This window comes from Cryptomeria japonica, chromosome 6 (assembly GCF_030272615.1).
Source record: "Cryptomeria japonica chromosome 6, Sugi_1.0, whole genome shotgun sequence".
Taxonomy (NCBI): domain Eukaryota; kingdom Viridiplantae; phylum Streptophyta; class Pinopsida; order Cupressales; family Cupressaceae; genus Cryptomeria; species Cryptomeria japonica.
The window spans coordinates 27,403,419-27,475,507 of NC_081410.1; positions in this window are offsets into that span (position 1 = coordinate 27,403,419).

The following is a 72,089-nucleotide window of genomic DNA, read 5'->3' on the forward strand; positions in this document are numbered from 1 at the left end:
TATTTCCTATTTTTGATATTGCATATATAAATTAAACATATATGGGACCTAATTGAATATTAAAAATTTGATGGTGTCTCCAAAATATCCACTTTCAAGTGATGCTATCTCCCCAACATTTGACAATTTTTTTTATAAATATTCTCAATAGAGTGATATAACTAACAAATTTATACCTAAAATCTAAGATCACATATCCTATGTTAGACAAATTTGATACCAAGAGTAAACTGAGAGGACTATTGTAGATTAAAACCTTTATACTAGAGCACAAGGAAACCAACACAATGAAAGATAAAACATGAAAGCATATCACACACGACACCAATATTTTTGACATGGAAAACCTGGTAAGGTGGAAAACCATGGTGGGAAACCCTACCCACAATCAGATAATACTTCTGTAGCAATATGTTAAATAATTGCAATGGGGATTGCACTTGCAATTAGGCCAACCGCCTAGAGCTCATTTCTCATCACAAAAGAGAAATCTCACTAACTTACAAAAGCACCGAACTAAAATCTGAAAGGAATGAATTGTGAAAGTAGCATCTCCTAATGTTTGATATAGTTTTGGTTAAGCACAAATGTCTACCTTGCAACACCAAAAATCTTTTGTCAAATGATATATCACTTGTTCACACATAAAACTTCCTCTTATAATGTAGACATAACCATCGATCCCAAACATCCCATCCATATCATAATTACATGAATAAGTCACCTATAAATACAAATCATCAACCTTATGATAAGGTTAGCTAAACCCTAAGCCCATAAACCCATAATTACAAAAAATACATTAAATGATATCACCAGACAAATTTTATGATTTATATTACATAACATGGACCTAAATCAAATTCCCAAACAATTATATCTATTGGAAATCACGCTAAGACCAATATCCAACATGTTTCACCAACTGGTAGAAACCCTCAGTCCAATATCATAGAATATCTAACCAGATCAAAATAGGACCACCATATCACCACGCCAGCCAATGTGAAGCCACCAAACAATTGGGACACAATAAAGAAACACCTTCAACACGTTAGAAACAATTTCTATAAGCCGAACCAAAATCACTAAACCATATCATCAAATATTGCTAATCGGTAAAGATAACTAGTACCAAGAAATACCAACTAGGAACAAAAGTGATAGCTTCTAGAGCACCAAATCATGAACCAACTGAATATGACAAGCATATAACCATCCTGAATAATCATCCAAAACTGAAACTAGGGATCTAATCATATCAAATCAGAAGCCAAAACCAAGATAAACACCAAGTCTAACCATGATAGGTCCAATAGGGATAGAAAAACCATATCCAACCAAGATGCAGTGTTGACATCAGTGACAACACTCAACCAAATCCAACATATTTCCAACAATCTCCCCCTTTGGCATTGATGGAAACATTGAATTTGAAAAATATCCAAGTGCCAAGGAATGCCAACAATCTTCGAAAGACTGATCTAAAATATATCTCCCCTTAAGACTAACATGAATACCATCTCCTCCAAAGATTAACTATTTTTCACATGAGCACCATCTCTCCCTTTTAAATCGATGACAAAGGATGGCTACCAAACCAAAAAGAAAAAAATGAACTAAACGACTCACTACTCCCCTTGAGTAGCAACATCATCTCATCAACCTAGATCAGAAGCTATGTCTAATAAGCTAACTAGATTGATGCATTCCTACATCTCTAAGTATCTTTCGGGCTCATGGTGACCCCCATCTAATCTCTCAGATATTCAAAAATATCTTTAGGCAATGGTTTAGTTAGAATATCTGCAATTTGTTCCTTAGTAGGCACATAAACCAATCTAACTTCCTTTGCTTCAATAGCAATAGTATTATCACAGTAAATAATAATAGGCTCATCATAACTTACCCTTATATCTTTCAACATCTGTTTCATCCATAAAATCTGAGTACAGTTAGTTGCAGCAACTACATATTCAGCTTCAATAGTAGATAATGAAGTACATGATTGTTTCTTGCTAAGCCATGAAGCCACTTTCTTTCCAAGAAAGAATGCACCACCTATAGCGCTCTTCAGATCATCCACATCTCCTACCCAATCAGAGTCTATATATGCACATAGTCTGAAATCATCATCTTTTGGATACCATAACCCATAGTCCATTGTACTTGCTAAATATCTAAATATCCTTTTGACAGAAATATCATGAGTTTTTCTAGGATCTGACTGAAATCTAGAGGAAATAAAAACAACATTCATTATGTCAGGTCTAGTCTGAGTTAAGTACAATAATCCACCAATCATTGATTTGTATTTGCTTGGATTTATTCTAGGAGATTCATCATCCTTTGACAATTTGCAACTGGTTATCATAGGAGTACCGACAGGTTTGGAGTTATCAATTCCAAACTTTTTAAGCAATTCCTTCACATACTTAGTTTGACAAATAAAAATACCTTTATTAGTCTAAGTAATCTACAAACCTAAGAAAAAATTCATCTCACCAATCATAGACATTTCAAATTCATTCTTCATATCATTAGCAAATTTCATGCATAAACTTTCTTCTCTACCAAAAATGATATCATCCACAAAGACTTCAATGGTTAGTATATCATAATGCTCAATATTATAATATAAGTTACTATCAGCATTACCTTTAATAAAACCGATCTTTGAAATATATTTATCTAATCTAGCATGTCATGCTCTAGGGGCTTGTTGCAAACCATATAAATCTTTCTTCAATCTACAAACCATGACCTTGTCCTCTGACAAAGAAAATCCATCAAGCTGCTCAATGTAGACTTCCTCTTCAATATCGTTGTTTAGAAATGCACATTTGACATCCATCTGATATACCTTGTAGTTCTTGTGTGCAACATAGGCAAGAAATAGTCTTACCACTTCAATTCTTGCAACCATAGCGTAAGTTTCATCATAATCAAGTCCTTCTTCCTGTGCATAAACTTTACAAACCAATCTATCTTTATTTCTCCCAACTTGACCTTCCTCATTTAATTTATTCTTGAAAACTCATTTAGTTCCAATAATATTCTTATCTTTAGGTCTAGGAACCAATTCCCAAGTCATATTCTTTTCTATATGATCTAATTCCTTTGCCATTGCTTTCATCCAATTCTCATCCTTACTTGCTTTTCTCTTAGTGAGATAACCAAAAAATATACCTTCATCACTTCTAGGATCAAATTTTCCTAATGCATCATCTCTTCTAATGTAGCGTTTACTTCCAAAAATTCTAAACTATCTGACAGTAGGAGTATGACCAAACCACAATTCATAAGGAGTCTTACCAGTATCACCTTTTATGTGTACTCTATTGAAAGTGTATACAACGGTATTGACAACTTCTCTCCAATAGATATTAGGCAATTTGGCTTCCATCGTCATTGTCCTTGTAACATCTAAGATAGTTTTGTTCTTCCTTTCCAATATTCCATTCTAATATGGGGTTCTAGGTGCAGAAAATTGTCTTCTGATTCCATGCTTCTCACAAAAGTTGTTGAACTCACCGGATGTAAACTCACTGCCTTGATCTGACCTTAAACATTTTATCTTCAATCCTATTTCTGTCTCAACCATAGCTTTGAAAATTTTGACTTTCTCAAGAGCTTCATATTTTTCTTTAAAAAATGCAACCCACATCATTCTAAAATAGTCATCAATAAGCAACATAAAATATCACCTTGAAAACTTTTAGTCCTTGCTAGTCCACACAAATTAGTATGAATAATATCAAGAATTTCATTAGATCTATCATGTATTCTTCTGAAAATTGTTCTAGTTTGCTTACCCATTTTACATTCTCTACATACCAGATTGTGAAGTTTAATAATCCTGGAAAAATCTTAGACAACTTGTGTTGAACTGATCTTGACTATGCAATCAAAGTTTACATGACACATCCTCTTATCCCATAGCCAACTTTCATCAACCTAAGCAATCAAGCAATCTTTCTCATCGGAGTTCAGATGAAAGATGCTTCTTTTGGTCTGAGTTCTGGATGCAATCTCCAATCCAAATCTATTGATAATCTTGCATTTATCATCCTTAAATTGCAAATGAAATCCTCTATCCACCATCTGACCTACTCTCAAAAGATTATGCTTCAATCCTTCAACATAATAAACATTATCAGTATTAGTCTTACCATCCAAGGATATTGTTCCTTGCCTTTGATCCTACATGCCTTGTGTATACACATAAAATTGGCTATGAGAAATTAAATAAATATTTTATATTTATTTAAAAATTATTCTTCATTTAAATAGTTAATTTGAAAAGATTAATTTATTTTATTCATTTTATATTCTTCTATTAATTAGTTTAATTGAAATATTTTATTAATTAATTAATTTTATCCCTTTCTTCTAATCAATTAATTAAATACCTAATATTTAATTATTCCTCTATCTACTGTCCTATAGTCTCATTAATTAAATAATTTCTTAATTATTTAATTCTATTTCCAAGTCACCTTTCCATCTCCACTTCATCTTTCCTTTGCCAACTCATCCATCATGTAGCTAAATTAATTCAACAAAATTAAATAAATAAAATCATTTATTAGTCACTTATCTCCAACTTCTAGAATAAATGAAATATTGTGTACGTACACATATTTTCTAACCTGCTTCTATATTCTCTCTAACATCCCTATATCTTGGGAGGACTTGAGTCCACTTGTCCTCTCATTCCTACATCTTCCCTAACTATCCTATATCCTCTCAAGTCTTTAACTCAGTCAAGGTGAGATGAGTGGCACTTGTCTTCTCCTTCCCCCTTTCTCTCAACCTTCAACTTCTTGCTCATATCCATCCAATTTGTAAGACCTGATCATGACCGTTGATCTCTACCACCTAAAATTGTGCACTCACAAATCTATAAAAAGAGGTCTCCTAAGACATTTTGAAACTAATAGCTAATATTATAGTCATTCTAGGATTTTTTATCTTGCATCCGTGAGTTTGAGTTTGAAGAAAATAACAATTTTAGAATTTTTATCATAGCTTAAATCATTTGCATATGCATATCATAGTATTAGTTAACTATCAGTCCATTCTTCATATGCCATCTTGGAAGCTACCAGTATTTGTCTGAGAGAAAATTATCCGCAACCAAGAACAATGGAGTTAGGGTCCATAATGAGACATAAATCATGAAGGTATAATCTTGTTTATTTCTTTTATTTCATGTTGTTTCATTGGTTGGAGTTTAAGTTCTAGTAGCTTGCAATTTTATATTTTATGATGGACTAACAAGTTTCAGGTTAATTCTCTGGAGTTCAACTTTAGCCTCAACATGTTTGGCACCCACCATAGGTCTCAGGCCTCACACTTACCTTTCTAATATCCTGTCTTATTCTTGCAAAATCAATTTAATGCTTTTGTAAGTTAGTTTCACACATCTGTGAAATTTGATAGTGCATTTGTTAAGTAGGTTAGTGATTTTATCGCCTAGGTTAATGCCTGTTTTAAATAGAATAGTTCTTTTAATCATGAATTCATGCATTCAAGAATTAGGTTAGCACCTTTTTTGTATAGGTTAGCTCTTTTGTTGTTTAGGATAGTTCTTTTGTCATCTAGGATAGCGCATTTGCTCGTTAGGACAACACTTTTGCAATTTAGTGCTTTTGTTTTGTCAGTGGGTGAAATTTGAATTTTTATAATCTGAAAGCTAACAATTTTGCAGGTCCGAATGTCCAAGACTTAAGAATTTGAAAACTACTGACATTTGTGGGTGGAGGGTTCATTTTGAGAAAATTTCATGCATTTCCTCACTTAGCTAAATTAAGGGTTTTTCAAGTAAAACATCATATCTTGCTCATCTAGTCTAACTAGGAGGATAATCAACAACATGCAACTTGCATTTGAGTAATTTCCTTAAAGTAGTTACATATAGATTCTTAAAAGGCTTAAAATAAACCTTTGTCTTCTGTGTATGTTGAAGTAGTAGGCGAGTATGCTCTCACTCTCATACGGTGATCAGAAAACTAGACCTATTTCCTTTGTGTAACCTTTAGAGGGCATGCCTTCCTGAGATGCCTAGAGGGGGATAGTGAGAGGGGAATTACCCAAGTGGAAATGAGATAATACTGATTGCTTCCGATCCACTCTAAATAAATCATGTTTGTGATGAAAATCATAAACAACATGTGTTGATTAGTTCATACTGACACTATGTTTCCCCATAAACCCTATGGAGTGTAACCTCTATAGGCTAAGAACCTTTTGTATTTATAGAGTTTCAAGTGTCGCATGTATGGCCACATGACTAGAAGCCCTTACTAAAAATCTTTTGTATTTGCTATCAAAATCCTTCTAATTGTTTGCGCACAAGGTCAAACCTCTAAAGTGGCTCAAACACATATGGTTCTTAGTAGAGATATGAAGTTTTCCATGGGGCATTTTCATGGAAACTAGTGCTTTGTTGCCACAGAGAAGTGAGTGTCGAGGGTGGAGCCAGTGGGGTCAAGCACCTAAATATCAATTCTAAATAGCATAGCCTTAGGGGAAACCCCATGTGACATTCAAAAAAATTATTGTCTCGGCCTACTATAGGAGTTGTGCTTGCTTATGCACTTTGATTTCTAGAATATTGTGTCTTTTGTGTCTACAAAAAAGTTCTCAAAATGGTCAAAAACTTGAAAAATCATTAGTCCAAATTGAGGAAAAATCCGATAACTTGCTGGAAAAATTGAAAAAAAAATTTAACATAGTCAGAATCGCGCATTTGTTGCACAGAACAATGCTTTTGACCAACAAAATAACACTTTTAGGAAATAGTACTACTAGCATTATTGGCATTAAGTTGTCATTGATGTCAACTGGTTTGGCAAGGGCACCTATAATTAAGAAGTGGTCACCGACATATGAAAAGAAATACATATGATGGCAATGCACATGTGAGTGAGCAGATAGAATGACGGCTACGAGTACACATGACATATGATCGCAATACACATGTGAGTCAACACATAGAAGGAAGGCTACTGGTACACATGAATTATGTCATCTATCGGTAAAGCAAGCTTACCAGTGAGGCACAAATTGGGATGAACTTTGGTTGGTTGTTTGTTTGTGATGAATAATTCACAACAACATGTAGTGAGTAGAATAGAGAGGATGGTATGAAGACTTACCGGAAGTCAAGATGAACTATCAGGTGGATTTGTTGCTGGTACAAAGGATGTTTGTTGGTCATACAGGTAAGTCAAACTAATCTAGTAGTCAATCTTGGTCAACAAAGAATGTCAAAGCGACATAGAAATCCAACTAGAGGTGGATGTCAACAAGCATGAAAAGTGGATGTCAGGTGGTGATATTGCACAAGTCGGTGGAGTGTGCATCGACGCAACAAATCAGCAAGAAGGTCAAATTTTATGAAGAACCCCCAAGTCACGGAGGTTGCCAGAGGATTGCGGCCCAAGGAAGGTAAGCTGGAAAATGAATAAACTAATCCTGCAATAAGATTTGATCTTCATAACCATTTGGTGGAGGAAACAGCAAAGCCATTAATGGCATATGACCGAGAAAAAAAGAAAAGCATGGTGCAGACCTCCAAATTTAGACAATGCACATTGAAATGTGAATCTTTGTTGGTGTTGATTGATGTCATGAAGATCATATCCATGGAAAAGAAGATCGAATCAAATCTGATTTGGTTCGAGTTCGAGAAGGCAAAATCTAACACGACATTGGTTGAATGTAGTTTTAGGCAGGAATCCAAGGTTATAAAGATAGGAGCTCAAGACAAAAACAATTGATGCTTGATGTGAAGAAGGAGAGAAAAGAGAGCTTGAGCACAAAGCAGACTCATCTTCTTTAGAGTTTACTCTAAGAAAGTTGTAGAGTGAGTTAGCAAGAAAACCAATGAGATGGTTTAACCAGTAGAGATAGAGAACTAGTAAACTATTGCAGGTCTAATATTTGAGCTAACCAGTAAGGTGTAATTGGTCAAGAAGGCATCCAAGTGTGACATAGTGTGTTGTGCGGCTGAGAGTGAAGGAAGAGTAGCCAAGAATCAGAGAGAGTAATCTCATAACTGATAGTGTGAGATCTAGTGAAGATGAGAAAATCGTTAACCGATAGAAATCCATTTGGTCAATTGTTGTAGAACTCATTTGCAACAAGAAGCTATAACTGTATCAAAATTGTATTTCAATATACTTCACCAAGTTGGAGCTAGGTGAAGGTGTTGGTGCCCTAAATCAGTAGGGGTTGGTTCCCTAAATCTTTGTAATTCATTGTTTCACTTGTGAGGCTGGATTGGAGCAATAGTCTCCAGCAACATTTATCACCAAGGTTTTTCCCATATTGGGTTTTCCTCATACATCTAGTGTTGTGGGTTGTATTTGTGTGTTTTTCTCCTTTGGTATCCTTATTTGTCTTACCGGTTTGACTATTTAGTGCTTAGGATAATAACCGGTATTCTAAGGTTGTTTCAAAAAAGAAAAGAATTTAGGAACCACTGATTCAACCCCCTCTCAGTGGTACATTTTGTTCAACAATTGGTATCAGAGCATAGGTTCCTAATTGATTAAAGCTTGGGTAGATTCTAGACTTAGAACACAATGGAAAGAAATGAGTCAGCCTCCTCAAAAGCTCCCATGTTTGATGGATCTAACTATGCCTTCTGGAGAAGATGAATGGAGACCTATATTTCCTCCCTTTGTTTTGATGTGTGGATGTCTTTCAAGAATGGGTATATTGTCCCTAGTGTTCCTCCCATTGATCCTAATGCCAAGAGGGAGTATGAGAATAATGCAAAGGCTAAACATGTTATCTTGAGTGGGTTGTCCGATAATGAGTTTGTGAAGGTCATACATTGTGCATCTACCAAGGAGACTTGGGATAAAATGTAGAGGTTATTTGAAGGAGATGAAAAAGTCAAAGAGCCCAATATACAAGCACTAAGGGGTCAACTTGAAGGCATCAAGATGAAAGATGAAGAAAATATTGCAGACTGCCTTCACAATTTTGATGAAACTGTGGACACCATCAAAGGACTTGGAGAAGAAATTGCAGATGAGATTCTTGTCAAGAAGGTACTTATATCTCTCACACCTAGGTATGATACTAAGGTTTCTGCCATAGAAGAAGCCAAGGATCTAAAGACCTTCACAATGGATGAGCTTTTTGGCTCACTGACAGCCTATGAAATTAGAACAACCGGTGATACACCCTCAAGGAAAGAGGTAGCATTCAATTCCACCAAGAAGGGAAAATAATTGGTTGCTCATAAAGGATCTAGTGAAGATTCTGATGCAGAGATAGAAAACTTTGTCAGAAAGCTCAAAAGAGGATCCGACAAGTACAAAGGAAAGCTACCACTCAAATGTTTCAATTGTGGTAAAGTTGGACACTTTTCTACAAAATGTCCTTATAATGAAACCGATTGAGATGAGTCAAGAGGCTTTAGCAGATCTGCTGGTAAAGACAAAGAAATAAATGTCTACCAACAAGGAAGAAGAGGCTACCGGAAGAAAAACAACCTATATACTATTGAGGATGATACCACAGATGAAGAAAGTGCATCAGAAGATGACTACCATGAGAATGACATAGAAGTTAATCTCTGTATCGCACTTGATGAACCAGTTGGTGAAGATGAGGAAGAAGAAGATATTGAGGATGAAGTGGATCTAGAACGATAGCTTATAAGTGCTCTTGAAGAGCTGAGTAAAATAAGAAGAGAACTCAATAAGTTCAAGCTTGTTGCAGTAGATGAACAAGGTCTCTTGAAGCAATCCCTAGATGAGTCCAATCAAGTTATATCTGACTTGAAACTACAGTTCGAAGAAGCCAAGAGGATATGTGAAGTTAAATCCTCTGATCTGATGAAGAAGGAAAAGGAGCATCAAGATTTGGAAGCAGAAATAGTGAAGCTCAAAAGGGAGCTTGAAGAAAGAAAGGAAGAAATAAAAGTGAGAAGCAAATATTAAGGCAACACCGAAGCCTTAGACAAGATGTTGAGTAAATAGAAGCAATCCAAAGATACTGATGGCTTAGGATTTGAAGAAGGTCAAATTTCAAATACCAAAGACACATCTGGTAAGGAGATACAGTTCACCTCTTCCAATGAAGGTAAAGAGAAGAGGACGTTCATAGTAAGCAAGGATACCGAGAAGAAAACATATGCAGATTCTGTTAGAAATCACCACACAAACCGATATACACAAGTAATGAATTGGAGGCCACACTCATTGTACCAACATGCAGATCGAAGGAGAAATGCAAGAGTTGACCATGAAGGATTCACTAAAGTCAACAACATGAAGGGAAGACCCTTGACGAGGTAGACATTTGCAGGACCAAGGCAACCTAACCAATATGTTTCAAACTTTCATTGTTATTATTACCGGTGTAACAAATTTGGGCATAGAATAGCTGACTATAGATTAACCAATAAACCCACTATGAGTTATGAAAGTAGAAATCCTTTTAATGCACTCTGGGATATGAATGTAATTTGTTATTATTGCAATGGATATGGTCATAGAATTTTTGAAAGTAGGAAGAATAAATTGGTACCCTACAATAATTTCAAAGATTCATCTTTAAATGAAAATGTGAAATGCTATAACTGTCAAGAGTTTGGACATATAGCAAAGCTTTTGTAAAAACAGGAAGATCGAGCAGAAGAAGATAGGTCCTGATCAAGAACTGGTAGTTGAACTAGAGCACAAAATAGCAGGTGACAAGAAGAAGGAAACCAAACTGGTATGGGTTTAGAAGGAAAAAGACAAGGCAAAATCAAGTCTGATAGTGCAGATTGCCTTACACTCTGAAAGGAAAAATCTATGGGTTGTAGACAATGGTTGTTCCAACCACATGAGTGGTGATAAAGAGAATTTTATCAAGCTTGAGGACTGGATTGGTGGTTTAGCAAAATTCAAAGACAACTCATCCATAAAATAAAGGGGAAAAGGTAGTCTAAATATTGATGGAAAATTGAAGGCACATGATGTATATTATGTGGAAGGCCTAAAGCACAATCTACTGAGTGTGAGTTAGATGTGTGACAAAGGTTATAAATTCACCTTTGACTCAATCGACTACCAGATAAAGAAAGAGAGTACCGGTTGGGCTGTGGTAGAAGGAAAGAGAACATTTGGAAATGTTTACAATCTGAAGGAATTCTATAAGTCCCAATGCATGATGGGACAGGTTCATGAAAGCTGGTTGTGGCATCAAAGATTAGGCCACATAAATTTTGATAACTTAGTTGCAGTAAGAAAAAAGGGGTGTGTAAGAAATATTCCACCCATCACCAAATCAGTAAGCACATTTTGTGATAAATGTGTGAAAGGGAAGCATACTAAGGTGAGATTTAGGATGTACAACACCTCAAAACCACTTGAGATTGTACATACATATCTATGTGGTCCAACTAGGACAAGAGCTCTTATCGGTGAAAGATATTTTATGCTCTTTATTGAGGATTATTCAAGAATGACATAGGTCACTTTCTTGCAAGATAAATCACAAACATTTGATAGATTCAAGATCTTTAGGAGGATGGTGGAGAAGGAAAGTGGATGCAAGCTAAAATGTCTAAGATCAGACCGGGTGGAGAATTCACATCAAATGAGTTTGAAGATTATTGTGAAAGACATGTAATCAAAAGACAATACTCAGCCCTTAGGACACCACAGCAAAATGGTGTGGTAGAAACAAAGAATAGGACAGTCAAGGAGATGGACATAACCATGTTAAATGAGGCTAGTCTACCAGACATATATTGGAAGGAAGTTTTTTATACTGTTGCATATACCTTGAACCAGGTTCAACTAAGAACAAATACCAGAATGACACCTTATGATTTGTGGTATGTCCGAAAGCCATCAGTCAAATACTTTAAAGTATTTGGAAGCAAGTATTTTATCAAGACAGATATGGATGGTCTAGGTAGTTTTGACTCCAGGAGTGATGAAGGAATATTCGTTGGCTACTCATCTAACAACAAGGCCTACAAATGATACAACAAAAGACTAAGAAGAGTCATTGAGAGTGTGCATGTAACAGTTGATGAGGATATGCACAAAGGAATTCAATCACAGGTGAACCGATATGATGATTTCGGTGATGAAGGTGAGGAAGCTCCATGAGACAATAAACCAAAAGAAGCATCCAAAAAACCTTCCAACCGGTATGTGCACTTGAATCACCTAGAAGAGAAGTTTCTAGGAAATAAGAGTGATGGTGTGCAGACCAAGAGAAGACTTGCCCGGAATGATGAACAAGCCAACTTTTGCCTCATGACCGAAGTAGAACCTAAAAAATTCAACGAGGCCAACAAAAGACATGAATGGATGGATGCCATGGAAGAAGAGTTGCAACAGATTGAGAAGAACAAGACCTGGGAATTAGTCCCTAGACCAGAAGACAAGAACATCATTGGTACTAAATGAGTCTACAAGAATAAAATGAATGAAGAAGGTAAAATTGTAAGGCATAAAGCTAGACTTGTGTGCAAAAGATAGTCTCAAGTAGAGGGTATTGACTTTGAACAAACATTTGCACCCATAGCTAGATTAGAGGCAATTAGAATGTTTCTAGCCTTTTCTACCTACAAGGGTTATAAAGTATATCAGATGGATGAAAAATATGCCTCCCTATATGGAAATTTGGAAGAAGAAGTGTACATGGAACAACCGGAAGGGTTTTTTTCTACATGATGATGAAACCTTTGTGTGTTGGTTGAAGAAAGCCCTGTATGGTTTAAAACAAGCTCCTAGAGAATGGTATTCAATATTAGATCAGTATCTGAAGGAGAAAGTATTCAAAAAGTGGAGTGCTAGAAATAATTTATACATAAAGAAAGATGGAAAACACATGATCATTGTGGTTGTGTATGTAGATGACATTATTTCTGGAGGTAATAAGGACACCCTTTGCCAAGAATTTTATGATCAGATGCAGTCATAATTTGAGATGTCAATGCTTGCTGAATTGACATACTTCCTTGTTTTGCAGATATTACAGCAAGATAAAGGAATATTTATCTCACAAACCAAGTATGCAAAGGATATGTTGAAGAAATTTCAAATTGAGGATTGCAAACTGGTAAGTACTCCCATGGTGACCATAAGCAAATTAAGAAAGAATGACGAATCACTAGTGGTGGATCAAACATTGTATAGATCCATGATAGGTAGCCTATTGTATCTAACTGCTTCTAGACTGGATATAATGCAGGCGGTGTGCATGTTGGCCAGATTTCAAGTTGCACCAAAGCAGTCACATATGAATGTCGTAAGCCTAATTTTTAGGTACCTCCTAGGAACACTCAGTTATGGGTTATGGTACCCTAAACAAGGGGAATTCATCTTGGAACCATAAACTGATGCTGATTGGCAAGGTTGCATTGATGACCGGAAGAGCACAAGTGGTGGTGCATTCTTCCTAGATGACTAGTTGGTCTCATGACATAGCAAGAAGAAGGATTGAATACATTGTTGCTATTGCATGCTACTCTCAGGTACTTTGGATGAAGAAAACCCTCAAAGACATATAGGTGGACATCATTGATCCTATTCTCATCTGGTGTGATAATTTGAGTGCCATCAACATATCAAAGAATCGGGTGATGCATTCCAGGACAAAGCGTATAGCCATCAAGTATCATTTTCTCAGAGAGAAGGTTGAAGGATAGGAAGTAAAGGTGGAATATGTCCCTATTAGAGAACGAGTAGCAGACATTTTCACCAAACCATTAATAGTAAGCACTTTTGAGTACCTAAGACACAAGTTGGGAGTTGTGTCACCTACCTTATGCAAGTTTAAGAAAGGAAGGATTTATATGGTTTAAGGGGAGTTCATAGCAGCATCTATAACTCTTGAACCACATCTCAGTCCCAGATGCAATCACTGGTGGTAGCCTAAGGGGGAGCTAGGTATGGATCAAAGGGGGTGTGTACAATACCCTTTGTCATTGTGTCAAAGGGGGAGTAATTTGTCAGTATGAAGTCTTGGAGTAAGTTGGCATCAATGCCAAAGGGGCAGATTGTTGGCGTTGATGTCAACTAGTTTGGCAAGGTCACCGGTAAGTAAGAAGTGGTGACTGGTATAAGAAGACAAAGGCATATGATGGCAATGCACATGTGATTGAGAAGATAGAAGGAATGCTACTGGTACACATGACATATGATGGCAATGCCCATGTGAGTGAGAAGACAGAAGGGAGGCTACTAGTACACATGAATTGTGTCATCTACCGGTAAAGTAGGCTTACCAATGAGGCACAAACTAGGATGAAGATTGGTTGTTTATTTGTGATGAAGAATTCACAACAACACCCAATGAGAAGAACAGAGAGGATGGCATGAAGACTTACCAGAAGGCAAGATGACCTATCAAGCAGATGTGTTGTCAGTACACAGGATGTTTGTTGGTCATAATAGTAAGGAAAACTAAGTCGGTAGTCAACTTTTATCAAAAAAGAATGTCAAACTAACATAGAAATCCAAGCAGAGGTGGATGTCGACAAGCATGACAGGTAGATGCCAGGTGGTGATATTGCACAGGTCGGTGGAGTGTGCATCGACGTAACATATCAGCAAGAAGGTTGAATTTTATGAAGAACCCACAATTCATGGAGGTTACTAGAGGATTGTGGCTCGAGGAAGGCAAGCTGTCAAATGACCAAACTAATCCTGCAAGAAGTTTTGATCATCGTACCCATTTGGTGGAGGAAATAGCAAAGCCATTAATGGCGTATGACAGAGAAAAGTAGAAAAGCATGGTGCAGACCTCTAGATTTAGAAAACATGCATTGGAATGTGATGCTTTGCTGGTGTTGATCGATGTCATGAAGATCATATCCCTAGAAAAGAAGATCAAATCAAATCTTATTTGGTTCAAGTCGGAGAAGGCAAAATCTAACATAACATTGGTTGAATGTGGTTTTAGGTGGGAATCCAAGGTCATAAAGATAGGAGCTTGAGACAAAAACAATTGATGCTTGATGTGAAGAAGGAGAGTGAAGAGAGATTGAGCATATAGTAGACTCATCTTCCTTATAATTTATTCTAAGAAATTTGTAGAGTGAGTTAGTAGGCAAACTGGAGAGAGGGTGTAACCGATAGAGATAGAGAACTGGTAAACTATTGTAGGTCTAATATTTGAGCTAACCAGTAAGGTGTAATCGGTCAAGAAGGCATCCAAGTGTGACATAGTGTGTTGTGTGGCTGAGAGTTAAGGAAGAGTAGCCAAGAATCAGAGAGAGTAATCTCATAACCGACAGTGTGAGATCCAGTGAAGAAGAGAAGACTATTAACTGGCAGAAATCCATTTGCTCAAGTGTTGCAGAACTCATTTGCAGCCAGAAGCTATAACTATATCAAAATTGTATTTCAATATACATCACCAAGTTGGGGCTAGGTGTAGGGGTTGGTTCTCCTTTGGTTGGTTCCCTAAATTAGCAAGGGTTGGTGCTCCTTGGGTTGGTGCCCTAAATCTTTGGAATTCATTGTTTCACTTGTGAGGTTGGATTGGAGTAGTAGTCTCCAGCAACATTTATCACCTAGGTTTTTCCTATATTAGGTTATCCTCGTAAATCTGGTGTTGTGGGTTTCATTTGTGTGTTTGTATCCTTTGGTATCCTCATTTGTCTTACTGGTTTGAGTTTTTAGTGCTTAGTATAATAACCAATTTTTTAAGGTTGTTTTAAAAAAGAAAAGAATTTAGGAACCACTAATTCACCCCCCTCTCAGTGGTACATTGTGTTCAACAAGTACAATGCTTTTATCCCTTAGAATCATGCATTTTCTAATAGAATAATTCTTTTACAACTAAAACAACACTTTAGCACCTTAGGGTAGCGCTTTTACTGCACAGAGCAATGCTTTTATTCAACAGAACAATGCATTTGCAATATTTGATAGCACATATATACAATTAGGTTGCACATTTGTTTTAGTTTATTCAAAACATAGAGCATTTCAACTTGTCACCAAAATTTTTTGAAAATAGATCTAGATACCCATTTTCGAGAAGATCGCATTTCAACTATCATAGACTTCATAGCTAGTCAAGAAAATAGGGTTTCTTCTAACAAAATTAGAGGAATATCATCTAGTGATCTAAGTTTCACACTTTCAACCAATATCAGTTACATCAGACACTTAGTCTAGCTATCCAAGTTAGTCAAATCTATCTAGTTTCCAATATCAAGGAACTTTATCATATCATTTGACGTACTTAGTCACATCAATAGGGGAATATCAAACCCTCTATTCGACTAGTAAACTTGGGTGTCAAAACAAGTTATTTTTTATCAATTCAACCTAATAAAAAACATCAAATTTGATCACTCATATGACCATACCTCGTCACTTGAAAATAAGAAGCCTAGTCAAAGCAAATGAGTCTTAGCATAAATCAAGATTAAGATATCATGACTATCCAGTCTAATTCCATTTTCAATCATGATCCCACCTATCAAGAATCTTATGATGATCTCGTAAGCTTTTGGTATTCCATCCATGATGGTCCTCTTTCATCTCAAGAGAAGAGTCCCATTCAACATCTATCTCCTAAGCAATAGCATGATATCCCTTTCATCTCCACCAAGGATCTCATTGAAAATCAAGAAAATATATCAAATGATCCTATTCCAAGTCAAGATCAAGGTATCCCTTCATCCTCCAAATCCATTTTAGGTCCTTTCATTCCAAAGTCAAATCCTTCGTTTCTTCTATCCATCTTAGGACCTTACATCCATCCATCCAAAATACCTCCATATCATTCTTATCCATCCATGATTCCCATTAATTTTGGAAGAAATTTGGATGTCAAGAATAAAATCCATAAGTCTAAATATCCACATGCATCCAAAGATCTACATGTTCAATCTAAAAGACATGTCAAATAAAAGAAAAATCTGATCCAAAAACAAAAAGCAATATCCAAAAGTCTACAAAAACCCATTAAGAAAGAAGAAAAATCAAAATCAATGGGGAGGCCCATAAAAGCATTACAATCCAAAGAACAATTAAAATTGGCATCTAGACTTGTTGTTCCAAAATATTCCTTCAACCATCTATCTAAACATCTCCCACTTTCTAAATCTATTCTTCCATCATTTCCTCTATCTGTTTTGGGTGTCCCAAAATTCAATTTTCCTCCATCACTTCATCACCTCTCAAGTTGTGTACCAATGCTCATCTTGAAGACATTTCCATCTATCCTTGCACAAATCTTCAAACATCATATCTATTATCCAACACCTCTTTTCCATTCTTCCATCCATTTCATTCAATTCTTTGCATAAATCCGTTATTTATGAAATAGGCGTTTGTGTCATTTTGTCACATGCTCACCCACACTCGATTTTATGTTCAGTCCATTTCCTAGATATTTATTCATGAAATGCTTCAGAACTTGAGGTTGTTCCTCTTTAACATTATCTTTTCATTAGGATGCACACTCAATCCAAAATGGAACCACTTATCGTATCTTGGTACCGACATCTTTTGATTACTATATCTCATACACTTAATCAATTGCTCTAAATCATTGTGATCTTTTAGTTGAATACATGGCTAGTGAAAAATCTAAAATCTTGCTTTAGTGCCACTGTAATTATCAAACCCACATTTAAGTTTCATCACTTACAAACCAATGCAAAAAAAATAAGAAGAGAAAAAGGCAACATCAAAGATCAAAAACATGAGCATGAAAAGAAATATCAGGAAAAGAAAAATAAAAAAATGCAATATCAAAAAGCTTGGCTATGGATGCCTAGTTGGCAATGGAGCAAAATTTGTGATATTACAATGATAACCTCGTTAGAGCTATGAATGCTTGCTGGAAACAATGCTCTATCCAGGATGCTTTTGAAGTTAGGGTAACTCATGTAGCTAGCCATGTTGGATTCTGAAGATTATAATGATCATATGAGCCAAAATGAACTCACTTGCACACACATGGGTAATCAAAGACTAAGTACCTTGATCCAGTTTGGGATTCTTCTTCCCTTTTTAGTCTGCTTCCTAGTTGCTAGATATGTTCGGTTGAGTTTTCTGGAGGTTCTAAGTGTGGGTTGTGTCTCTATCTTTAAAAAGTTCAGGGACACTTAGTGCTAGATGTTGTGACAATCTTACATATTGCCTTTTTGCAAATGGAGACCTCTATTCTTGGGGGAAAAAGTTCATCCACTCTATTCTTCCTACCATATTTCCAATTATCCTTCCTCCAATATCCATTACCCTATCTAAATTCATCATTATCTATGATTTTTCTTCACCTTATCCTATCTATTAATTGCTTCCATCATCCCTCACTATATATCATCTTGTTTCCCCTATCCATATCCTCTTTTCCATCCTTGATCTTGATCAAAACTAAGGACAAAACAGGAATCCAAAAAGCTCTTGATGCGCCCTTTCATGTTCCATAATAAGCTACCTCCATATTTCACCCATTCATCTTCACCTCAAAGTTCATTCATCCATTCATAAAATTCCTTGTCTTTCTATACATTGGGAAAATCAAATACATCTTGCTTCTAATTCAAAAAATTCTAAAAAATCACATGTCCAAAAACTAAAAATTAAAAAAATTGACAAAATCAAATTAAAAATTAAAAATCAAAGCATGACAACATAGATCATCCATCAAATTAGATCATCAACAAGAAAAACCTCAAGGTCTACAATCAAACTGGTCAATATGTCTAGTTAATCAATCCATCTATCAAAATCAACGAGTCTTATACAAGGAAAGGTACGCTCGAAACCAAACAGATCGGTCTTATACGAGGTACTCACTCTTTGGAACCAAACATTCCTATCAATCATCATACAATCAAAACAATGACATAGATCACTGTGACTACGAGATTTTATCCTAGTTAGTATTTTCTTTATCAATTGATGGCAGGACATGTTTCATCTCTCTAAAAATAAAAAATAAAATAAAAATCAAGAAAATACAAAAAATTCAAATATGCAAAAAATACAATAAGTTTAGATAGTGAAAACCTAGTAAACATGCGCTATCTAAAAGTGAGTTTTTCAATCTATGAGATCACTTTGCGCACGTATCCACTCCATCCTATTTGCATCTATCACTTCCATCTATCCTAGTCTATCCATTTCATCGTTCACATTCATTGCTCTGAACCATTAGCAGGAAATATGAAGCTTACCAACAATTATCAATCTTTGACATACTTAGTGTAGTCATTGTCTTGGATTTTATCAATCATATCTACATTGCATCCTACCAAGGTTTGGATCATTTTTCATACATCCGTAATAAAGTTTGTTTCCGTTGGGGGAAAAATCCTAAATCCTTTTGATAAGGTGATCTTTTAAATATTTGAAAATCCAAAACATTCAGAAAACTTAGTAAAACCAAAACACCTAGGGTTTTGAAACAGATAGCGAGCAACAAGGCAATGAAGATCAAGGCATTTATAATGAACTGAATCGTGAAATTTAAAATACAAGGAATCAACCAACAAGTTTAATGAAATACAATCAATGATTATTCATCAAGTTGATTATATCTATTAATGACCATGAGAACATGTGTATGACATACAAAATTCAGTGTTTATATCTTGATTTTTTGCTAATCATGTACACTATGCAACTCATGGATGTCCATGACTAAAGTAGTTGTGATGGGGCATGGTTATTTTCTTGATTTGTTGTCTATGGTTTATCTCTTATTAAGGTATGAACTTGTCTAAGGATATGATCAGTAAAAGATCAAGGAGGACATTCTGAGTCATGCATGAAAGGGGATAATCCTTGCCTGTTCTACAAAAAATACTCAGGTCAGCTTGATTCATTATCTCAAATTACTTGTATAAACTTTCTATAAAAAAATCCATGTAAGAAATACTCAGGTCAGCTTGAATCATTATGTCAAGTTGCTTGTATTTTCTTACAACATTTTAAAAGATCAATGATGAAATCAAACATTGTTATAAGACAACATATGAAGAATGGAAGCATCATTTTAGTTAGATCATTTTAGATTAGTTCATTATTCATTTGCATTATAAGAATCCATTCCATTCCATTAAGAGATTAACAGTCATAAATAAAGATTGAGTATACTTGGATTAAAAAAAACATTTTGCATTTGATCAAGTTAGGTTCATTTATCTTTAAAATCATTAGGTTTGCATATTAATCATCATCATTCATTTCATTAGTTTGCATTCAATCCTAACAAAAAATCATTTGCATTTTATTATTGCATTTCATTGTTAATTTGTCATTATTAGTTGCATTGAGATTATCATCATTTTGCATCTAGTAATCATTAGTTCATTATATCCATTAAAGATCATTTAATTGTGTCTTTTAGATTCATCTATCATATCATTATAAGCATCTCATTGCGATCATAACATCACATTTATAAGAATCACAATATCATCTCATTAACATATGCATATACGTCATAATAGGCATTCATCACATGAGTCTCATCAAGCATATCATTTAAGTTATCATTATAAACATTTGCATCCATGATTATCAAATCAAAAATCACATTAATTTCATTTCATGATCATATAATCATATGCATATTCATAATAACTTTCATTTGCATATATAAGCATTTTTCCATAATCATTTTCATATAGGTAAAGAAAATCATTGCATCATATAGAACATCATCATCATGAAAATAAAGGAAGGGAAAGATCATCATTGCATGTATATAATCAATGCATATAAGTCATCATCATATAGAGTAGCATGTACATGATAAATCATGAATCATAACCATCATATAGAATCCATGTATCCATATCATCATAAACAATAGAATGTCCAAGTATACAATGATATCAAAGAAATAATCAATAAAATACAATGCCCCATGATACCAATCAATGTCTCATATCAATATGTCAACTAGGATGAAGAGAAGCACTCTTTTCAAATGTTGTAGGCATCGTTGATCCTCCTATTTCCCCTTTGAGGAATCAATACATCTAGATCCTCTTGCAACATGATATCAACAAAATGTCAGTTCTTGATCCAATCAATTGCTTTGATCAATCAATCAGATATCCTATTTTCTCACTTGAGATTTCTATCAATCTCTTTCACCACATATTAGTGACGCTCATTCATCATGAGGTTACGCATCTAGTTATCCAATCTCGAGTTTACATCATTGGAGTCCATCAATCATGAAGTCAATCAAACTCTATCCTATCTAATCATTAAAGCTTCAAGTTTATATCATTGACCCTCATTGATAATGAGGTCAATCAAACTCTATCAATCATCAAATCAAGTATAATATCAAAGTAATCAAAGAGGACATTTTCATCAACCAAAGTTGCAAAAATTTAAATCAATTATCGTGAGATTAATCGCTCATCCAAAATTTTCAATAATTTCACGATTAATATCCCGAGGGCACACACAATCAAGATTTTTATCTTTGTTAGGTACATTATTGAGACTTGATTTAATCTTTGAAACAATGTTGTCTCAACATCATTTCAAAGAGGGGCAAAATGTATACACATAAAATTGGCTATGAGCAATTAAATAAATATTTTATTTTTATTTAACAATTATTCTTCTATTAAATAGTTAATTTGAAAGATTAATTTATTTAACTCATTTTATATTCTTTTATTAATTAATTTAATTGAAACATTTTATTAATTCGTTCATTTTATCCCTTTCTTCTAATCAATTAATTAAATATCTAAAATTTAATTATTCCTCTATCTACTATCCTATAGTCTCATTAATTAAATAATTTCTTAATTATTTAATTCTCTTTCCAACTCACTTTTCCATCTCTACTTCATCTTTCCTTTGCCAACTCATCCATCATGTGGCTAAATTAATTCAACAAAATTAAATTAAATTAAATCATTTATTAGTCAAGTATCTCCAACTTCCAAAATAAATGAAACATTGTGTACGTCCACATATTTCCTAACCTTTTTCTATATTCTCTAACATCCCTATATCTTAGGAGGACTTGAGTCCACTTGTCCTCTCATTCCTACATCTTCTCCAACTATCATATATCCTATCAAGTCTTCAACTGAGTCAAGGTGCGATGAGTGACACTTGTCTTCTCCTTCCCCCTTTCTCTCAACCTTCAACTTCTTGCTCATAGCCATCCAATTTGTAAGATTTGATCATGACCATTGATCTCTACCACCTTAGTTCATGCACTCAAAAATCTATAAAAAGAGGTCTCCTAAGCCATTTTGAAACTAATAGCTAATCTTATAGTCATTCTAGGAGTTTTTATCTAGCATCCGTGAGTTTGAGTTTGAAGCAAATAGCAATTTTAGAATTTTTATCATAGCTTAATATCATGTTAGCTTAAATCATTTTCATATGCATATCATAGTATCAGTTAACTATCATTCCATTCTTCATATGTCATCTTGGAAGCTATCAGTGCTTGTCTAAGAGTAAATCATCTCCAACCAAGAACAATGGAGTTAGGACACAATGAGACATAAATCATGAAGATATAATCTTGTTTATTTCTTTTATTTCATATTGTTCCATTGGTTAAAGTTTAAGTTCTTGTAGCTTGCAATTTTACATTTTATGATGGACTAACAAGTTTCGGGTTAATTCTCTGGAGTTCAACTTTATCCTCAACACCTTGTTGTCTCCAAATCTGACTAGTCCGCCATCAAATTATTGCATAGCTAGGAACTTCCTCTTGTCAGTGGTCATGTGATGTGACCATCCACTATCTATAATCCATTTATCATTTTCTTCAATTTTAGCAGCTAAAGCCTTCTCCTCAGGATGAGTTACTTTAATGACAGGTTCTGGAGAAACATCCTTGATAGCAATAAAAACCCAATCTTTACCAGAGCTTCCATTACCAGATCCACTTACAGGTTCATCATCATCATCATTAGTAATACCAAGATCATCATCACCAGCATAATAACATGATTTATCCTTATTCCCTCTAAATCTAGGTTTGTTCTGATATTTCGGATTAGGCTTATAATTCCTCATAAATATTTCTTGATTCCTGGCAGCTCTCTCAGGACATCTAGAAGCAAAATGACCAATCGTATTCCATGAAAAACATTTAAAAGGTACTTTTTCTTCATACTTACTCCTAGCCACTCCTTTAGGGATTCTTCTAGCAATTAGGGCTTCCAAATCTTCAATTTATTTGTCTTCTCTCTCAATGTCTTCCAAACATTTAGCATATAACTCCTTCCAATCTATCTTTTTCTTACTAGAGGCAGATGCTTTAAATGCAATCTCTATTTTAGTAGCACTCTGATCTCCAAGTTCCTCAAGCTCAAAAGAAGTCAATTTCCCAAGTAATGTATCTCTGGTAATAGGGGTACTTGACGTTGTCCGACGTTCATTAATTGCAGTAACCTTCATCTTCTAAACTGAATGTAGAACACTCAGAATCTTTGACACAACCTCATCCTCACTAACTGATCTGCCACATCATTTGATTCCCATGAAAATCTCATTCATTCTATCCATGAAAGAACTTATCTTCTCATCTTCTTCCATCTTCAAAGTTTCATATCTCACTCGAAAACCTTCAAGTTTTGCAATCTTTACTGCTTGGTTGCCTTCATAAAGAGTTTCGAGCTTTGTCTAGATCTTCTTAGCATTCTCCAACCCTATGACATTCAATAACTTTTCATCAGATAGGGCACTTAGCAATGCTTCCTTTGCTCTGACATCATTTTTAGCTCTCGTCTGTTCATCAGCAGGTGCCGATGTTCTAGAATTAAAATCATGAGGTATATATCCTTTCTCCACTATCTCCCAAACTTTAGCTCCAAGACATATCAGATGAATCTTCATTCACTCCTTCCATATTTTGTAATTTGTACAATCAAATCTAGGACTCTACTTCCAGTAGGGATTGAATGTAGAACTAGATGTTGTTTCCATCGGATCTCCTCAAGCAGTTAATCTTCTGCAGAGAGGACCAGGCTCTGATACCAATTGTTAGACAAATCTGATACTGGAAGTAAACTGAGAGGGGAGGGGGGGCGTGAATCAGTTTACAAACATAAATCAAAACTATTGTAGATTAAAACTTGTATACCGGAGCACAAGGAAACCAACACAATGAAAGATAAAACAGGAAAGCACACAACACACAACAACAATATTTTTTACGTGAAAAACTCGATAAGGGGAAAAACCACAGTGGGAAATCCTACCCACAATCAGATAATACTTCTGTAGCAATATGTGAAATAACTACAATGGGGATTACACTTGCAATCACGCCAACTATTTAGAACTCACTGCTCATCACAAAAGAGAAGTCTCACTGACTTACAAAACCATCGGACTACAATCCGAAAAGAATTAACTATGAAAGTAGCATCTCCTAATGCTTGATATAGTTCCCGTTAAGCATAGATGTCTTCCCTGCAACACCAAAAACCTTTTACCAAATGATATATTACTTGTTCACACATAAACCTTCCTGTGATAATGTAGACATAACCATCAATCCCAGACATCCCATCCATATCATAATTACATGAATAAATCACCTATAAATACAGATCATCAACCTTATGATAAGGTCGGCTAAACCCTAAGCCCATAAACCCATAATTAAAAAAATTACATTACATAGCATGGACCTAAATCAAATTCCCAAATAATTATATCCGTCGAAAATCATGCTAAGACCAATCTCCAACACGTTTCACCAAACGGTAGAAACCCTCAGTCCAATAACAAAGAATATCTAACCGGATCCAAATAGGACCACCATATCAGTACGCCAGCCAATGTGAAGCCACCAAACAATTGGGACATGATCGAGAAACACCTTCAACATGTTAGAAACCATTTCCGTAAGTCGGACCAAAATCACTAAACCATATCATCAAATCTCGCTAACTGGTAAAGCTAACTGGTACTAGGAAATACCAACCGAAAACAGAAGCGATAGCTTCTGAAGCACCAAATCATGAGCCAATTGAATATGACAAGCATATAACCATCCTGAATAATCATCCAAAAACAAAACTAGGGATCTGATCATACTGGATCAGAATCATAGCCAAAACCAAGATAAATACCAAGTCCAATCGGGATAGCAGAACCATATCCAACCAGGATGCAGTGTTGACACCAATGACAACACTTAACCAAATCCAGCATATTGCCAACATCCTAATTATCTAGGAGCATTACGGTGGTGTGTGCAAATCCAACCATGGAAAATATAGAAAATCTATTTTTTTGGTATTTTTATACATTTTAGTAAATCACATTTGTGAAGACTTTTAAAAGGAAATTTGGCCTAAGGACTATCATTGGTTGTTTGGAGTGGATTGTGAAAGGCCTTCTTTCTAAGAGACTGAAATTAGAGCTCCTAGGTATCTTTCCAATGGTATAAAAAAGTCCAATTGTGTACGTAATCCCTCTTATTTCAATTTATTCACATATTTGCTTATGCTATGGACCTATTTTAACATAATATAGTGGGATACACTATGTCTCAAATGTTGCATACATATGCATATGATTGTTAGTAATGTTTTATATTTATATAGGTTTTATGATCTTGGATCTTGTCCATAAGTGTGATATTATGTTCCACAATCCAAACATTCACACAACTTAAATCTATTTATTACTAAGTTTAAGAATTTATTTTTGGATTTTTTTATGACATCCAATCAAGTAATTGCAAGCTCACGTACAAGGCCTATATTTGACAAGTGACATGTTTGTCAAGTAATTTTTAAAATGGTTATCTACATTCAAATACTAAGACATACATTATTTTAAATATTATATATATAAACTAAATACATGGGAGTAAGCATATATAAATTTTGATTGTGTCTCCAAAATATCATCTTTCATGTTATACTGTCTCTCTAAAAGTTTAACTTTTTATGAAAAATAAATAAAAAACAAATACAACCAAACCATCAAATTTATACTTTGAAATCCAAGATACATAAACCCTAATCCCTCCTATCTCAATTTAAACACATATGTACCTAATATTTCAATTAATATCGATCAAACAAAATATCTATTAAACTAATGTTTAAAAAAATACATATGTGATTTTACATTAGAATGGTGGTCCATATATAGGGGAAGCGAACCAGTAATCGTTGTAGCTAACTTCATGCAACCACACATCTTAAACGATACATCGGATTTCAACAATTTCTTTTTGGTTGTCACGGTATGTGGCCTATGCTTATAGTTATTGTTTTGGATTTTGGGTAGTACCTAATGACGCAGACTGTGGAATCCGTTATGCACACAAGGGTCAAAAAGTACACATTTCAAGTGTCTCCCGATACCTACTTACAGATGCACCAATAACGGTGCACATAAAATTGTCAATACTTATGCACAAATGACCCAATAGTTGTGCACAAATGGCCCAGTAGTCCTACACGAATGCACCTAATCTGGCTCCAAAACCACGCTATCATACGACAGATAACTTCCATGTTATGCGGACACAAAAACTGCAGAATAGGCACATAATGGCTACAGGACTAGACAGAATTGATGTGGCTGCTGTCCCCCACTATAATATAACACGAAAGTTATCAGTGTACGGCAGGACGTTTTTGAAGTCGTTTTTGAAGTCAGAATAGCTTCAGCCTGCACAAACGAACTAATTATGAAATAGAAAAGCTAAAATATAAACTGCTATTGATATATGTGAAATTTATTAAAAAAATTTAATTATCAATTTTTTAATTTCTTTAATGTTAGTAACTGACAAAGAACATGGGCAGTAAGTGGGTGCTCTTCTCCTAAACAGAATCCTCAAGAGGCCTAAAGACAAAAGGATCAGAAGTTTGTACATTTGATACAAAAAAAGGTGACCAATAACAGCCTCTCACGGGCATGAAACAGCAAAGCTCGTCCTAGGTGGTATCTGACATCGCTCTTTGGCACTTTATTCTTTAATACAGTTCTGCGACTTTAGTACCCAGACTGTGGTCTTCTGAATTATTTGTTCTATTTAATGTTTCATTATTTCAAAATGGTCTTTGAGCATTCCAAAGGGTTTCCAGCACAGTAATTTACAGTTACCCGATCTACCTGCAATTGGCAGATAGATTTTATCGTGACCTCTGATTTACATTTTGTCCAAATGGGTTTTACCTATATAGGCATATACCCAAAGCACTATGCATTGATTGTTATAACAGTGAGCTTGCAATTAATTGGTTGTAATAACAGTGAGCTTGGACACTTCGTATTATGTGTTTATTAATCTTGCAGTCTGTTGTAGAGTACAAATAGAACCGGTCAGTATTATGTCATGGTCATCGATTTGTCTGTGTCTATTGACCTTTTGTCTGATACCCATTAACTCTTTCTTTGATTCACTTGCTCTAGTCATTTCTTTTATAAGCATTATCATTATAAGTCAGTCTTGTTCAGGGATTTTGAAGAGGAGGGGAAGGTTTGCATTCTGTTTTACAGAGAGAGCTTTTTGATGGCGTCTGCAGCAGCTTTTGTAGCAGAGGCTTATTTCAACAAGTCCAAGAGATTCAGCCTCTCGGAAGAAACCAAGTTAGAGGTCAAGGAGGCAAAGCAAAAGAAACATATCATGAAGAAGATAAGGACTAGCTGCCTTGGGGCTCTTAACTTATTATTATCATGTGTTGGTGTTAACAAATGTGAGACTAATTGTTTTACTTAGTCACTGTTTCTTAGGATGGTAAGAAAACAGTAAGCAGCGTTTATATGACTGCATTTAATGCTGGTTCATAGCACTAGTTTTGTGGTGGGTTGTTTTTTTAAGAATTTATGTATTAGAACTTTTTCTCAGTTGTAAGATCTACTATGTCAATGTAATACTGTGTTGCCATATTACAACAATGGTATTGTTTTCAAAAGTGTACAACTGCATTTCTAGTAAGTAGTTTTCATTTCTGAGCTGGAAAAATGAGCACTTGCATTGATAATGTCTGCAAAAACTTATCTTGAACTCTTATTACCATGTAGTTTCTTTGTAACTAGTAGTTAAACTCATTATTATTATTTTCCAGCGTATGAGTAGTTTTTCTTCAGCCCCCAAGGGAACGACTGATAAGCAAAGATGTACAAGTTGGTAATACCCAGTGCTGGAGTGGATTGTAATTTGCACATATCTTCTCTTTTATCTAAAGAGTAATAGATATTTCATAATGCAAATAGATTTTATTTTGTTTCTTTTACACAATTTAAGGTTGTTTATTATAAAATTCAGTTAGCTAGGGAAGCAGAGCTAATAGTTGAGCATCTTAACTTCGTACTTCTTAAAATCTTAGTGGAAATTTTTAAATCACTCCTAATATTTAACAGCAACTTACTTGGCAAGTCCCTTGCTTATGACTAGGGTTTCAGGGCTACATCATCAAATGTGATACGGCATCACCATGCTCTTTGTCAAGGTGTCCAAAACCACCAAAAAAAAGAGAGACCAATACTTGTACAAAAGTGAAACCAATACTTGTGTGCTGATGTGGCATCACATGATTCGTTGCTTTTTGGTGCTTAGGGATATATTGCATTCAATTATGAATAGTCATGATCAAAATAACAACTTTAAAGTCACAACTATTAATGTAATGTTGTCAAAGATATTAGACATTAAATCAACAAATGTTATCATAGCCACTAAAACACATAAATTCAAACTGTTGAAGAAATAGATGAGGTGGATTTTGATTGGTAGATAAGAATATACTTGCAACATGATATGGTATTTTATCATGGAGAAAGCCTTGTTCTATTTTTTTTTCAATAGTGTACTTTAGTTTATTTTGATCAATGTTATACAGAACGGTTATGATTGTTGCTATAGTGTCTCATCATTTTTTTTTAATTGGACAAATCATTTTTATTACATGATAGATTGCATTAATTTATGATAAATATAACATAGCGTCTACATTGTAAATGAGTCTCCCAAATAAAAACATTCATTTATTCTTAATATCTTTTACTTGTTAAAGTGCAGTTCTTAGAACAAGAAAAAATCGATGTGTCTTTATTGGGAAAACATATGGATCTTCAAGCCAATAACTGGTTCATTCAAAGTATCTTCATGGAAGAAGGGTCTCACAAACAGCTTACATGTTATATTGACAGTGGTAGAAGAGCCTGTGTGTATCATCAAAATATAAATCACAACTATTATGCACATAGCACCACTTAAAAAAGAGGAGCAGATGGATCATCCCAGGGAAGAGAATTAACTTGGGAATAGGGTTTTGTTGAGGTGAATCTGATACCACTCAACTGTCTTGAGCAATCTAGACAACTAGATGAACAAGCACTCCACCGCTAGAATGATACATAATTTCTCTTGTATCCATACAATCGTGGGCTAGAGATGCCCACCTCGAGGGCTCAACAGCAATCTTCCCATGCACATAAGGGCCCCAACCATTCCATTGAGGATGAGGGGATGAGGGATAAGAACTTGTTGGGCTTGCATGAACAAGGAGCCCACTATGGTGTCAAAGTGGAGACACTGATCAGAACCAAATCTGAAACAGTGGAAAAAAAATATATATATTTTTTTTAGTTTTTTTATACATTAGTTATTAGTATTTTTGAAGGCCTTCGGGGTATTTTTAGTTCTTGAAAGTTTGGTCTGTCCTTTAGAACGTTGCCGTGGGCAGGCTCTTTCAGGACCTTGTCTCCAATTCTTGGAGACCTTTCCAACGAGTTAAACCGCTCATAATTATGCCTATTTAAAGTTAGGACAAAATTTTATATAGTTTTTTTTTTGAAAATTTCATAGTTTTAGATTTTATTATGTAAATAAACAAGATGTGACTGTTGGGTTTCAATTCTCAAGGAGTTGTTGGTGACCCTTGGAATCCCTGGGACTGATATATGTTGGATTTTTTAATTGAATAGATAACTTTTTGGCTTGCTTTAATTTTATGCTTTCTTGTTCATGTAAATATAATTTACAATACCACAGGGTCTCACTCAGGTGTTGTCATCAGAATCCATGATTCAGATCAAACGCTAAGGTGGGTTGTTAGGTAAAATTATTTGCATAATGTAAAGAGCACTTTGCTAATGATTATGTCCTAAGAATTCCAAATCATCATTTTTAAACTTGAATGTGGATTTGAAAAAGAATGCATGTGGGTCATCATTTATGTAAAATTTCTAATTAATGAACAATTATTTATAAATATTTTCATTGCAAAGTTGCTAGTATTTTAGAGAAGAAAAAAAAAGAATAAAATCTAGGACTAATAATTTATTTTTTATTGTTTATTTAATTATCAATAGTTAAGGAGAACAAATTAAGAATTATGTATAAAAGTCTGGGAGTGTAATTTTCAAAAAGTATATTACAATTCTAATACTTTTTTTTATCAAACAAGTGATGGTTGAAGATCCAACTTATATAAAATGGAACTACACATAAGCTCTCGAATATAAAAGAGACAATGAAAATTGTAAATATATTCTATAGGACAAACCAATGATTCTAGTCTTTAGAAGTAACAAAATTGCATGTATAGTAAGCATGCATTTTATAAAAACCTTAAGAGAATTAATTTTTGGTCTTAACTAAGGCAAGTTGGAATTGTTGATGATGGATTGCCACTATATGTTATGGTGATCAAAGGAAAGACTAATCTTAAACCTATCTCCGTCTCTTTTTTAAGAATGATTTGATTGAGTTAAAAGCATTTCAAATACACAGATAAATTAAATAATCCTAAAATTTAGCTAATACTGCTTTGTGATGAGGAGTGTGTAGAAAACAACTTCTTTCTAATACTTCATTTTGTAAAATGAACTATTAGAGATGTAATTCTTCAAAAATTCTAGGCCTTCAAACTTTTAAGTGTTCAAATATTATATTTAGTGGAAAGTGCAATGTTCTATCTATGGACAACAATGATGCCATTTATTCAATGTAGTAAATTTTCTAAGAGGCTATGTGAAACCCTTAGTTTTACTTGTTATTAGGCCTAAGAAAATCATGAAGAAACTCTGAGGATCTATTGTAAAATCCTTTAATGGGAGCATTACATGAGGAATACTATACATATTTTTGTTGACATATTTACTACATTATTACATCTTAAGTTACTTTCATCTTTCTTAACTAGATATTATCAATATTTGACTGTTATATCTAGATGTTATTTCAATAATTATAGAATTAGCTTGCTTTCTTTCTTGATTTTCTCTAGAAAAGCATAGTAAAATCATTTTCTTTTAGAAAATTGAATTCTTAGCCTCATTTGATCAGATTGTATTATCTATAAAATAAAACTTCATTACATTTAGTGGTTTCTTAGTTTGTACAAAGTTGATGAATAGGATTCTTCTCTATTCATTTTTATTTCTATCTTTATTTACATACTAGGTGTTTTTTTTCTTTTTTTGTTTCATTGCTTCATTTAGGTTTAATTCAACATATACAAAAAATCTTACATTGAAAAGATCAAAGTATTCTCTCATAATTTTTGTGCAATATAAATTTATTTATTTATTGTTTATACTCGTGTTATAAGGTTGTCTTGAAATTGTCATTTGTAGGAGGCTTCTAGGAAAGAAATAAACTCTATTCTATTAACAAGGCTGAAAATTATAAGAATGCCTACCAAATCATATCAATAAAATAATTTGATCAAAAGTCTCACTTTTTTACAAGTATAAGTAATGACACATTTTTTCAGGCACAAAAAGCATAAAATAATAATAATAACTTATATTGCATTTCATGCAACACAATTAAGTTTATGCACCTAGTTTACCACCATGTGAATTGTGTGACTTTTTCCCCCACTATTTCCTTCTTTTCCAAGTCAACAATTAACAAAAATATTCTACTAGTGCACTACACATGTCAAACTCTTGACACCTCTCCACATGGCTATCCTAGTCAATAACTTAGGTAAGTCAATTCTACCATAGCAACATTATACATATTGAATGTAGTGGTTTGTCAACCTTATCAATGCAAACTAGTTTTACATAAAAAATAAAATGATGAGGGGTACTCCTTTTACAAACCCAAATATACAACAATAACAAATAAATAAATAACAAAATGCAAGAACAAAATACCAGTGTTCTATTATCTCAATAAAGATGAAATTACAACCTTTGAAAAAATTATAGGCTACCACTACATGGGCTTTCTGATTATAAAAATCTACAAATGAGAGCCATAATCTATTGAACCATCCTATATAACTCCTATTGGCCTTCTTTATCTAGAATGTATAACCACCCTAGAATATTTTGGAAAGTGTAACTCTTAGTTAGATGCCAGAAGTCCAATCATCCATTTTCCCACTCAAGAAGATATTTTGAAATTTGGATTTCGATAGTAAAACTTCTCAAGGTCATAACTTTTGATCCAACTGTTGGATTTTCAATCATTGTATATCATTAGTAGAAAGAAGTTTGTTCAAAAATGGAACCTTAAGGGGACATTTTGATTTTTGGCCAATTTTTGAGCCCATCTAGAGCCTCTAAGTTTCTCAAATTTGACTTTGAATATTTTAAGAGATTTGAGAAAAAAAGAAAATATTTAATATCTCACAAATGAAAAATCTTAATGATGTGATTTCTTCACCATTGGCTTTATTTCATCCTTTTGTTGGTCTATGCAAGATTTGTGTCCATATGTGCACAAATTCCAACTTACTAAAGATAGTAACCCTCTCATTTTAGCTTTATTGAAAAAAGAACAGTAATTTTTTTGAGTGATGCAAGATTACTTTTGCACCCTGAATGCTCCTATATCAAAACATTGTACATAATATTGAACACCTAGTCAACAACCAAGTCACTTATAGAAATATGCATGGTACCATCATGAGAGTGATAACTCTTTTCTATTGGGGTTTCATATTTCATCAATCACACTCAACCTTCATAGGGTGTTTAAATCCTAAATTTTGGTATTCCTTGACATGTATGTTATCAATAGTAAATGTTTTTATTATGTAATATGGGCTGGATAAGTTGTGTTTTTATATGTTGCGATGAGTATTTATTATTGTTTCAACATTATTATTTTTATTAATAGATAGAGTGATTATTAAAATTATTAATCATTAGATTATTATTAAGTATACATTTCTTCATGTATTATACTAGTCATGTATAAGATTTATAGTAGAGGTGATGATTTGATATTATGTTGTGATTTATACCACATTGGGGTGGATAATGTTGCTTCATTTATTATTATATGGAGCAAGTATGCTTTATGTTTTACCCATGTGTAAATGTGAGGTTATTTACTATTGGTGGTTATATATTCGAGATGGTTTTATTTGGATTAAACTTGTGAGTCAATTTATCTCAATCAAATTGAACACAAATGAGTCTTTTGAACCAAGATTTGAATTGGTGGCAATTTTAGAGTTTTCTTCTTGTGCAAACTTATAAATTGTGCATGTGACTTATGTATCTATTGTTTGTTATCCTATTGCATTGAATTAAAATATTTACATCAAAAGATATTTTCACTCTATCTAAGGAATTCTTTAAAAAGGCCTATTACATTTGTGCACCTTTATTAGAATAGATTTAATGAATCAATTGCCTTCAAAATATAAATATCTAGATATATGAATTAATGGTTATTTAAATGTCGTTTTATAAGAAAAATAAAATTAGGAAAATAGAATTTTTTAAAATAAAATAACAACTTAAAGGGAAAAGACATGGGAAAGAAATAAAGCCAAATTAGACTTCTTATTTTCATTTAACCTTGAAGGGAAATTTATTGGCTTGGAATAGTGGGTGTACTTGATATGTCTATTTCCACTAGAATCATTATCCATTCGTTATGTGTATGTTGGGAGGTAATCTACCCCTTTCCATTTAATTTTGAAAATTTAATTTCAATGAATTCTCTCTATAATGTATGGAAAATTAGTGTTTCATAATTTAAGTTATATAAACTAGGAAATGACCTAACTTTCACACACAAGATGTTAAAAGGAGAGTGAACCCAATAGATCTTAGGAAGAGGATTTATTACTAATTAAATTTTATTTATTTTGTCTGAGTTAAAGATGCAATTGAAAGAATGTAAATTGAGTGCAAAATCTAGCGTAAGGAGCTACATGCATGAACTAGTAATCTAGAAAAACTATGGTATTTGATATTGACACAAAAACTTTAGAACAAGTATGGAAATGGATAGAAAATGTAGCGGTGCACTTGTAGTAGGAATCTAGAACAAATTTTACTAGGCTAGGTCACTCAGAATGACATGGTCTTCCAACTACTATACACCTGCCAAGATTTGTCTTCCCTTGACCCATAACTCACTCCCTGGAAAATTTGAAGTTGTTTCCAAAGGACAAGGATGCCTAAAATTACTTAGTCTAGATAGGGACACTCAAGGCACCCTAATCCAAAGTGTCCCAATATTGCATGGCTTGCTATTCTAACCTGTCTTTGACTCCTAAATGTTCTCTAAATTTTCTATCTTTATTGAAAACTTGTAGCTACACATAAGAAGGAGAAAATAGTGTTGATGCTATAACATGATAAATCACATAAAATCCATCATGAAATTATAATTGAAACATAAATGAAGATGCCTTGATGTAGTTTTTTTTCTCTTTGAATCAGATATTCTCTTGAATTAGAATGATAACATAATGAGGAGATAAGAATGAGATGATATGTGAAAACGAATTTAGAAGGATGGCGTATATAAGGATTTCACAATAAATTCACCTTTAGGCTAACTAATAATTATTGTATTTATGCACAGAGCTAGATTTGAATAGGATAGACCATCTTATTATCCTCTTGAAATTTGGGACAAAAATTGTGGGACCATGCAGAAAAGCATCTTGGTCTTGACAATTTCAACCCGACTTTTTTAGGAATGTGAGATAATAGGGTTTCAATGTCGCAATTAAGTTTGTGTGATAATATATGATGTTTAGATAAGGGAAATGTCTTGAGATTTATAATGGGGGAAGATCAATGATAAATAAGGATAATAAATGATAAAAGGTACACTTATAATTAGGGGCCCAGATAATAAAGTGTTGGTGTACTAAACTAGAATAATACTCATAATATTAAATTAAATCCATAAAGGTCCTACAATTGATATAGGAATGGAAAATACTAAAATGAGTGCTAGGAGAGTGTGAAATTGGATATTTTCATTAAGGGTGTACAATTTATGATGCTACATTTAGCCCCCACTTTAGTGGAGTATTATCTTAAAGTCATACTCACGGTAAAGTAAAAGTAAAGAGATAGAGAATCTAAGAGAAAGACAATCTAGGGATAAGAGAACACTAAATTTGAGGGATAATCAAGCCCCCAAGCATATATTTCTATTCCTATCAATCCATGCAAGTAACCTTCAAATATACAAAAAAGAAAACAACATTAGTACGAAAACACAAAATTCCAAGTCAACTAGTTGAAGAGACCTTGATAGTCAAATTGTATCAACCACTAATATCATTCTTGACATGTTATTGAAATAGAACATATGGACTTATAGAAAGAACAATGATCTACACCAATTGAAAGGATAAGAAACCACGATCCAATGCTAGCAAAGTGTATTATGTTATGGGTTAATGGGAGATAAGGCTCAGAGGAACATGGATTCCACAGACTAGCAATATGTGTTATGTTAGTTGATCCATGTGGAGAGGGAGAGTTGGAAAAGCCTTGCGAGTTGTGTTATGCTAGTTTCAGTCATACTAAAATTGAGAAAGAGGAATTTAAAGTTCTAGAAATTTGTGTTATGCTAGTCAACCTATTTGAAAGGAAGAGTTGAAAGGTCTAGTAAGTTGTGTTTTGATAGTCAACTCATCCTATCAAAATGTCATCTTGTTTTAAGAGTTAAGCATTTCATCTAAGACTTTGGTCTAGTTTAGAGCATGCAACAACATGTATAAGACAAATAATAAGGATAACCAAACAAAGAACATTGCTCGTAAGTATATCCGTAAAATTGAATTGAACATATGATATAAGGAGGTCATAATGTATGCCCCCCTTAAGGTGAACATATCCATATGTTGGTATCTAAAGAAAAATATAGAAACAAGGATACACACCTTCATTACCAAGGAGATCTCCTTAAGAAACAATATACATAAATCCAAGCTAAAGAGGCATAAATCTTATGAGCAAGGAAAAGATAGTTGTAAAAGATATATCTTGCAACAAATTTAAAGGGATTTGTTTTAGGGATGTTTGAAACCGGAGGGAGAGATTTTTGCATAAAGACATCTACCTTTAAAAATAGAGGAGATCTTTAACAAAGATAATAGATTTGAAAAGGGGGGGAGGGGAGAATAAGAATACACACCAAGTCCCTATTGCTAAGAAAAAGTGGATTCTTAGTGAAGGATTGTACGTGTTCACTAAGGAGAGATTGTTCATAAAAGATATACCATTCCAAGCAAAGAATAGGTCCAAACTAAGGGACATACATGTACTCACCTAGAGGATAATTCTATGCAAGAAAGGATATCCAATCATAAAAGATGCAACTTAACAAAGGAAAATTGCATCCTCAGATATAAAAATTGATTGGAAACTGTTCTTTCCCCTCAACCATGAAGAAAATAATAAATAGGCTATTATGTTGCTCACCTAGTATGATTGCACTAAAATTGTACCACCATGAATGATAATGAACACCCAATAAGTAAGCTAGTAATGTCAGATAGTGAGGAGCAACATAATAGGTCATAAATGTCGTTTAGAATGGTTATGACTGTAGACACCTAGAATTGTCCAATCTAATTAAATAAATACTTTATTTATTTAATTATCTTTAGCCTAATTCTTCTATTAATTAAATAAATCTATATTTATTTAATTAATTCATTTATCCTCTTCTAGCCTTATTTCTCATTTAAATAAATACATTTATTTATTTAAATTATCTTTTTTCCTAAATTAAATAAATATCTTATTTATTTAATTGATCTCACTTCTTCTATTAATTAAATGAATCTTTATTTATTTAATTAATTCATTAACCTTTTCTACCCATGACACATGTCATTCATCTCTTAATTCGTACACTACCTACCCCTCTCATTATTTTATTATTTCTTTTACCTACCCTCTAATCATAGCCGACCATTTATCTTTTACACCTCTCAATCTTTTCCCTCCATTTCTTATAGTGTCTTCTATATAAGGAGATGCTTCCTTCATTATCAACCCTAATCAATCTATGCATCCTGATCAATTGACTACACATTTTCATATGCAATCAAACCTACTTGCAACCATATTTCCGTTCTTTGTTGAGCTCTTGTGCACATAAAATCTGAGAGCAAATATATCAAGCAAGAGCATTGGAGATAGGAAGAATGGAGATCCAAACCCTTTTGGACATGTGATGGTATAATCTTTGTGATTTCATTTGATTTGCATTGTCTTAGGTAATCTTCATATGTTATGGTGGATCTTTGTTGTTGTTAGGCTAGGGTTTTATGGTTGAACTCATTTAGTCTTTCAACATTGTTGTTATCCATTTTCACCATATACATTTTGGCATGCCTAGTGGGACATGGATTTTTGTTAGATCTGTGTTTTTTGCAGGTTTTTCTAACCCTATATTGTTGATCTGTAAAACAATCTGGAGAATAACCTTGTGCAGCTAGGGTTTTGGACACAAAATCAAGATCTTGGAGAGATTCGATCATATCTCACAAATGGTTGAGAATATTTTCACCAAATTGTGTTTGCAGTTTAAGGGCAGTATTAGCAACTGTTAATCCAAAATTTAGAATTGTTCAAACACATTTGCATTTTCCATGAATTTTTTATGATTTTTCATAAAAAATTAATTTTGAGAGAAAATTAGCAAATTTTTTAGATTTTCTTATATTTTTGAAAAGATCTATGATTTATACACATTATCTATTCTTTGTGATTTTAATTTTGATGCAAAATATTTCCCTAAAAATCGGATCTTTAAAAATTAGGGTGTTTCCTTATTTTGATCAGATCTCACAAACGGCTTGGAATTTTGGCATCCAAAGTGTTTTGTAGGTCAAGAAAGTTATCAAAGGTGTTCAGTAAAAATTTTAGATTTTTTAGATCAAGGTTTAATTTTATATGGATTTTTTATGATTTTTAATAAAAAATTAATTTTGAGAGAAACTTAGCAAATTTTTTGGATTTTATTACATATTTGAAAATCTATTAGATGTATACATAGGATCTATTCTTTGTGATTTTAAATTTGATGCAAAATCATTCCTCAAAAATTGGATATTTGAAAATTAGGGTTTTGCATTATTTTACTCATATCTCACAAACTGCTTGGATTTGTTGAAGAAATCTTGTTATGAAGGTTTGGAAGACCATCAAGACTCTCCAGTAAAAGTTTCAGATTTTTTGAATCGATTTTACATTTTATATGAATTTTTAATGATTTTTCATAAAAAATTAATTTTTGGAGCAAACTAGCAATTTTTTTGGATTTTCTTACATTTCTGGAAATCTCTTGAAATTTTACAAGTGGTCCTTTTTTATGATGAATCAGATATTTGAATTGGTCAACAAAACGCATTGTTGAAGGCCCCTATTTCACAAAGTCTTTTGGATCTAAAATTTACCTAGCTTGTGTGCTTGTAGGAAGGGGTGATCATTTGAAACAATCCAAACTACTAACAAATCTTTATTGCAGGACCTTGACAAGGATTTTCTTTTGATCTTTATTGTGTGCCTTGTTTTCATATATTATCAAACACTTCAATTGGTGCACTAAATTTGAACTAGTGTCTTTTGTGTCTTGGGCAATAGGCTCTTTTTGATTAATCTTTAGAGGGCCTGTCTCCCCATGTGGTCATTAGGACTACTAGTGAGGAGAGAATGACACAAGTGGTAGTGAGGAAAAGCCATCCTCTTTTGAACCACTATAAACAACTGTATTCATGTTGAAAACTATGGATAATGTGTGCTGATTAGTTCATACCGACACTATGTCTCCCCATAAACCCGTTTGATCAAATTTATTTGATCAGTTGTAGGGCGTAACCCCTACTGGCTGGGAGCCTTCGTATTTATAGAGCTGAAAGTGCCACATTTATGGCCACACGAGCGGATGCCCTTACTAGCACCTTTTTGTTTTAGAAGCCAAAATCCTTCTAGTTGTTGGGGCAGGAGGTCGGACCTCTGGTAGCGGCCCACACACATACGGTTCTTAGTAGAGATAGAAAGTTCACCATGGGGAGTTTTCATGGGGACTAACACTTGGCTACCCTAAGAAGTGAGTGCCGAGGGTGGAGCTAGTGGGGTCAAGTATCTAAGTATCCGCTCTGAATAGCATAGCCTTGGGGGAAACTCCATTTGGGATCAACAACTATTGTCCTAGCCAACCATAAGAATTGTGTTTGTCTTATTTTGAACTATCAAACATTCAAGACCAAACATTAAAACATTGTGTCTTCAAGTGTATGCAAAACAAATTTTACATCAAACAACACACTTTTCTTTGAGTCATTTTTGAGTCTAAACACTTGCAACCATTGAGTCTTCATCATCATTGTGTCCTCTTGTCATGAAAAACAGTCAAAAAATTCAGATTTGGTCACAACAACAACTTCACAAATTGGAAAAATTTACAATCCAACAAACAAGAGCAATCAGTTTTAGAATTCTTGAGCTTCCTAAGCTATCTCTTCAGGTTTTCATCTAGCATTCAACCTATCTTTGGGTCTCACAAAGTCCATCATTGCTTTACACCTTACATTACATTCACATTTGTCTAAACATGAGTCAAGAGGTCACTTGCTTGTCCTCATCATACTTTGTCAACACACTACATACAACAACATTTTGCTAAGTGGTCCCTCATCAAGGTCTATCACCTTTGGGTCTCATTTGGTCTTACTTACAGTCAAGGTCAACTTACCTCATCAAGAGAAACTATCATCTCTTTGGAAGCCACACCTACTCTACTACATACATACTTAGTCTTACACTTTGGACATTGCAAGTAGACCTCAAATTCATTTACATTCCATCCAACTCTTGGTCTTCCATACTCTTTCCATTTTCACCTAGTCTCACACATCTTGGTCAATACCTAGTTCATGGTTGAAACCCATTCCCAAAAATCTAGGAGAGAAGCTAAAGAGGCTCAAGAGTCTGCAAACATGAGTTCCTATGAGTATGACAATGATATCTTTTTCAATTCTGATCATACTACATTACCTGACATGGATGCCTATAGAAACATTCCAAATGTTGAAAAGATGGACACTACAAACAACAATGATACACACAATGACAATATGGACAACATTTCAATACATTCAGTAGAAGTGGAAGACTCCATTATGGACCCCTGTTTCAATCGATTGGTTGAGGAAATAATGAGGAGGGATAGACAATATTTCTTACAAATGATGGCACAAAGTGGAGCCAAGATCCCTCATGATTTTGACATGTCTCAAATAATGGAACATAGACCTTTGCAACAAGCTCACCTCAACATGGATCAGAGGAGGCCTAATAGTGGAGGCAATAGAGGACCACATCTTGTGCCTAAATCACCATCATCTTTGTTTCAAAAACCAAAGGTCCAATACACACATGGTCAAGCATATGATACTCACCTTCCCAGACCATTATGGAAGTCTTATGCAGAAAAATATACTCAATCACATACAAATACTAAGGATCAACCACCAAAGCAATTGGATATTCAAAGGCATGATCAAAATTTGGACACAAGGAAACCTTGAGTCAAATTTGGGGACAACACAATAGAAAAAACTCATGAAATGCCTATAGAGTATGGTATACATGGACAAAGCAAATATTCTATTCCTCATCATGACTCTATACCAAGTGGTCCATATATGCAACATCATTATAGATCTCCTCCATATGAACATGTGTATGATCACTACCATCCATATATGCAACATGCTCCTCCTCCACCCAATGGTTCAGGCATGGGATATGGTCTAAGAAGTCGATCTCCACCTAAGAACAATTTGGAGCAGCAAATCAAGGACTTACAAAAGAAAATGGAGGACATAAATACACCGAAGCCAACTTACACAATGAGAGACATATGTCCCTATCCATATGACAAAAGCATTCCAATGCCTCCATTTCCTACACACTTTGTGACGCCTAAGTTTGATAAGTACAAAGGAAAAGGATATCCTAAGGCACATATAAGATAGTTTTTCACAGCTTGCTTTGAGGTAGCAACAGAAGAGACATATTTGTGATAACTCAATGATGAACCAAAAGTACCAAACCATTGCTGAGAGGGGGGGGTGAATCAGTACAAACACAAATACAATCCAAAATCAGTTTGATAGCAAATACTCTGAATGACTGGCAAACAGGGATACTGGTTAAAACAAAGAGCAACCGCTAACACCCAGAACAGCTCAAACAATCATAAACCAGTCACTCACTAAGCTTTCCTCTTAGCTCAATACTATAGTACCATTACACTCTCATGCATGAACGGGTAAACTAACATTAGAACTTCATAACAGTTAGTTCAATATGTTTTATAGATAGGCATAAAACATAGAACCATCATATGCTCAATAGGTAATAACAAAGCATCACAAGATAAAAGCATTACACATGACACACATATTTTTCATGTGGAAACCCAACTAGGAAAAACCATGGTGGGGATGAATACCCACAAGTTTCTTTTGAACTCTTTTGAAGTCCACTTTGTTAGGAGCCTTGTTCGGTTAAAGACATTACAATAGGTTCTGCTAGGAACCGATCCTGTTAGGGATCACTCGGTTAAGGGATGGCTATAATACCCAGTTAAGGGTTAAACCCGGTTAGGGTTACCTTATTAGAGGATTTCAAGAACTCAATAGCTAAAGGATCTCCAGAGCTCTATAGCTTCCTAGAACTCATTAACTTTGAGTTACCTTGTTAAGGGATTTGAATCAAGCCCAGTTAAGGCTACCCTGTTAAGGGATTTCACAACTGTTGAAGTGGTTAAAGATCAACAGGAATTACAATGATCTGGTAACAGCACTTAATGCTAATGCAGATCTGTTTTGGCTCCTTTTCACCTTTTGCACATTCACTTTGTAGGTATCTCTTCTCTCCTTTGGTCTGGCAAGAATCACGTATCACTTCCCTTGGATACACACTCACAACTTTTGCCAACAACCTTAGAAAGAAACACAACATCGACCTTATAGGAAACAGATAGGTCGGTAGCAAAAACCCTAAACCCTAAACCTGTTAGGTTAAGCCATTCAAGCGGTTCAATCCTAACTGCTGAATCATATTGCATTAAATGCAACAATTTTGAATCGATCTCAAGACATTCTCCATCATCCAATATCCATCGATTTCATGGCGGCTAATAACCCATCACATGTTATCACTGTTTGAGAAACTTTGCACATTCCCGAGGTAGATAGGAATAGTCTTCTTCATGCAAGATCCTTCATGCGCATAGAGCTTATGTGGAAACATGACCTATTCTCCATTATACTGTTAACTCATCACACAAAGATCACCAATTGAGTCACACAGGCTTGAGGTACTCCAACCGTAAATCCTGAAGTGGAAACTACCTACCAACTGGTAGTCACACAATGCTTCCATGTGTCAGTTCCCATAACTACATGCCGGTTCATCTTGAACAAATATGTCGCTTCACTTTGGCATATATACCGGTTCATACATATGTCGGTTCTCTCTTCTCACCTATCACATGTGTCGGTTCACATCATATCACATATTGACATCAATGACAACATACAATATCATTTTGTCTTCATACTGGTTCACATAATGCCAACAATTTGATGAGATTATTCCCACAAAACTTAGGTGATCAAGCTATGGAATGGTTCTCCCAACTCCCACCTGGAAATAAGTCATGGGGTGATCTAGTAGAGGCATTTATCGAACATTTCTCATACAACATAGAGATAGACTTATCAGTCACAACCTTGTGCAACACCAAGCAAAAGGATGGAGAATCTTTTTCGTCATTTTTACAAAGATGGAGAAATCTAGCCAACATATGCTCTTGTGAAATTCCACAAAACCAAATGGTAGAGATGTTAACCCAGAATGTTAACAAGGACATTGGTTATGACCCAAGAAAAGCTTGTTTGTCCACCTTCAAGGATGTCATTGAAAAAGGCTTAGCAACAGAGAAGGTCCTAATTGAACAAGGCATCGTCAAAATATTCAAAGAAAACAAAGAGGACTATAAAGGAAAAGACAAGCCAAGATTTTGGAATAAAAACAAGAACACAGTCAATGATAGTGTTGTTGATGCCAATATAGTATGACCCAAAATCATTTTTTCTGGATCAGCTCTACAAACAATCAAGTGAATACTCAATTAGATTCCAAATCACAAAGGAAGTACACCCCATTGGGAGAACCACTAGAGTTAGTTTTCAAAAAGCTAGTGGCAAACAAAATAATCATAGTTCTAGATTTTCCTCCATATGAACCAAAGGTCAAACCAAATTGGTGGAATGATGATGAGTATTGTGAATTTCACAAGAGCAAAGGACATAAAATAGGAAATTGTCATTGACTAAAAAACATCATACAAGATCTCATTGATAGAGGTGACATTGAAGTTGAAGGACACTCATCCAATCAAGAACATGAGATGTTTAAGGAACCATTCCCAAAACATGACAAGGGAAAAGCTAAAGCCATAGATGATCATACCAACTATACCAAAGCATCTTATAACTATGATTCAACTATCAATCACATTTCAATGGATAATTATGTCTCTACCATTATCATCAAGGACAAAACACCTGAGAATTCTACCCAAAGACCCAAGATCATCCTGAAAGGAATTGGATCTTCTTTCGAACCTACCTCTGAATGTAATGTTACAACTCGTGGAGGTAAATTCACTTTGCAAGGTGCTCCAGCAATAGCACTTCCTCATCAACCAAACCTAAGTATGACCTTGTAAAATAGTTAGGGAAGACACCCACACTCATATCCATCCTTGAGCTCTTACGCATATCCCCCACACATAAAGCTATTCTTGACAAAATCTTGAGAGACATTGCCATCCCCACTGATCTAAATGTGGACCAGTTTCAAGCCATGGTGGGATACCTTTCCATTCCACACTCCCTTACATTCACAGAAGATGACGACGCCTCCATAAGCCAACCACGTAACACACCTTTGCACATTGAAGCCTTCATACACAAACATCAAATAAAATGAGTCCTGATTAATGGAGGAGCAGGTCTAAACATTTGTACATTAAGCACTATTAAACAATTGGGATATTCTGATAAAGCTGTGAATTCTACAAACAAAATTACCATCAAGGCATATGATGATGAAGAGCATTCATCCAAAGGCACAGTCACCTTACCTCTTAGAGTTGGACTAGTTACAAAGGATGTGGTTTGTCAAGTCCTTGATCTAGATCTCACATACAACATACTCTTGGGACACCCATGGATTCATGAAATGAGCGCAATCCCATGTACATATCATCAATGCATCAAGTTTCCACACAATGGAGTTGAAGTGACTATCAAAGCTGACCCAAATCCGTTTATATATTGCAATAAACTGCGACATAGATCAGAAATAACAATACTAGTCAATCAAGAAGTTGTTCCATCTTCAACATATGTGGATCTAGAATCCTTGAAAGCTTCTACATCCAATCAATCAGAGCTAAAAGAAAAATTCAAGATTAAAGACCTGGGATGTGGTGAGTATATCTTTCATGTTGATCAACTCCCACTATCTCCTAAGGTATTCAATCAATAGGAACAATCTATAAACAATTTTCAATATCAAGGAATTGGGTGTGAACCACCTAGTGTTGTGGCTACTAAGTCTGAATGCAAATCTCCTCTAGTGGTGCAAGCAACTCTTGATATCAATAATCCTAAGAGTGGTTCCAACAAAGAATCTATTGAGTGTATCACCAACCCTCTTGAGAACTCACATAACTTTACCATTTCATCCACTCATTCTATTTCCACTCCTCTCCTAGACTTGGATCAACAAGAATTACAAAAGCCCTTACTAATTGGGGATCAAAAATCAAGCCTTGAAAAGAAAAATCTAAAAGTCAAAAATAAAGAAAAGTCCTTTAGTCCAAATCAAAATCAAAAGCTATTGGACTCTGAAAAAATCAAAGTCAAGGATACAAATCCTATGAAGCAAAAAGAGCAAGAGTTGATCTCCCCTAATACCAAAATAATTGGGGGCAAAAGTTCTAAAATTTCAAGTCAAAAAGCATACTTGTTGATCCTAAGTCTCCATCATGCTATCCTACTTTCACTTCTTTTCACAATCATAAGCCTTCATCACTCATCTACTTGTTCCACACATCCATCCCCTTGTGGTGATACATCATGGACCTTTAATGGAGCTTCCTCGAGGGACTTTGTTATCAAGGATGCCCAAACTTCTTTAGGTGACACGCATATGGGCCTGTGTAGTCCACACACTAGTAATTCTATCTCAGTTCCTTTATCAAGGAAGACAGTCACTCAAGCTACACATCATTCAGTCAAGGAACAATGCAGTTACAATCATAAAGTCAAGCCTCGGACATTTGAGGTAGGTGACTTAGTTCTCAAAGAAAATCCTAAAAATCAACAAGATAGAGAGAAGAAGGGCAAGTTTGAACCAAATTGGCTTGGTCCTTACATCATCACAACAGTCTATGGATCTGGTGCGTATCAGCTCTCAACCACAGAGGGTGAACCTTTGGAGGATCCTATCAATAGCATGCACCTTCACAGGTTTTACACATAACTCTTCAGATTATCCTAATTCAAAAATATTAAAAAAAAATCAAAAAATTCAAAAATACAAAAAAATACAAAAAATATAAAAATACAAAAAAAATCATAAAAATAAAAAATTGTTACTTGGTGAAAACCTGGCAAATAGGTGCCTTGTGACAACAAAAAAAATTGAAAAACATAAAAATATTTCGTCCAACGATGAAAACCACTTCGATGGCACCCTGGGCAAGTACCATGGTGAAAACTGGGTCACCAGCACCATGTATAGAGACATTGCTCCTCCCTCCTTCAGGATTCAATCTCTTCCTTCACTTTGCACACACTCACAACCTATCCATCCATAATAAACTTACCCATTCCCATCATGGCTTGTTATTGATTTACCTAAGATTGGTTAGCCATTCATAATAATCCCTCCTTTTCACCCATTTCCATCCATAATAAATCAGCTCCTATTTGTGGCTAAGGCAAATCCTAAGTCTAGTGATGGGTGTAGAACTAAGAGCATCACACATGCCGAGGAGTATAGTTTCTTCTAGTTTTCTTTAGTCTATCCATGCACAATCCACAATAAAGAAACACTTGTATTGCTGATCCACAATAAAGTTCCATCTTCTTCACAATAAAATATCATTTTCATGGATTCAGTCAGTTTCAAATGAGACACAACAACAACAATGGGCTTCAACAAATCAAATCTTTCAACAGACTCAAACAACATTATGGTTCAATGCTATCTATCCTTTTTGTGAAAGTAAACATTGTGACCACAATCAAATAAGACTTATACAAGTGACAAGAGACACTAAACTTGAGGACTACAGTGGATGTTGGTGTCGAGTCTTAGTTTTCTTTTGATTTTAATTTTCTAGTGACATATCTTTTAGCTTTTCCGGGATGTCTCTAACTAGAGATTTTATCTCTAGGATGTCTTTGACTAGAAAGGCGAGGATGGGGTATCGTCACCTATTTTTCTTTGCTATATGTGGATTGTCTTTTAGTAATGCTATGACTTGTCCTAGGATATGAGGACACTGTGAGTCTAGTGTGAACTAGGGAATTCCTTGTTTGTGACTATCTTATCTCCATGCAAACAGGTACATTGACTTTCTAGGTCGAACATATGCCTTGATTGTCATAACCTATTTTTCCATAATAAAGCTCAATGATGATAACGCACAAGAAGCACTTTCACTTTCATATCTTCTATCTTCCATCCCCCTTTCTTGATTGACTTCCATCATCCTTCTTGAGTCCATGTAGCCTGCTATCACACGATTGAGTATAATGACATGCCAAAAAAAAAATTGTAGTTTCACCTGCATTACCACATATTAAGCATTTCATACATACATATAGATATCACAAATACATCACATCCTGCACACAACACATGTTAGCACATTTTACATTTTCATCATATAAATAGTTATTTGCATTATCATATTCATCTGCATTTCATACATTCACATTCACATTGGCATAACATATAAAAATATAAAAGAACAAAAATATTGCATTTCCTCATGTACATATTTGCATCCATATCATAAGCATCACATAGAAACATACATTACATAGGTACACATGCATATAGTTGTCGAACGTTGAATCATCTCATATATATATAATCATAAGTGTCATGATACAATGATGTCAAAATCATATGGCTACAATCACCCAAAGGTGTCTACATCATCATACAAAATGGTACAAAACTGATACATAGGGAGCCCTCTACGGCTATGATGAACTCCCTCCCTCGAAGCTGGCTGGCCTTGATAGAGTCTGAGCCCTAGAAGGACCTGCCCCAAGATCATCTCTCCTGGCCCCTGTGTCCTCTGCAGCCACCCCTCGTGTCACCCTATCCAGACAGAGGAACCCACTGATAACTCCTGCCAACATTGCTGGTAGTGCTAATCTTGTCTATGTCATGGTATCCTAAGCCACATGTCCAGCCCTCATCTCTAGTCCTAGATCCTAGAACACTTGTCTCAGTGCATCCCTATCTCCATCTTGATCATAAGGAACTAACTCCCCATCGATCGGTATCTGCGATATCCTGTATACATCCTCCAAGGTGACTGTCATCTCACCCATTGACAAATGGAAAGTACAAGTCTCTGAGTGCCATCTCTTCTCTGAGTGCCATCTCTCAGCCAGCACAGTCAGCAAACCCATGTTTGCCTAAAACTCAGGCACATATAGAATATGTCACAGACCCATAGCCTGAACCACTATTCTATCCTCAAATGTCAACTCTGGTCATAACCTCTGAGTCGATGGGAATCTCTCCCGTCACTCCAACATAGGTAGGTACTCCTACAGTCAAGCAAATCAACTGTGTCAGTTAAAGTGGTATTCCCTGTTCATCACAAAATGCTGCTTTTTATCTAAGTGCTTATGGTATTCTATCCTAGTGACACTCACTATTCATCACAAAGTGTTTTTGTTTATCCTAGTGGTACTCCCTATTCATCACAAAGTACTACGTGTTTTTGCACTCCTTGTTCATCACAAAGTGCTTCTTATATTTGCACTCCCTATTCATCACAAACTGTTGCTCATATTAATACTCCCTGTTCATCACAAAGTACTATGTCTTAGTACTCCCTATTTATCACAAAGTACTATGTCTTGGTACTCACTGTTCATCACAAAGTGCCTCGATCTATCCTATCCTAGGGCCTCTACTTGAGTGTATCCTCTTGAGTACTTTCCTAATTGGCAACGTATGTTCTATCATAGAATTGTCAATCCTAGCCCTATTTGCTATCCTAGTCTTCCTTAGAGGACCTGCTTGAGTGTATCCTCTCAGTAGCTTATCCAATTGACAATGTATGTTCATCATAGAACTGTCAATTTGGCCTTGAAGACATAAATGTACCTTCATTACATAAACATGCTTACATATTACACATGCATGCCTAGCCAACCCAGACGCACCTGGCACAAACACAGACATGCCTAAGCATTTTTTGACCTTGTTTGACATATTCTAAAATGCATTTATTGGACTACCTTGACATGCATTTATGACAACATTTATTGCGACAAAGTACAAAGAGGTTTTGTGGTACTCACCGGCTCTCCTGCATATGCTGGCCTCTGAAATCGGTGAACGCAATCAAATCTTTGAACCAAAGCCATCACTGCTGACTATTGCTTCTCTATTCTCTCTCTGCACTCTAATCTCTTGGATGTGTGGATGACAATAAGGATGTATTCCCCTCATGGTCTATTTTATAGACTTCCCTAGCCCTAGCCCTAACCCTCGTCTCCTAAGTCAGTCTTCTTTATCCTATGACTCTGTCACTCTATTCGGTTAGTCCATTCTAGCCTTTCTTTCTTATCGAGAGATTGTCTGAGATCTTTTCAACCATTTTCATCCAATCTCTCGAGGGGGCATATCATTCCCATCTTGGGGAAACTTTGTATCAGTTCATATTATCTTCTTTGAAACAACGCGACAAGCTGCATTGTCTCAAAGAGGGGCAAAATGTAGACACCTAAAATTGTCCAGTCTAATTAAATAAATACTTTATTTATTTAATTATCTTTAGCCTAATTCTTCTATTAATTAAATAAATCTTTATTTATTTAATTAACTCATTTATCCTCTTCTAGCCTTATTTCTCATTTAAATAAATTTATTTATTTATTTAAATTATCCTTTTTCCTAAATTAAATAAATATCTTATTTATTTAATTGATCTCACTTCTTCTATTAATTCAATGAATCTTTATTTATTTAATTAATTCATTAACCTTTTCTACCCATGACACATGTCATTCATCTCTTAATTCATACACTACCTACCCCTCTCATTATTTTATTATTTCTTTTACCTACCCTCTAATCATAGCCAACCATTTATCTTTTACACCTCTCAATCTTATCCCTCCATTTCTTATAGTGTCTTCAATATAAGGAGATGCTTCCTTCATTATCAACCCTAATCAATCTATGCATCCTGATCAATTGACTACACTCTTTCATATGCGATCAAGCCTACTTGCAACCACATTTCCATTCTTTGTTGAGCTCTTGTGCACATAAAATCTGAGAGCAAATATATCAAGCAAGAGCATTGGAGATAGGAAGAATGGAGATCCAAACCCTATTGGACATGTGATGCTATAATCTTTGTGATTTCATTTGATTTGCATTGTCTTAGGTAATCTTCATATGTTATGGTGGATCTTTGTTGTTGTTAGGCTAGGGTTTTGTGGTTGAAATAATTTAGTCTTTCAACATTGTTGTTATCCATTTTCACCATATACAATGAGAAATATGTTATTCATTATCACCTTTTACTTGAATTATACCGAAATTGATGAATTATTCAATATTAATATGTGGTGCGGGAGCACCTAGCTGATTTCATGCCTCCATGAGGGAATTTCATCATTTTGGTTTTAGTTTTGTATGTTTGATGTAATAAGGTCATTTAAGACCATGTCATGTGTTTTTGAGTCAATATCAGGTCATTAGGTGGATTGGAGAGTCAAGTTGTACAAGTTGTCCATTTTGCTAAAAGTTGTCAAATTTCCAAAACATGGAATATGAAGAGTTATAAGTTGTCAATGAGGGAAGTTGAATATTTGTAACTCAATAAGTAGTTGAGAACCATTTCTATATGTTTATATAATCCTTATAAGGTCAAAAATAGAGGGAGAGGTGGTTGGAGTTGGTGATTATTGACAATCTTGAAGTTGGAATAATAAAATATCTCTATTTTTCTACATATGTGAACATTACCTTGTTGTTTCTTTGAATTGTATTGTTTGTATGAATTTATATTAATCCATAAATTATTGGGGATGAAATACCATTGAATATAATTTATTTTCCTTTTTTTTTCACTCAATTTCATTGAGTTTTGAGGAAATTATGAACATTTTAGTGGTTACCATTACGAAATTTTCCATGTAACACCCTTGTTGCAGTGTATTGTATGCCCTTGTACAAACCTATATTGGCTTAAAACCAATGGAACAAGAAGGATACATGAATCTAGTTTAATTTTCATTTGGTTTGGTCCAATTTCAAGAAGATTGCCGAAATTACGATCACTTTTGTAAGTGCGGGTTTGAAACCCTAGTCTGCCTAATTTGAGGGAGAACGATCTAAATTTGAGTCCCATGTTCCAAAACATTCCCTACCCATTTCAACATATGTTATAAAAAATCCAAATGGGTATATATAACTATGTTTATAAGTTTGGTATCAAGTTTGGTTTGAATTTTATGGTTGAAAAACCCAATTTGTTGTTATCATGCCTTAGGGTTGACAAGAAATATGATTGTCAAAATTAGGGACTGTCTATACAAAATAACCTACCCTAAATTTGGGATGTGTTAAATAAGGATAAAATGGGTATCGGAAACTGGTCTTACATTTTGATTATCATTCATTGCTCAAAAGTTATGAGGGAATATACCCTTCAGGAAGGCTACAAGGACTAGTGCTAGTTTGTGAAGGAAGTAGGTTGTATAATGGCCAAAATACCCTTCCAAGTTGCTGATTGATATTTTTACATCATTCATACCCATTCTCTACATCAATATGTAAATCTTAACATTCATTAGAGGAATGTCAAAGGAGTCCATTTTCTCTTGATCAGGTACATCTCTTGGATATATATTGAACATTTGTTTCCATCATTGTAAAAAGGCCATGAAAGGTTCACCATTATTTTTCTTGACATTAAATAAATATAGCATTGTTATCTCATTTCTTACATTATAGGATTATTGTAAGATAAATCTATTCACAAGTTCTTCAAAAGATCTAATTCTAGATGGTAGTCTTGAGAACCATTCCATTTGTTGTCCATTTAAGCTCCTAGGGAATAGACGCATTAGGTAAGTTTTATCGTGTGCAAATTCTATACTCATAGTGCAAAAATCTCTAATGTGATCTTGAGGATCAGATTTCCCACCGTATTTATCATATTTAGGGATTTCACAATGTTGTGGGAATGGTATTGTAGATGTATAAAAATGACCATATTCCTAAATGAATATTTTATGTTCATTCCTCTATTTAATTAAATCACCCACATTCCTCTATTTAATTAAGTAAATTACTCAATTTATTTAGTTAAATTCACTAGAACCCCTTTTTACCATTTAATGGGATAAATCATTTTATTCAATTAAATCCCTTCTCTCCACTTTTAATTAAATTCACATTTAATTAAATAGTTTACCCCAATTAAATAAATCTAATTTATTTAAAATCCCCAACTTGCAACCAAATTGAAATAAATTAACTTTATTTTAATTAAATTCTATTTTCCTCATCCACTTGCAAAATCCTACATCTCCCACTTGCATACTAAACCCTATTCCTAATTTCTTCTAGAATTCATCTAATCCAAATTAATTAACCCTAAACCCATTCATTATCCCATTTCCCTAAATTTGAGAAGGTCACTTATCAAATTTGGAGTAAAGTCTTCAAAATGCATTAAAGCCTTTATCCATTCAACAAGCCAACTTGTTGAATCCCCCCAAATTTGGAAGGACTCTTACAAATTTGTCCCCAAAGTCTTTAAACCATTAATGGTTAACTAACCCTTAGTGGCATGATTAGATACTTTTTGACTAACTTAAGCTCCATCTAACCCAAGGGTCTCATCAAGCATTTATTGCTTTGACCATGGTTATTCCTTTATCCTTTGCACAAGAGTTTACCTCTTGGGTAAAAGCTTTATCCAATGGATAACCTAACCCTATCCCTTACCCCCTAAGGTAATCATGAGGTCTTCTCAAGCATTTAATGCTTCTTACATCTCCTCTCAACCAACCTTATGTTGCCAATTGTCACCATTTCACTAGTGAAAATTGTAAACATGGATTGATCAACTTTCAAACTTGACCCTTGATTAACTCTTTCAATCATGGCCATCCATTGCCCTATTTTTGCTATAAATAGAGCTCTCATTTCTCCATTTTTATGATCCATGCAAGCTCTTAGTATCACACTTATGCTCAATTTTAACACATCTAGTCTCTCTTTGCAATAGGAATTAATCTAATAAACATTTTAGACTACTTCTTTTATCATTAGACTAAATCATATAACTAGTATATCATGTTAGGATAGTATTTCTGCTAATCTTGTACTCATCTTATAATCTAGTTTATAGCAATTGTAGAATCATGCATAGATAGGATGCATTCTCATGGTAAAATCAATCAAAAGCATCCCTCATTCTTGCATTTGTCATCCCTAAACCACTTTTCTCAGTGATCTGAGAGCAAAGGCATTTGTTTGAGGGACCTTGTGAGATAGAGAACCATGGAACCAACCTTAGGAAGTTGAGTCATCCTTCATGACTCCATAGCTTGCACCAAGAAGTCCTGTGGGTGTGTGGACAAGCCTCTTGGAGCTTCATTTTTCCCATTTTGAGTTTCATAGCCCCTCTTTTCCCACATACATTTCTGGCACCCACCATGGGGCTCTACCCCATTAATCAAATTGGTTTTCAAAAATAAACACTTTTGCAGCTATGCAGGAAATAGGAATCAGTGTGTGGGGAACATCCCTTAGCGCATCTGGTTAACATTCTAGCGCATCCCGTACACTATTTTGTGCATGAGGTTTATACTCTAGCGCGTGAAGTCCTTAACTTAGTGCATCACCATAACTAATATTTTCTTGTAGGTCTCGGCGCGGAAGAAAAACAGAGCAGCGCATCCGAAAAACAACTTAGCACATCGGGTATGTCCGATAGTGCATCACAGTCAACCTGTAGTGCATATAGTCTATTTTGTACCACATCACAAAGGGAAAACAAAAATAAAATTGTAACCAAACTTAAATTTAGACTTGTAGAAGTCCACAAAATCCAAGATTTTTCTAACCGTCTGATTGATATTTTGCAGGATTTTGACAATTTATTGCAGGTGGTGTCATACCCTAAAATTGGTCATCTAAACCATGGGCTCCTAATCTCGACAACATCACCAAGGTCCTAACCAAAGGAAATTAAATCAATCTTGAGCATATTATTAATTCTGTAATCATCAAATATCACATGGCAAATCAACTACTCAATATTAATTAAATATTTATTTAATTAATCAAATCATTTCCAATAATATCATTTTGATCAATTAACCAATTTTAATTTATTAAATATCTTTGTAAATTTAATTATTTAATAAATTTGCCATTCAATCATGCAAAAAGGATTAATTTATTACAAAAGATGAATTAGTTTATTACAAAGAGTTGAATTGAAAATAAAACAAAAAGAATTGAATTGAGAGAGAAATCAAACTTGGGATATTATTTCTTTTTCTAAATTTAGAACTTGAAATCAGAAAAGAAATTTAATTGAATTATTCTCTAAAATTGGAACTCAAAGCTTATCAGAAAAAAGAAGTTCAGGTGCATTGAAAAGACCTTTTTCTTGAATAAATCAAATATGTGCATGGAATTATCTATTTTCATCATATATGCATGGAATTAATTTATTATTATTTTCCAATGCAACTTGGACTTCTAATTTGAATGCATTTCAATTAAACTATAATTGGAATATATCTCAAGGTTAATTGAACATGATTTCTCAATTATTTCAATTAATCCAAAATTAAGCTTTTTCATCATCTCTCTTGTGATTCTCTATAAATTCAGTCTTCAGCTCTCATTCCAATTTACCTCAAAGATTTTTGAGAACACGCTTGGAGATTATTATCACACTAATTTCGCTCTGGAGTCATTGAAGATTATTGTGCTTTTTAGATTGTTTACATCCCATTTTCACTCATTATTGCTTGCATCCATTGTTGCTTGAATTGATTATTGCTTGAATTATTCATCCATCTTGCATCCATATAGTTAATATCATATAGATTAAATCCTTCATCTTGGTGTAGTCTAGTCACTGGTATTGCTTATAAAAATCTGAGAGCAATCTTATACTCACATCTTTTAGAAGGAAATTAGTCGCTTTGCTATGGTTTATTAATTATTGATTATTGATTATTAACCGAGCATATAATGACTTAATTGAAGTGTTCTGTTTGTAGCTATAGGTTCACTTTTTCACACACACATCTCTGGTGCCCACCGTGGGACCCGAAAACTACACATTTTCGGCCTCCAAGACTGACCACTTTTTTTTTTTTTTTTTTTCCAGATTTTAGATTTTTCGGTTTTTCGTCCGTACATCTCATATGATAATTTTTACAGGCTGAAACGACAAACTACAGGTGTCATACGAATTGCAATATCCTATCGTACGAGTAGATCCTCTGTCGTAGGAGTAGAAATCCTCTGTTGTACAAGCAGACATCGTCAGCAATCTTCTTTCGTACGATACTAAATCCCGTCTCGTGCGAGTCAAGTGCCTATCGTACGATTCTATATTTTCTGGTAAAAGAGGCAAATCTCATAATTTTCTCATTTCTTATTGATTATTCTGATGACTGACCCTGACTGTTTATCTATCTATCTTAGAGTTTTTCCATAGCCTAACTAGTTTTTGCAAAATGCTTGTCGAAGAATATTCTTGTCGCACAAAGACAATATGACTACTGATTCGTTGTCTTTGCAGGTTGCCTAAGGAGAATCGACCAAATAGTGTGTATTCTTTAAATTCATTTTTAGGAACCTAACTTGCTATTTGGTTAAAGAACAACTTTGTCTTTCATGCTTTTAGAAGATTCTGAGAGGTAGGAGAGTATGCTCTTGTCTTTTTCTAGACATTCAGAAATCTAGACCCTTGAAGCTTTTTCTTTGTTTGAGATTTGTACATCTTTAGCAGGCCTACCCTCCTGAGGGGTTGAAAAACTCTTAAAGCCATTACGGCTGGTGTGAGGGGAACAACCTAAGTGGGAATGACTAAACGCCAAGTACTCCAACCCACTGTAAAATAAATGTGATTTTGATGAAAATCAAGTCAATGGCAGTGCTCGAGAATAGCTCTCCTCCGTACCTTCGGGTATATTAAAACCTTGGTTTTCAAGGCTGGGAGACCTCTTAATTGAGTTTATACCTTGACGTGCTGAACGGATCCCTGACTAAATCCAATTTAAAATTAGAAGTTACCCGGTTCACCTCCGAAAGGGGGATAATCTTTGTGCAAGAGAGATAGTAACTCTCCCAAGATACTTGTCATTTTGTGCCCCCATTAACGTTTGGAGTAGGATAATATGGCATTGAGAATCCATTGTGTGAGACTCAGTGACCATATTCTGATTAGCTATTGGGTGTGTACCTGAGTCTACAAGAAAAGGTTTTCTTTCCTCACCAAATTCCTTAGGTTTTGCATGTTGTGATTGGAGTCACTATACATACTACTTGTTTTCTGTGTTTTCATCCCTGAAACAAAAACTGAAATACCAAAAATTGGTGAAGACCAGAAACAACTTAGTGAGTTGAAACTCTGTCCGTGTCAGAAACTAGTCCATCCCGAGTCAAAACTTTGTCCGTGTCAGAAACTAGTCCATCCTAAGTCAAAACTCTATCCGTGTCAGATACTAGTCCATCTTAAGTCGAAACTCTGTCCATGTCAGAAACTAGTCCATTTTAAGTCAGAAATCTGTCCATGCCAAAAACTAGTCTATCCTTGTAAAAAATCAGTCCATCTCAGAATTAGTCATACTCAGTTATCATACTCAGCAATTAGAAAAACTCAAAATTTCTAGGCTCTATCCTGTGAACAGTCGTACTAGTCTGATAATCCATCATGCTGCACTAGGTCCTATGTCATACGAGTCTATTGGTTTGTCATCCTATACCATATTATCTGTCGTATGAGTCTCAGTCATCTATCCTCCTGCACTGTATCCTGTCTTGTACAAGACAGAATTACCCTCAGTCTTTTGTCGTCCTGCACATGCCCATTTGTCGTACGGTACGAGGCAACAACTCGTACAAAATAGAACTATTATCATCTTGTAGCTGCTAAATTGTCATCCAGTCTAGAAATACTATCGTACGAGTCTCTGGTTTTGTTAAAACAGAATAGTCAAACTTGCCTAAAAATAGCCTACAACAAACATAATACTAGTTATCATTTTCCTGAGCATAAACAGATCAAGATAGTGTACCTCTGCCATTTGCATTGCACGATTTGGTCGATCACCTTTCAGCTAGTTCAATCAACTACCTATCAAATTTTAGTCACTTAGATAACATCTTATATAGGATAGATAGTTCCTGAAACCAAACTGAATCTTAGTTGTTTCTCCCAAACAAATACTCCAAACAGAATAACTAGCTCTAAAATTGATCTTGACCTCTGCATCACAAAACAACTTTAGGTCACACTAATCCATAAAAATGCCTATTCAAACCAGGAGTTCTCATAAGAAAGAAGCCAAAGGCAAAGGACAAACCTTCACCTATCAAGATAATCCATTCTATGTGAAGGATCCACTCACTGACATGTCATCATCATCAGGCAGGGCATTTATTGATGAACCGAAATCTCCCACTATACATGAGACAAAATACAATTATGGAAACAAAAATGATCATAATATTCCTGAAAATCATAATGATTCCACATCATCAAGTGAGACTGATGAAGACACTGAACCTCCAGGAAAAGAAATCCTTGACTGTCAAAAGGACAAAGACTTTAGAAAAATGATGAAAGCTATCATGACCTGTGAAAAGGAAGACTATTTCTTAGAACTAGCAAAACAAGGTGCCAAACTTCCTACTGGATATGATGTTTAGACACTTGTTACTAAAATGGAAGACTCACCTATACTCATGGTACACAAATAGTTACTAGCTTTGTGGATGGAGGTCACAGAACTGAAGAATAAGGACAAGTCTCCAAAACAATATTCTCTGAAAACAATATGTCCCTTTCCATTTGACAAGAATCTACACATGCCTCCATTTCCTCCATGAGTGGAAATCCCAAAATTTGACAAATATGATGGTACCTTAGATCCTCAAGATCATGTTAGGGAATTTAGTGTTGCTTGTATGGAGTTTATGCACGATCAAACGTACCTCATGCATCTCTTCCCAAGGAGTTTGGGGGGTCAAGCAATGGAATGGTTCTCAAGTCTACCCAAAGGAATAAAAACATTTGAAGAACTAATCCAACTATTTTTACAACAATACTCATACAACATTCGACATCCTGTGACTATGATTGATCTTTGTAATACTTTATAGAAAATAGGGGAACCTTTTCTTACTTTTCTCCAACGTTGGAGAAAGATGTTCTCTAGGTACCCACGACCTATCCCAGACTCTGAGAAAATGGATATATTTGTCAATAACTTGGTCCCCGAACTAAAATATAGCGTACAAATGCAAGTACACCCATCATTTAACAAAATGGTAGATAATACCATTCAAATGGAAGATGTGCTCATAAAGAAGGGGGATGTCACACCTTGGAAAGAAACACAAACAAGATCTAGCTCTAAAGAGAAGAACAAGTATTGGAAATTTGGCAAAGACAACAATAAGAATGTTGTTAATGATGGAGTAGTAGACACTGTTAAAACCAACTCAAAATCCACAATATTCAACTTAGCTAGTGGTACACAAGCACTTAAAGCTGTTGAGGCTGCCATAGAGAATTCACCAAAGAAAGCAAAGGAATGGTTCAAAGAAAATCCTTGGCTTTCCAAACCTAAACGTGATTTTACTCCTCTCGAAGAATCATATGAATCTGCTTTCAAAACTCTATTGGAAAACAACTTGATAACACTACCAGATAACTCTAGACCATATGATCTAGATGCCAAACCAAGATGGTGGAGAGAAAATGAATATTGTGACTTCCATTGGAATAAGGGTCATAACATAAACAATTGCATGAAGCTAAAACATGAGATTCAAGATCTCATAGATGTTGGTAAAGTTGTTGTTGGGAATCATCCAACCAATACTGATCATAAAGCATTTAAAGACCCTTTCCCTACTTATGAACAAGGTGATTCCTTAAAGACCAAAGGAGGTGCCAAGGTAAATTTTACTTATGCCAGCCAAGATAACGTTATCATCATGATTGAGCCTTCACACTCAGAATATTACAATGTGATTATAGTTCAAGCTAAACCAAATGAATCACAATATGCAAGAGCTCTGACCCGATCTCAAAAGAAAGTTACCCTCCAAGGAGCTAGTTCTTCCAACCTAGCTCAAGAAACATCAAATCCAACAGCTTTGTCAAACAAACAAAAAGAATCAACCTTGGACAAATTTAAAAAGTTAACTTCATCATCATCCTCCTGATACAGCGTGGTTGAATAGTTAAAAAGGACAAATGCTCAAATTTCAATTTTTGAACTGCTACAACTCTCATTTGCTCACAAGGAAATCCTAGACAAAACATTTCTCACTACCAATGTTCCAAAAGATTTAGACATTGATCAGTTTCAGTCTATGGTGGGTCATCTGACTTCACCTCACTATTTGACCTTCTCTGAAGAAGATGAAAATTCATCAAATCATCCACATAACCAGCCATTGCATATTGAGGCCATGATCCACAGACATAGAGTTAAACGTGTTTTGATAGATGGGGGCGAAGGGTTGAATATCTGTACTTATCATCTGCTTACACAACTAGGATTCTCTGAAAATGTTATTGATCATGGCAAGAAAATAACAATAAAATCCTATGATGAGGAAGAAAGGACCTCCAAAGGTCTAGTATCATTACCAATCAGAGTGGGACCAGTAGAGAGAGATGTCCTTTTCCAGGTTCTCGATATTCCACTGTCATACAATATATTACTGGGCAGGTTGTGGATTCATAAAATGAAGGTAGTACCATCAACATATCACTAATGCTTAAAGTTTCCTTATAACGGAGCTGAAGTCAGTATTCCTGCTGATACAAATGTCATCTGTAATGCATTGATAAAAGGTGCAAATACTTTTGTGCCTCATAATAGGGCAGCCTCTCCAAGTGAAGATCCAGAAACATTGATGAAAGACTTAGAAAAGAGATTGAAGATTATAGATACTGGCATGGATGGCTACAAGATAGAACCAGTACTATTGTTAGTTTCTCTCCCTCCATCACCAAAATAGTTAGGCAAACCATCAGAGGCTATGAGAACACAAACTTCAATTCTGAATACTATATATGATGGTCTCTTTGTATAGTCTTCTACCTCCTTGGCAGATGAAATAGAAGAGGATGTTGTTCTTAACTGGCTCTTTAAGGAGGATAGTCAAAATGAGGAGGTACGACATTATGGGATTTCCTCAAACCAATATGGTCGTGGTTACAAAATGATTCAACGTATGGGATACTCAGGTACTAGTCCTCTGGGAAAACAAAAAGAAGGTATTACTAAACCAATTCAGCTACAAACCAAATCCACAAATGATAAGGCTGGACTGGGATATAATCCGAAAAAGACATCAGACCAAAAACATGTTTCTAATTCTAAGTTCCCAAAAAAGATATCACCTTTAACATTACATGAAGCAGACACTAAACAAACAAAAGTAGAGTGTAGAAAAGATAAAGAGGAATCAACAATCAAGAAAGAAGAAATAGTTAGTGATTAGGCTTCGATGGTATCAGCTACGATAATACAATAAGTTGAGGTTCATGAGGATATAAGAGATGAAATGGTAAGAATTAGAGAATTGTTTGCACCATTAAAAGTTCTTGTTACATATACTGGCAGGTAACAAGTAGATGATTCAGAGACTGATTCAAACAAGTTTGAATGGGGTCCTGACTATCTTTTAGACACATCCACAATAGAAACTCTAGAAGAATCTAGTGGTGTCATAGATGATACTCAAGAGCTAATGCGCATAAAACTACAGAAGGAAATACAAGAAATTAGACAAAAGAGGCAAGCAAATTATGAACAAGGATTCCAAGAAGGAAGAATACTAGAAAGCTTCTCATCTATGTGCCCTTATCCTAAAATAGAACAAATCAGTTATAGCACTACATAGGAAGAGTTGGAAGCTATAGAAAAAGAACCAGTCATCAGTCCAGAAGAAGCTGAATGGAGTAGATGACAACAAATCATAGAAACAATGAGATCATGTCAACAGGTGTGTCAGATACAAATGACAAATGAACCACAACATGAAGGAACTTGTAGCATTAAAGATGTCAATATTGATACCATACATATGCTTACTAAATCACCTAAAAGAGCCTTGGAAACTTTATCTGATGACTTTGATGACAGTCCTATTCATGATGATATCCACTCCACCTCAAATTCTGAATCACCTGATACAAACAATTAAAAGTTGCCTAATAGTCTTATTACTATTAAACCACAATATGACATCCAGTCTGGTGTAGTAAACGATGTTACAAGTATGTCTATTGGATTAGATCGATTAAATTCTAATGTGAACTTTAATAATCATGATTTGACTCTTCCTGGTCTCGAGACACTTACACAAGGTATCATTCTAGAACTCGACTTTTCGATCCATAGTTGTGATAACAATACTGTGAATGCTCTTGAACCTATCCAAAATTTGTCCTTAGTACATCCTAAATTGATTGACTGTACTTTACAGAACCAACCCATGGATATACCTACTTTTGCCAATGACTATACATTATCCTATTATCTCAATGTAGTCGAACCTATAAACTCTTCCACCAGTGAACAGAGTGAAAATATGACTGAAGTGGATATCAAGTATCTTAGTCGCAAAAACAAGAAAAATAAAAATAAAAGATCTAATGGCGAAAACCATATTGTGGTGGTGTCAAAATCTAAAAAAGAGAAAATAAAGGATGTACCTAAAGGTGAAAACCTCTTTGAGGCATCTCAAAGTGAGATACTTGGTATACTGCACAGTCATTTCCATGAGCGGTCTTCCATATTGATCGAGCCAACTCAACCAGTGAATATACGAAATCAAGAGACACCACAAATCATTCACGTAGGTCAATCACTATCAGCAGAAGAATTGAAAGAGTTCACTCAGCTATTCTTAGAAAAGAAAATAAACTTTGCATGGATGTACTCTGATATGCCAGGCTTGGATCCTGCTCTCATTATGCACCATCTCTCAACCACGCTAGGAGTAAAACTAGTTAAACAAAAACTCCATAAGATGCACCCACATGTAGCGTTATTAGTCAAAGCTGAACTAGAGAAACTGGTCAAAGCTGGATTTATCAGAGCAATAGATTATGCTAAATGGATTTCCAACATGGTGCCTGTGTTGAAGGAAGATAAATCTATCAGAGTTTGTATAGATTTTAGAGATCTCAACAAAGCATGTCCAAAAGATGACTTTCCATTGCCAAATATTGATATGATAGTCAACATGACAGCTGGGTATGAGATGTACTCACTAATGGATGGATTTTCTGGCTACAATCAGATTAAAATCACTCCTGGAGATCAAGAAAAGATAGCTTTCACCTATGCATGGGGAACCTTTTGCTGGAACGTTATGTCATTTGGGTTAAAGAACGTAGGGGAAACCTATCAAAGAGCAGTTACAACTATCTTTCATGACATGATGCATAAGAATATGAAAGATTATGTTGATGACACCTTAGTGAAGACTATGAAAAGATCAACGCGTATTCAAGAGTTAGGTCCTATACTTGATAGAATGGAAAAGTTCAAGCTTCGATTAAATCCAAAGAAGTGTGCATTCGGAGTGACATCTGGTAAACTACTTGGCTACATCATTTCAAAGAAGGGAATTGAGGTTGATCCTAAGAAGGTCCAAGCTATAATGGAAATGCCACCTCTGAAGAACATCAGTCAAATGAGAAGTCTACAGGGATGTCTCCAATCCATTAGAAGATTCATTTCTCAACTAGTAGACAAAGCTCAACCTTTCATGAAGGTATTGAGGAAAGGAATAATATACAACTGGGATCAGTAGTGTGAACAACATCTTCAATAGATAAAAGAGTACATGTCTAATCCACTGATATTGATGCCACCTATTCAGGGTAAACCACTCATCTTATATATATCAGCAACTGATTCATCACTGGGGGAACTTCTGGTGCAACAGGATGACAACAAAAAGGAACGGGCTATTTATTACATCAGCAAGACATTGGTGTCCTATGAAATGAACTACAGTATAATAGAAAAATCATGCTTGGCATTAGTCTTTGCATCACAGAAATTGAGGCACTATATGCTAGCACATTCAGTCAAGTTGGTGGCCAAAATCGATCCACTCAAGTATCTTCTTAATAAAGCAACACTCACCAGAAGATTGGCGAAATGAGTTATGATCCTTACAGAGTTTGACATTGAATATGTGGAATGCAAAGCCATAAAAGGATAGGTAATTACTGATCAACTTGTTGAAGCTCCACTTGAGGATACTCAACCACTACACATCGAGTTCCTAGATTAATTAATAATGCATCTTACTCAACAACCCTGGAAGATGTTCTTCGATGGTTCCTTTACTCAAAATGGTTCAGGTGCTGGCATATTATTTATTACTCCTCAGAAGTATTTAATCCCAAAGTCTTACAAGATTTTGTTTCCCTACACAAACAATATTACAGAATATGAAGCTTTGGTGAATGGAATAAACTAGCTATTGAATGGAAGGTTGTTGAATTACATATCTATGGAGATTCTCAACTGGTCATCAATCAAATCAATGATACATATCAGACTCGAGATGAGAAATTGATGCCTTACAAGAGGATGGTGGATGATATCAAGAAGTACTTTGCTTTTGTATCATTCCAATAGATTCCTAGATCAGCGAACAGAGCAGCAGATGCTATGGCCACCTTGGCATCTATACCTGAGCTACAAGAGTCCAATTTTCGCTTTGATTTCCTGGTGGAAGAGTTATACTACCCCGCTTATGATTCTCTTGAGACCCAAATAGTCTGTTCTATTATTGGACATGACTCATCTAGATATAGCCACATCTATTCCTATCTATGCGATCAAATTATCCCTGAAAACCTTACTCGTAATGACAAAAGAAACCTAACTCAAAATGCCTCGCAGTATGTTATCATAGCTAACGATTTATTTAGATGAGGTTTGGACGGTACATTTCTTAGATGTCTAGAAATTGAAGAATCTAAACATGCATTATCAAAAGTCCATGAAGGTATTTGTGGATCTCATTCGAATGGTTTTACTTTAGCTCGAAAACTATTACAGGCTGGCTACTATTGGCCAAACATGGAAAAAGATGCCATTAAATTTGCTAAGACTTGTGAGAAATGTCAGCTTCATGGAAATCTCATACACACCCTGGCAAGGGACCTCATACCATTCATTACACACTGGCCTTTTCAGCAATGGGCCTTTGATCTCATTGGTCAGATATATCCAGCTTCATCCAATGTACATAAATTCATCATAACTGCCACTGAGTATTTCACCAAGTGGGTAGAGGCAGTTCCACTCATCAAAGCAACTGGTAAACAAGTCGTCTTGTTCATCCTAAACTATATCATTTGCAGGTATGGGATACCTTCATCCATCGTGACTGATAATGGAGGACGATTCAAGAATAAAGATCTAGATGAGCTTTGTGAGAAATTCAAAATAAAGAAACACTGGTCATCAGTATATTATCCTCAAGGTAATGGACAATCTAAGGCATCTAACAAAAACCTACTGACTATCTTGCATAGAACAGTGAACAAATCTAGGAAGGATTGGCATATGCAGCTCAATCCTGCACTATGGGCTTATAGAACAAGTATCATAACACCTACTAGGGATACAACTTTCTCTTTGGTATATGGGTCCAAAGTAGTATCACCTATTGAAGTAGAAATACCATCTCTAAGAGTTTCATTGCAAGGCCTTGTTACTGATGAAGGTCATAGAATATCTAGATTGCAAGAACTCAAATTGCTGGATGAGGGTCGGCAAGTGGTGTTTGATCATCTCAGAGTGTATCAGAAGAGAATGTCTAGAGGATATAACAAGAAATTTTGACAAAGAGAATTTCAAGTTGGTGACCTAGTTCTGAGAGAAAATCCAAAAAATCAATAGTTTCACGACAATAAAGGGAAGTTTGAACCCAACTGGCTGGGTCCCTACATTGTTACTGTAGCATATGGCTCTAGTGCCTATCAACTCTCAAACTTAGAAGGAGAACAACTCCATGAACCGATTAACACCATCCACTTGAAGAAATTCTTCTCTTAGCATTCTCTGCTCTAGCAAACATGTACAGCTGAAAAAAGTCCTGAAAAAATCCTAAAAATTTGAAAAAGTCCTAAAAAAAATAGAAAAAAAGAAAAGAAAAAAATATATAAAAAATAAAATTGCCCTAGTGAAAACCTGGTAAATAGGCACCTTGGTAAAAAAACAAAAAAATGAATCTCTTCCAAGTAGGTGAAAACCTGGCAAACAGGCGCCGCTTGAACTCAAGCACTCCATCTATCAACGCAACGTTGGCATTTCCCATTTTCATGCATCATTTGCTTTTGCTGGTACATATTTTCAGTCACTTACGTGACATCTTGGTTCATTGGAATCCTCATGACTAGAAACTGATCAATGTCCTAGTCTTAGGTTACTTGATAGAGCATATTACATATCCTAAGTAGTGTCAACCAAGTCATTTTTTTTGTCAGTGAAACCTGTTCGTCCACTCTGAGTCAGTCACCTATCTCCTAACTACCAAAGAGTTTTATCACTGAGTTCACAAGCAAAACAATCACTAGACAGTTTGAGCTATGAATGAAAATTTTCTTTGTATGCTGTCTTTTATATTGATTTTCGATTATTGTCCCTCTGACTAACTCAAGGAAGTCTATTATGACTAAGAGGAGCAAGGATTGGGGGCATAATATTTTCTTTGTTTTTTGCTTGTAGAAATGATCCCAATGATCTGGAAACATATAAATTAGCTGGGTGTCTGTGATAAGAGCCTTCACATCAAGGTGAAATCGCCTCACATACCTCGACTCCACTTATTTGTATGCTACAAGGAGGTCCATATCATTTCTTTGTTTGTTTTGAGGGAATTTCTTTATGATGCAATTTGAGTCCCTGCAAAATCTATCCAAGGATATGAACAAAAAAATGGTCATTGCAGACAAGATAACTAATATTGCACATTGAAAAAGAAAGGAACTCTAACCTGCCTATTGTGTTCGTTATGCTCAGTGACGAATCTTAAGTATTTTAAATCTAGTGACTAGGTTTAGGTTGCATTTCGCATATCATTTTGCATTTCATTCTGCATTTTTGTGAATTTAGAGTGATTTTGGGATGATAATAATTTCTTTATCTTCTGAAGGAGAGCTGAAAGCATCATCATTTCTTATGCTAAGTGGTATATTTATCATTATTTCTCTGATCGAGTACTTGTGTTTTGAGATTTTTAGCTGCATACATAACATTTCATATAGCTTCATACATTTCATTATTATTCATTTGCATTATCATTTATTTGCATATCAAAGAAACAAAAATATACATTCATAATCATTTACATTACATACATTCATATGGAAAATAAATGCATACATATAGAATAAAGCATATAAGAGACATCTCATAAGAGAATCAACAGAAGTACGATGAAGTCAAATCAGATCTCATATATATATAATGTCAAGTATAAGAGTACAAAATGATGTCCAATGACATATACAAACTCCCATCGGAGCAAGAATCATATAGGTTATAAAAAATGGGGGTGTCTACAAAAAAATATATCCGAGCTATACAAAAAGGAATAATCTAGCTCGCACCCTCTCCCTCATTGCCTGGTGGAGGAGGAGGAGCCTGATGCCTAGGATCTTGTCAAGGTGCTCGTGCTCCCTCTAATCAGGCCATATACTGCAAATAGGGTTGCACCTGCTATGCAACAGGAACTGCGACACTATATGCCACCACATAATATGTTGTCCTACTACTCTGGAGAAGAACCTCCTATCATAGAGACTCTATATCTACTCTCGACTCTACTCTCAGTGCTGTGATCTAGTGATCACGCTAGGCCCTCACCTCGACCAGCTGTCGGTCTTGCTCCGCTAGCTGAGTCTGAGCCACTATCAATTGTGACTGCAGCTCTGCAAGACGTGCTCTCATCGACTATCCCATATCAGCCCCCTACTCTCTCGCAGGCTCTCCACCACCATCTCCACCTGTGGCTCCACCCTGCTCATCCCGCCACTATCAGACCTGCCTCAGAGCTGCTTGCTCCTCCTCTCCACCACCCAACCTCATGCCTACTCTCCCAAGGGATCCACCCTCACCCCTTTGTTGTCCAACATCAGCTGGCACCCTACTACTGCTAGCACCAAGGTCACCACCAGTCCATCATGGAGCCTCTGATCTTTGTGTCTATCCCTGCCTATGGCTCTGCCTCTGGCCCTATCCCTGTGCCGGTGCAAGGGCATCATCCTCCACATCCTCAATATGAGAAGCCTGCTCTCTTGGATCTGTAAATCGAGAGAACAGATGCTGCTGAAAGTAATCCCTATACTGGAGCAATACCCCCACATTCGCTACATCCTCCAAGTAATCCCATCTCAAGTGATGTAAACCTATCAGCTCCTGCATCACCAACGCATATGATAACCATGGAGACCATCCCTATCTCTCCTCATCTGCATATCGAGCATACCCTATATACTCCTGTGAGATCCCCTGAGGCTGGTCATACTGTCTCATCACTTGTGAAACAATGAATCGCTCCACAAATGTAATACCCTAAAATTGGTCATCTAAACCATGGGCCCCTAATCTTGACAACATCACCAAGGTCCTAGCCAAAGGCAATTAAATCAATCTTGAGCACATTATTAATTTGTCAAATCATCAAATATCACATGGTAAATCAACTACTCAATATTAATTAAATATTTATTTAATTAATCAAATCATTTCCAATAATATCATTTTGATCAATTATCCCATTTTAATTTATTAAATATCCTTGTACATTTAATTAATTAATAAATTTGCCATTCAATCATGCAAAAAGGATTAATTTATTACAAAAAATGAATTAATTTATTACAAAGAGTTGAATTGAAAATAAAACAAAAAGATTTGAATTGAGAGAGAAATCAAACTTGAGATATTATTTCTTTTTCTAAATTTAGAACTTGAAATCAGAAAAAGCAATTTAATTGAATTATTGAATTATTCTCTAAAATTGGAACTCAAAGCTTTTTAGAAAAAAAAGTTCAGTTGCATTGAAAAGATCTTTTTCTTGAATAAATCAAATATGTGCATGGAATTGTCTATTTTCATCATATATGCATGGAATTAATTTATTATTATTTTCCAATGCAACTTGGACTTCTAATTTGATTTCATTTCAATTAAACTATAATTGGAATCTATCTCAAGGTTAACTGAACATGATTTCTCAATTATTTCAATTAATCCAAAATTAAGCTTTTTCATCGTCTCTCTTCTGATTCTCTATAAATTCAGTCTTCAGCTCTCATTCCAATTTACCCTAGAGATTTTTGAGAACATGCTTGGAGATTATTATCATGCTAATTTCGCTCTAGAGTCATTGAAGATTATTGTGCTTTTTAGATTGTTTGCATCCATTTTCCATTCATTATTTCTTGCATCCATTGTTGTTTGAATTTATTATTGCTTGAATTATTCATCCATCTTGCATCTGTATAGTTAATATCATATAGATTAAATCCTTCGTCTTGGTGTAGTCTAGTCACTGGTATTGGTTATAAAAATTTGAGAGCAATCTTATACTTGCATCTTTTAGAAGGCAATTAGTCACTTTGCTATGGTTTATTACTTATTGATTATTGATTACTAACCATGCATATAATGACTTAATTGAAGTGTTGTGCTTGTAGCTATAGGTTCATTTTTTCACACACACATCTCTGGCGCATAAGTCAACATGAGCTTGCTCAACCTCAGATAAATGATGAACTAATGCTATCGTAGGTGGATATACACATCTGAAGAGAACATGAGGTAATCAAACCTGCAAAAACCCAACAACGATCATCAGAAAACATTCCAAATGAGCCTACAAGAGAAGTTAAACATCATGCAAATCCAAATAAGTCAAATGCAAAACCAAAATTTCATGTTTACACTTTAAAAAATGATCATTGTCTTTCGAACGACAAAACATAGTCAAGCAGCATCTCGTACGAGTCAGGAATGGCATTCATATGAGAAAACAACTTCGAACGATAAACTTTTACACATCGCATGACAAAATGGTCTTTTAACAGACCTATTGTATGACATGAGGATGGACCTCATACAAAAAAACTAGTAGGCTCTAATGAAAAAAGATTTTTTACTAGTTTCTCGTACGAGACAGGATCCTATCTCGTACGATAAACTGAGACACCCGAGCCCAAACCCATGAAAAACTTCAAAAAAGCATAAAAAAATTCAAAATTGGAAACATAAAGAGGCTTAAGATCGATCACTTACCGCTAGCTCATAGTTTTGGGGTCGATTATGTCTTCTCTGGCACTCCAATCGATATTGATGAGTAGGGATGACCATTTTCTTCACAGAAGGCTTTTTGAATTTTCAAACTTGGAGGGTTAAAATGATTTGAAAATGACACTTTCATCCCATAAATAGCCTAAAACCTAATTTTTCAACTTGCTCTGATGGTTATGAAAATTGTACCCTTATCTAATTTGCCTACTCTGATTCCATTTTCAAGATCAAAATCAAAATTCGAGATCATTTTGCTAGTCAATTTCATAATTTTGACCACTTAGCGCTCTTTTCATCAAATGCTCATTCTTTCTTCAATTTACGCTCAATTTCAATGCTGAATCTAAATCCAATTTCATTCTCGACATCAACATTTTGATCAACTTTGGGCTCAATTTTTCATCAATCAACACCAACATTTTATAAAAATTCCTCAGAATCAATTTGTGCTCAAAAAACTTAATTTTGCCACCAAATCCCCTATAATCAAGTACCCTCTGTAGACACATAAAAATTTCCATTAATTTGTCCTCATTTAATTTCAAATTTTTTCAAACATCGGGCGAGTCCTTATTATTACATTATTATTTATCCATAATTCATTATTCATAATTTCCATCTTTTATTATATTATTATTAATATCTCATCATTTATCCATTAAATTTATTAAATAAAACATTTATCATATTCATTTATATGCCTTCATGCATTCACCTTATATACATTTTTCTATTTATTTAATAAAACCCTTAAATATCCCCTCCTACCACTTACCATTTCCCACTTACCATTTACCATTTACCACCCATCTTCCCTATACCACTCATCTTGTATTATCCCATATTCATTCCACAACATGAACTTGCCTGGAGAAATTCTATTTAAACAAGCCCCTCTCTCTTATTTGGATATCTCATCTTTATGCATCGAACTTATGTCAGTTTGTATTCTTCAGCATCTTGGCACTTCATTTTCTTTAGCTTCCTTTGCATCAATCATCTTGAATCTCCAAAAAACCATAGCTTCTTGTGTGTGCTTCTGAGAGTAATATTATCTACATAAGATCTTGGTTTAAGGAGTGCAATGGAGTGGATTATGTATCATGCATGTGTGTTCTTAGTTTAGATTTTAATTTGCATGTGTGTGTTTTGCAGGAAAAACTTCATTGTTGGATGTTGGAAGATTGAATCTCATATTCAATCCATTTCCTCCATCTACAATTGGCACGCCCGGTGGGACTACCCTTGTTGTGGTCTGTTTGTTGATTTTGTTTTTGATTGGTGTAAAGTAGTTTTCTTTAAAGTTACAGGCAAAACAATTTACATCTAAAGGCATTTCATTAAACAACTCACATGACTGTTATTGCAAGAAGAATGATTGCATAATTGTTGTATTTGGTTCTATACCAAATCCTTTTTTATTGCATGCATATTTGTTAGAGCATTTCTAATATATTGTTTCTTGTAGTCATCATAGTTTCTTGAGTGGTGCTGATAAAGTCGATGGAGTTTAGCATTTCATCTTCCTTCACATTTGCTTGAAGGCTTTAGATAAGAAAGCTTTGGGAGCCCAATTTTATGCATATCTTTCACTCCCCTTCCTCCTGCACTCCAGACACCAACGCTACCCTTGCTTAGCATCACTCACCCACCTCTTTGTGCATCTAATTACCTACCCAGCTGCTCTAATAGCCCATGCATGTTGTGAAACAACACTTGCAATCATGGTATGGTCATTGAGGTTTAACATCAATCCACTTTTTTGGACATATTAAGCAATCATAGTTGGCACTACAAAGAAAACCCATGTACATTACCTATTGTTGCTGCATTCTCTGTCTTTCTTGCCCCAGTCAATATTTGTCAAAACGGTTCATATGCCTTGTCCCTGCTCCATAATTTGCATGCATGTCTATCAGAGCATCATTACCATTCAGAATCTCATAAATAAATTTTCAAATCTGCTAAAAAAGCAAAAAAACAAAACAAAAATATGTCAATCTGCTAAGAAATCTGCCAAGAAAGCCCTTCAATCTGTCAGAAATGCCTCAGAAATCTATCATTGAACCTGCAAAGTCTTTCTAAAATTTTTTCACTCTTATGGCATCCAATCTCGTGTGTTGAAGGCAATATTTTTAAACTACTAATGTCATTTGATGCAGGACGCATGTCGAAGAAATGGTGATTTGAAACAGATTGTCTGATTTTTTAGCTTAGATCACATTTCAAATTGGTGCTTTAAAATTAACCAGTCTCTTTTGTGTCTTGAGCATTAAGATCTTTTGTGTTTACCTTTTAGAGGGTCTGCCTCCTGAGAAGCCCTTAAGGCTCAGTGAGAGGGAATGACCCAAGTGGTAACGGGCTAAAGCCAAGCTCTTCCAAACCACTATAAATAAATGTGTTTGTGACAAAAGTTGTAAGCAACGAGTGCTGATTAGTTCATACTGATGGCATGTCTCCCCATAAACCCTATAGAGCGCAACCTCTATAGGCTGGGAGCCTTCCTTAATGGAGCATATGCCGCCACATGTATGGCCACTCAAACGGATGCCCTTACTAGACACCATTTGTGTTAGAAGCCAAAAACCTTCTAGTTGTCGACGCAGGAGGTCGGACCTCTGAAGTGGCTCACATTCTTATGGTTCTTAGTAGAGATACAAAGTTCGCCATGGGGAGTTTTCATGGGGACTGATGCTTGGCTACCCTGGAGAAGTGAGTGCCAAGGGCGGAGCCAGTAGGGTCAAGCATCTAAGTATCCACTCTAAATTGCATAGCTCAGGGTAACCCGCCAAGTGAGATTCAACAACTATTGTCTTGGCTAGCCTTAGGATTGTGCTTGAATGTGTTTTTATTGCAAAATCAAACAAACAATCTGTCTGCCATGTTTTCTGAATGTGTGCACAAACAAACAAGAACATTTCACAATCAACACCACACTTGAAATTGAAAC